General features: G+C 35.7%; 3 protein-coding genes across 3 annotated transcripts in view; 1 reads left to right on the plus strand and 2 right to left on the minus strand.

The window, feature by feature from the left end:
- The window catches only part of LOC107768119 (homeobox-leucine zipper protein ATHB-15), an 8,253-nt gene extending 4,956 nt beyond the window's left edge, over positions 1-3,297 (plus strand). The window contains 7 exon segments of the mRNA XM_075246170.1: positions 128-313; positions 439-519; positions 688-822; positions 903-1,228; positions 1,504-1,609; positions 1,795-1,944; positions 2,936-3,297. Of these exon segments, the coding sequence (XP_075102271.1) occupies positions 128-313; positions 439-519; positions 688-822; positions 903-1,228; positions 1,504-1,609; positions 1,795-1,944; positions 2,936-3,082 (1,131 nt within the window). The 3' untranslated portion in view covers positions 3,083-3,297.
- Positions 3,298-27,978: 24,681 nt separating this feature from the next.
- Positions 27,979-32,511, minus strand: LOC107804584 (uncharacterized). Its single transcript, XM_016628499.2, has 4 exons — positions 32,398-32,511; positions 32,184-32,258; positions 29,347-31,975; positions 27,979-28,497 (listed from the first exon to the last, which is right to left on the minus strand). Exons 3-4 carry the CDS (start codon positions 31,847-31,849, stop codon positions 28,145-28,147), a joined length of 2,856 nt encoding a protein of 951 aa, XP_016483985.1. The 5' UTR covers positions 31,850-31,975; positions 32,184-32,258; positions 32,398-32,511; the 3' UTR covers positions 27,979-28,144.
- Positions 32,512-60,627: 28,116 nt separating this feature from the next.
- Positions 60,628-70,891, minus strand: LOC107804582 (uncharacterized). Its single transcript, XM_016628498.2, has 3 exons — positions 70,434-70,891; positions 69,479-70,334; positions 60,628-61,077 (listed from the first exon to the last, which is right to left on the minus strand). The coding sequence occupies exons 1-3, from the start codon at positions 70,889-70,891 to the stop codon at positions 60,628-60,630; spliced, it is 1,764 nt and encodes a 587-aa protein (XP_016483984.2).
- Between the last annotated feature and the right edge of the window lie 1,198 nt (positions 70,892-72,089).

Raw genomic sequence — 72,089 nt, forward strand, 5'->3', positions numbered from 1 at the left:
ATTATCGGGCTCAAGAATGCGGTCAAACATAATCTGGTTGCCGTTCTCTAAAACATAATTGTGAAGATCCTAGTTTCCTCGAATGCTTCTGTGTTCTGTTTCATCATCTCGCTTCCTTTTGTTGCAGAACGTACCTCCTGTGATTCTGCTAAGGTTCTTGCGGGAACACCGATCTGAATGGGCTGACTCTGGGATTGATGCGTATTCAGCTGCTGCAGTTAAAGCTGGTCCATGCAGCATACCAGTCACTCGAACTGGAAGTTTTGGCGGACAAATCATTCTTCCACTGTCTCACACTATTGAACATGAAGAGGCAAGTGATTAGTTAGGAATTATCTCCACTATCTTTCCAGAAACCCTCATACTTTCCTTTTGCGGTTGCATAGATTATGTCTTATAGGTTAATATATTATTAATATTTCTTGCCTCTGAAAACAGTTTATGGAGGTGATAAGACTTGAAAGCATTGGCCACTATCAAGATGATATGATAATGCCTGGTGACATCTTTCTTTTGCAAGTATGTTTACTTTCTTGGCCACTATTATGGTTGATGCTTCATTTATATATGTTAGTTGAATAGTCCCAACTGTCCTCAATCTGCTGTTCAGCTTTTTATGCTTCCTACTGTATACTACACTTTCTGCTACCCCAATGCTTAAAAGATCCTTGTTTTTCAAATGCACAGCTTTGTAGTGGAGTGGATGAGAACGCTGTCGGAACATGTGCGGAGCTCGTCTTTGCTCCTATTGATGCCTCTTTTGCTGATGATGCTCCTCTTCTTCCCTCTGGTTTTCGTATCATTCCTCTGGACTCCAAGGCGGTGAGTACTTGTTATCCAATGCAATCGGGTTTTTTTTTTTTTTGCAGATTTTTGGTGATTTATTTCTCAAATCAATGCAGGACGCCTCTAGTCCAAACCGCACACTAGATCTTGCATCTACTCTTGAGGTTGGACCGGCTGGAAGTCGACCAAATGGCGATTATTCCAAGAACTCTTCTAGCACAAAATCAGTTATGACAATAGCATTTCAATTTGCATTTGAGATCCATCTTCAAGAAAACATAGCTGCTATGGCACGGCAATATGTTCGCAGTATCATATCATCTGTTCAGAGGGTTGCTTTGGCTCTCTCTCCATCTCGTCTTGGTTCTCTCCCTGGTCTAAGGTCTCCACCTGGCACACCTGAAGCACAGACGCTTGCCCGTTGGATTTGTCAAAGCTATAGGTATGTTGCTTGGTTTATATAGATTGCCACCTCATATACCTCAAATAGTAGATATTAATGTATTAGTAAGGGGATAGAGTAAGGATATATTAATGTGAATTATTTGATTTATGTGCATCTAGCAACTACTTGAACAATCTGACTGATTCTAATATCGTTAACGTAAATTGCTTTTTATGTTAATTCAACCTTTTAATCTGAGAGTTAATAGGGCTATTATTGCGTGAATATTTTCAATCCTTATATTAATGCTTATCTCCTATCTTCTCTTGCAGGTTCTTTTTAGGTGTAGAGCTGCTCAAATCTGTCGGTGGAGGAAGTGAATCCATTCTGAAAGAAATTTGGCATCACTCAGACGCTCTGATGTGTTGTTCTTTGAAGGTATTCAGCTAAAAATTTGATCTCCAATTTTAATAAAGTTCAAATAAGTCGCAGTTTAAGATTTACCATCTGTTCCTGCAAGAATGATACTTAAAAACATATTTAAAAAGTTTCATTTAAGCAGTCTTCTCACTTCTTGCTCCGCAAGTGTTGGTTGTTTTCTTAACATGAATCTTTGATAGCAGGCATTGCCAGTTTTCACATTTGCAAATGAGGCAGGACTTGACATGCTAGAAACCACCTTGGTCTCCCTCCAAGATATTACGCTCGAAAAGATTTTTGACGACAACGGTAGAAAGACACTCTTCTCTGAGCTTCCACAGATAATGCAGCAGGTATGTGCATTATTTGCTTTTCTGAAGGGTAGATGATATGCAATTTCCTTCATTTATTCCTCTACTTATCTCCAATCCGACGTGTTTTTTTTCTTGGTACGACTGTATGAACATTCAAGTAATCTGTTACACTTACAGTTCCAGTATGTAGCTGACATATTGCACCAACTTGCATGATGAGCTGTTATTTTTAGAATCTCTTATTGACATACACAATTATATTTTGTTGCCCATGAAGTTCTAAGATTTTTAAAATAATTGATAAAATGTACTCAGCCAAACCCGGCTCCCCTTACACTTTCCCTTTCGAGTAAAGAAAAAGGCGAGCAGTGACTAGATAACAAACAGTATTGATCTGTCATTCAGCATGCATTGTCTCCTAAAATTTGTGGCAATTTCAAGACTCAACTGGTTAAGTGAGTTGGAGGAAGAGACGTTAAATCTTACCTTTTCTAATCTCCAATATGATGGATAGATGAGAACTCCCTTTAAAAATTAAACTGTAAAATATGACATGCGATTATCGTATACAAATTCCTAAGATAGTATGACTTCTCCCTTTGCATGTTCTATCTATGTTCCTATACCATGGAAAAGTGATCCCTCTATCAAAACTTAAGAGATATCCCCGTAAGCAAGAGGGGATGTGCTGTGCCCTTGTTTGCCGAATATACAAACAGTCCTTAAATGAGTTTGTTTTGTTTTTTTCCATCTCTTTATCCAATTAATTGGTAGTATACACGAACATTATGAATTAATTCTACTTGAAGTTTTATGTTTTGTGCACTTACACCATCAGGTTTAAGTTACATGCAATAACAGTTAACTGTTTAATCTAGTAATCCAGATCAAAGGTTAAATTGCACTGATATTGTAAAAATTCTTCTTGTTAGTGTATATATAACTTAAATCCTTGTATAACTTACCTTTGAATGTTTAATTCCAAATACCGTTAAACTTCACTAAGCTGGGCATCATTTGTTATTTGCAGGGTTTTGCTTGTCTTCAAGGCGGTATCTGTTTGTCAAGTATGGGAAGGCCAATATCGTATGAGAGAGCAGTAGCTTGGAAAGTATTGAATGAAGAAGAAGATCCCCATTGTCTATGTTTCATGTTCATCAATTGGTCTTTTGTCTGATATATGTACGTAGGGAAGCATACAAACTTAGATCAGCAACACAACACCCCTTTTTTTTATCATATGCTTTATGGATCAACCCCTTTGCCTTTATACACTTTAGGCAAAGAATATCTGCAAGTGGACTCGTATTTCTTTTCCCGTTCTCATCATATATACACTTGTGTATTTTGGTTGGTTTGTAAAATTTGCTACTTTTACCTTATGTTTTTCAATTCCTCTTGGCCCTGACTATATTACATTTAGCTCTTGCTCGAGTTTTCCTGGAAGATTGATTGAAGGTTATAAGGACTCTTAAAAAAGGTAGTGTGCAAAGCATTTCGCCTTCCGGGGAAGGAGGTGTGATGTAGAGGTGTGATGTAGGTGTGATGTAGATAGTACGCAAGCATGCATTAATGGCTTTTTCACGATTCGACTGTGGCTTATAGGTCACATAGGGACAGCTTGACCGTTGCTCCAAAGCCAATTGTTGTTAAAAGGACTCCTAGTTCAGGTCCCAAGAGAAGGCATGCCTAATAACGACTGCTTACTCTAAGATTCCTTATTACTGTAGTATTCCTTGTTGCTCTGTACATATTTTGTATAAATGGTCTGCCATACAATCAAATAACATCACAATATTTTCCATCTTTTATTTTCTTCTCTTTTATGGTATCATAGCGACACTAAACTCCCACAAGTCGATCCTCTGTTTTTTTTATCGCTTACTAGCCCAACCTCTCAAATGGCCGCCAATATTTCTGTGACCAATGCTGATGGAGTCAACAATGCCATTACTATTGTCCAATTCAATCCCTTTACACGACTGTCCATAAAATTAACTGGCAATCACAATTTCTCCCTGTGGAAAGCTCAAGTTTCAATGCTTGTGCGTGGTCACAATCTCTATGGGCATCTTGATGGTTCCATCCATGCCCCTACACGCACCATCTCTCAAAACAATCAAGATGTGGATAACCCTGCATATGTTCCCTAGTATCGCCAAGATCAGTGAATTCAAAATGCTATCTTGGTCTCTGTTGATCCTACACTTGCCTTTACTGCTGCTGTTGCAATCTCCGCCAAAGCTGCCTGGGATGCTTTGCATATTGCGTATGCGAACAAATCTCAAACAAGAATTTTCAAATTGCGAGATCGATTGGCTCGCCTCACTAAAGACTCTCGTCCGGTCACTAATTATCTTCATCAAGTTCGATCGATCTGTGATGAACTTGCAACTGCTGGTACCCCTGTGTCAAACGCCGAACTCATCATTAAAATACTCAGTGGACTCGGATCTGAATTTGGCGAACTCTCTCCTGCCATTCGTGCTCGGGATTCTACAATTTCCTTTGAAGAGCTTTATGAAAAGCTTCTGGATCATGAGCTTTTCCTAAAGCACGAGGAAGACAAGAAGTCGTTGTCAACACCTATTACCGCTGCTGTAGCACAAAAGACTACACCAACTCCTCCTCACTAGGGTAATAATCCTAACTCCAGTAATCGTCGTCCAGGTCCGAATGCACCTGCCAACAATCAGCAATGGCAAGCACAACCATGGCGCCCACGAAGAAACAACCAGTAACAACCCTTTGACAAAAACCTTCGCTGCTAACTATATGATCGTGCAGGTCATTCTGCTAGAGTATGCATATAGCAGTCACTTGATCATCTACAAGCTCGGGCAAACTTTGCTACTCGTTTTTCTCCTCAACAAATCCCGTGGATCATGGATAGTGGAGCCACTCATCATATTGCATCTGATGCTCAAAGCCTAGCCACTGTACATGATTACCACGACATCAAAGAAATAACTATGGGCAATGGTAGCACCATACCAATATCCCATACCGATAACGCTAACATAAGTGCTTCAAATCATAATTTCAAACTTCTCAATACCTTATGCTCTCCTGCCATAAAAAGTAACCTTATTCTGTTTCTAAGTTTTGTCATGATAATCATTCATCTATTGAATTCTTTCCTTTTCATTATTTTGTGAAGGATCTGAGTACGGGGGCGTCTCTAGTTCGTGGGCAGAATAAAGATGGGTTGTACGAGTGGCCACCGGGTTGTGCACATCATCATCCTCAATGCAATGTGGCTGTTCCAATTTACCCGTGGCATCGACATTTAGGTCATCTTAGTCGTCGCGTTTTAAATACTATCTTGAATAATTTTTCCCTTTCTGTTTCAGATTCTAAACCATTTGTAATTCATGTTATTCAAATAAAATGCACATGTTGACTTTTTCAAAAATTCATTGCAAAGTAATAAGCCACTACAAATCCTTTATAGCGATTTATGGGCCCCGTCTCTAGTTTTGTCAATTAATAAAAGAAGATATTATGTGTTATTTGCTGACCAATTTTCAAAATACATGTGGTTGTTCACTTTGAAATCAAAAAATGAAACGCTTGAAGTTTTTCAAACTTTGCATCCATTGCTTGAATGCAAATTCAACATCAAAATTCAATCTCTTTACACTGATGATGGTGGTGAAATTTCAAAGTTTACAGTCCTATCTCAAAACACATGGCAGAGAACACTTAGTGTCACCCCTATATACTCCGCAAAGAATTGCTCTAGTCGAAATACGACACCGACATGTTATTGAAACTGCTAGAACCTTGCTGCACCAAGCATCTTTACCCTCACACTTTTGGAGCTTTGCCTGTCAATCTTTAGCATAAGAGCCACCTGTTGTTGAAAGGACTCCTAGTTAAAAAAAGAAGAAGACAATTTTAGGTCTCCAGAGAAGGCATGCCTAATAACGGCTGATTACTACTTACTCTAAGATTCCTTACTACTGTAGAATTCTATTTTGTAGTTACCGATCTTTAGGAATTTGTTGTAACTCTCTCCTCCTATTTAGTCTCTTTTCTGATAGGTATTATCTTTTTCAAGTTTATCTTATTGCTGCATCTGCTGTACATATCTGTATAAATAGTTTGCCATACAATCAAATAACATCGCAATATTTTTCATCTTCTACTTTCTTCTCTTTTAATGCCAAAACTCCTAAGAAAATCTTAGATCGTCAAATATTTTCTGCGGTCAATTTGAATTGGGTTTTAACTTTTAAATCTCAATTAAATCCCAAAACGTCAAACACTCTCATATTATATTATGTAATAAAAAATATAAGAGAAAATAAGAGTACTGTATGAACAAGCAAAGAAGCAAGTCTAATTACCAAAACCTAATAGTCGCAAACGCCTAAGAAACCCAAAAATTCAACAAAATGAATAACATTAGTCAGTAGGATAAGTACATGTCTTGAGGAGATAATGCTGGTTTAGGCAGCGAAACAAGAAAATGATTAAAAGCATATATTCGTATATCAATGCCTACAAATTTAATATATTATGGGCCGATTGGTAGCTAGTTATAGGGTGAGTCATTTATGTATTAGGAGTAACATAACTAATAATAGTGTGTTTAGTAGCCTTTAGTTATTTCGTACAAAAGTCAGCATAACTAATGTTATGTTTGGTTGCTCTTTCCATTGGGATATAAATAATACGTGGATAAGTTATACAACAAATTTATGTATTATTTATGCAAGGAATGTGGATAACTAATACATGTATTGGTAATATATGGATTAAACAATCAAATGATCAAAAAACACTCATATTTATTTTAAATTACACATTGTATAATTAATATAAAATAAATATTTTAAAAATATAATATATTCACTACATTACTAATACATACATTACTAGTCCTTACATAACTATTCATAATTAAACCCTGCATAATTAATCCCTATATAATTAAACCCTGCATAACAAATCCTTGTATAACTAATCTCGGGATTAGGACATTACTAAATTACTAATACTTACATAACTTTAACCAATAACTAAACAACCCTAGAAAAGCTATTAGCTGGACGTACCATAACTAGAATCAGATGTACCAAAAAAGTAACACAAATAGAAGTAGAAGGTAGATTTGTATTACCAAGTTAAACCTTTGAAAGTACAAGAAGAGGGGTGGGGGTGGGGGGTGGGGTGAATTGACGATTTTTATTTTCAGTATTATAAGTAGTTGACTAGTTTACCAATTAGTCAACTAGAGATAAGAACAGAATAATAATAATAATAATAATAATGCCGAAATGAAGTGCAAGAAATAAAGACACCAGGATTTTTATATTGGTTCAGATTCAATGTGAATCCTACGTCCAGTCCCCTTGAGTATCAAGGGTGATCTCTTTCAGTATTTGAAGTGTCCCGAGTACAAGTTGGTTGATGTAGCTTTACACCAATAGCTTAGTTTCTATGTCACTTTTCCCTTCTTGATACAACGCCTCACCAATGTTTATCTCTTTTTCTTCTCTCACTAATTACATTGCAGATTTAAAAAGAAGTACAATGTTTGTTTGGAGTAGAACAAAAAGAGTGATAATGGTTCATTTAAAGTATATCTGCTTTAAGCCTAGAACAAATGTATATATACTTCGTGAGGCCTTTTTGACTCTTGATTGACGCGAATCTTGAGAGATTACAAACCCAAGGGAATTGATCCTTGAACCGAATCGTAAATTGATTCTTTCCAAGAATAAAGTAAGGTTTCCATTGATCTTCTTTGACTTGTGTCCTTGACATGCTTTTCTTCCGTTGGGCAGATCTTTCAGTTACTTGAGTGATTGATGATGGATCCCTGATTTCGGGCTTTAACGATCTCCAGTATAGAACTTTTCACTCTTATTTTCCTTTGATTTTGGGACCTTCCTATATTAGCTTCAGTCAATTATCTATCAAATCATTGATTGACTCTTCTTTCGGATTTCCACTGCTTCTTCCTTTTTCATAGCTAGTCATTAATACTTTTCCTTTCCTTTGTTTCCGTTGATGGATTATTTTCCATAGTCCATGCTTGAATGATATGGAGTCTTGATTTTTTTGTTTTATCCCTTGTGATCCAGCACCAAATGTGATATATTATTTTTCATCATTGAAACTCATATTTAACAATTTCCCCCTTTTTGATGATGACAAAAATAATATATATAAATAACAGTTTACTTCCCTGATGGCTTACTCTGCTGTAGTCGACTCCCACTCAACAGGTGCTGCATATGCTTCAGTCGACTTCCCCTCAACAGGTGCTGCATATGCTTCAGTCGACTCCCCCTCAACAGGTGTTGCATATGCTTCAGTCGACTCCCCCTTAACAAGTGCTGCTATATGTCTTGCAATGTATGACTATCTTTTCTCCCCTTTTTTGACATCAGCAAATAGGGGATATGCATATATACTGTTGAAATTAAGTAGAAATAGGTACATCATAGGCACATATTTGTAAATTATAGGTATGAAGAGTTTAGCAAAAGTAAAGAAAGAATCCAGCAACTGGTTATCCAGTCCTAAATAGCAAAATGGCAAAAATAAATTGTCCGAAACATCCACAACTAACGATACAAGAAATAAGTGAGAGTGTTGTAAATTGCCTCCTTTAGACGCTCAAAGCTGGCATTAGCTAAAATTGTCACCCCATCAATCTTGTCATATACTACCTTGAAGGTTTTGACTGCATTTTCTGCAAGTTTGAGAATTTTGACCCTTATCTTTGAAACGTCGGACCCAATATCTTTGGTGATGGCATGGATGTCCCCAACCATTGATTGAGTTGTAGCAAGAAGGTCCTTGATGATGGTCAATTTGTTGTCAATATCAATCAATTTCTCTATAAGATTAGGATCACCTACACTATGATGGGAAATAGAGGCTTTGATCATAGAATCAGGCTGAACATTTTTGACTTCACCTTCTTGTTTCTTCACCCAGGAGCCCTTAGTACACACATACCCCATACCAGCAAAGGCTCTAGAGTTGTAGGACTTTGAAACAAAGACAAAAGGGGTATTCTGAGATAGAGATGTTGTGGGCTTCCAAGATGTGGGTGATAGACATACCATAGGGTAGACTGGTGGGATCATCAACACTTTCAATCATGAAGTTTATGACCTATGAGGACAGTTTAACCTTAAGTTTGATCACAAGACAGTAGACAAGAAAGGTGTCTCGTTGAGAGAAGGTTGAGAATGAGCTAGTGCGAGGAAGAAGAGTAGTTGCAACAATGTGGGTCAGAACTCGGATATCTAATCTAACATCACCGGGACCTAACTGGTTAGGAAGGAAATTATATGGATACTAAGGCCTAGTATTTTTGAAAAGCATGGGAAAGCCAGAGCACTTACACTAAAAATTGAGTAAAACATGGCACAATCAAGGATAATGTATTTTCCTAGAACTAGGGATTCTAACTTATCAGGCTTGTTAGAACGAAGATTGGCATAGAACATTCTCACTAAAGGTTCATAAACTTTGGGAGGGGGTACAGAGAGAAATTTAGACCATCTTTGAAAAACAAACAAATCCTTTACCTTACAATTGAGGGCCTCCATGTCATCAAGATCGATTACTCTGTCGTGAGCAATGGGCTTGTCTTTGAGAGTAACAAAGAAATCCCTATTTGGGGTATCCCAGAAATTGAGGCCGAACTCTAGAGAATTCGAGAGGTCTACTTTGGATTTCTTGGGGGTAAAAGATTCAAGGGGGTCTTCCATGGGCCTTTTGCCAATAGCTTTTTCTCCTATTCATTGAGAGTGGTCAGATGGTTCTGCCTGATAAGAGGCAAACCCTTCTGAGTGGTCATACCCTAGATCTACTTTTTCTGGAGGCTGAGAAGAGGGTTTTCCGTTAGAACGAGTATTCTTTCTAGTGGAGGCAGAAGGATACTTGGAGTGTTTAGCCATTGGAGAATTTTGAAGAAGGGTTTCTGAGCGATAAGAACAATGAAGACAAGGGAGGATGGTTCAGAGGATTAAAAAGAAAGGATTTTGATGGTTTGAGTATAGGAAAGGAAAGGGTGTCAGTGAAGGGTCATGATGATTGATTTTCCTTTCTTGAAAGCTACGATTGATGGGAAAAGAGAGGGAAATCAGAGGTGCTTAATTAATGTGTACTTACAGAGAAAATAAAACTGAAAATATTAGACACACAATAATTAAAATTAACACGTAGGTCCTAATTTTTATGATCAAGCGAAATAATGCCAAGTAGTTCTCTGAGGGAGCAAAATCTATCTTCAAGTAAAGGCTTAGTAAAAATGTCTGCTAATTGATCAGTGGTGCCAACAAATGATAATTCTATATCTCCCTTAAGGACATGATCTCTAATGAAATGATGTTTAATATCTATATGCTTAGCCGTAAAATGATGCACATGATTCTTTGAGAGACATATAATACTAGAGTTATAACAAAATATTTGAATATGTTTATAAAATAGTTCATAGTCACCCAGTTGATGCGAAATCCATAGTAATTGTGCACAACATTGCCCAATGGCAATATATTCTGCCTCAGTTGTGGATAATGCAAATGAGCCTTGTTTCTTACTGTTCTATGATATTAATGCCTTTTCCAGTAATTGACATGTTCCGCTGGTGCTCTTTATGTCTTCCTTATCACCTGCAAGTTCAGTATTTGAAAAACCTTCAAGCTTAAAATTGTTAGAACGTGGGTACCATAGTCCATATGATATAGTTCCGATGAGATAACGAATTATTCTCTTTACTGCACAGATGCGATTCCTTAGGAGCTGACTAAAACCTAGAACATTTACACACACTAAACATAATATTTGGTCGACTGGCATTCAAGTAAAGCAAAGAGCCAATTATTCCACGATATTTAGTTTCATCAACTGGATTTCCTTTTTCGTCCTAGTCGAGACTTGTTGATAGGCTCATTGGTGTACCAATTTCTTTAGTATTGCTCATGCCAAACTTTTGAATTAATTCTTTTTTACATTTCATCTGGCACACAAAAGTTCCTTCTTCAGATTGTCAAATTTGAAGTCCAAGGAAAAATGTAAGCTCCCCCATATGCTCATTTCAAACTCACTTTGCATAATACTAACGAATTCCTTGCACAAAAGAGGATTAGCACTTCTAAAGATAATATCAACATAGACTTGAATAATAAGATTACCTCTTGATGATCTTTTGATAAATAATTTAGTGTCTACTTTACCTCTTGTAAAGCCATGGTTAAGTAGAAATGAGCTAAGCCTTTCGTACTAGGCTCGTGGAGCTTGTTTGAGTCCATACAGAGCTTTATTCAACTTATACGCGTGGTAAGGAAATTTTGAGTCTTCAAAACCAGGAGGTTGTTTTACATATACTTCCTCATCAATAAATCCATTTAAAAGGCGCTTTTGACATCCATTTGGAAAAGTCTAAATCGTTTGAAGGATGCATATGCAAGAAGAATCCGTATCGACTCTAGTCGAGCTAGTGGTGCAAAGGTTTCATCGTAGTCGACTCATTTCTGCTGTGAGTAGCCTTGGGCTATTGTTCTGGCTTTGTTTCTCACAACCTTTTCATCTTCATTTAGCTTATTTCTGAAAACCCATTTGGTTCCAACTACAGAAGCATTTGCAGGCTTAGGTAGCAGTTCCCAGACTAGCTTTTTATCAAATTGATCGAGTTCCTCCTACATTGCTTGTATCCTGCCGATGTCTTTTAAGGCTTCCTCAACCTTCTTTGGTTCGATCTGAGAGATGAGTGCTATATTTGCCTTTTTCTTGAGAGCTCTCCTGGTTTTCATTCCTTCACTTGGATCTTCTATGATAAACTTCTGAGGATATTCTGGTTCACTTCTCCACTCATTTGGACGTGTTGCAATCATACGAGTAGTTATGTGATTCTGGTTGATTATTGACAGTTTCATTAGTCGACTCTGTGACACCGTCTGTATTATCATTCGACTTTTGTGATTTGCTTGTCTGATATCTTCATCACATGCAATAATTCCTTTCTTGGCCGTAGTATAATTTTCATCAAATATGACATGTATTGATTCTTCTATGGATAAAGTACGTTTATTATAAACTCTAAAAGATCTACTATTAATGGAATAACCCAGAAAAATACCTTCATCACTTCTTGGATCAAATTTTCCAAGATTGTCCTTACCGTTGTTGTGGATAAAACACTTGTTGCCAAAAGAATGAAAATAGCCTATGTTGGGCCGTTTACCTTTCCATAGTTCATATGGAGTTTTTTTCAAAATAGTTCTTATAAGACATCTGTTGAGAATGTGGCAGGTTGTGCTTACTGCTTCTGCCCAAAAATGATTTGGTAGGGAATGTTCCAATATCATTGTTCTGGCTATATCTTGTAAAGTTAGATTTTTCCGCTCAACTACTCCATTCTGTTGAGGTGATCTTGGAGCTGAAAAGTTTTGAGTATATCTTGATCATTGCAGAAAACTTCAAATGCTCTGCTTTCGAATTCTCCTCCACGATCACTTTGGATGGTTGTAATAAGGTACCCTTTTTCTCTTTCAACTCTTTTACAAAAAATCTCAAAGTATTTCAAAGCTTCATCTTTTTTTCTTTTTTCTTTTTTTTGTTGGTAAAATTAACATTCTATTTAATAAAAAACGTTCAATACAAAACAAAAACTGCTGACCAGTTCCTTTACTATGCTTGATAACTAATTACTATATTATAACCTATACAAGGTTTTGATGACAACTATAACCTATACACATCCTAATGCCTATACAATCTGCAACATAGACAAAATAGACATTACATTTGATAGAACATATAAGCTAAACGTGTCTATGGAATCCAATTCAATGCCTCCAAATGCTTCTGCCAGCTAAGATATGATTTGCCTCTGATGTGTATATGGATTTTAATTTCTCTACATATTCTATCCGAGGACGAGCTGCCACTCTGAAATCTGATCTTGTTTCTATCTCGCCATATAAGATATACCATCATCCCAAAGACAGATGAGACAATTTCCCAAAATCCTTTCATTTTCCTAGCACAGGTTGTCGCCCATTTCACCTCTTCCTGCCATGTATTTATCTGCCTAGGACAACCAAGCCAATTTAATAGCCTTTGCCAGATATTCTTAGTGTAGCCACAACCAAAGAATAAATTTTCAAAGTGTTAATAAGCCAGACCACATAATACACAAGCTTGAGGAACTTGAATACCAATTTTCTGTAGCCTCTCAACAGTAGGTAGCCTACCATGTACAGCTAGCCATAAGTTGAATTTGTGTCTAGGATGTATATGTGGTTGTAAGATTAGGGCTCTTCCAGTGTACCTTTTGGATTTGAGGGAGCTGCATCTGATATAACTTCTTGATGCTGGATATTCCATCAGTGCTTTGCAATTGCATCAGTCTTGAAGTCAGGCCACTTGCATGGTAGGCAGATCAAGGATAAGCTTCCTGAGCTCAAGAATTTTCCTCACTACCCAGGCTGCATTCTTGGGTATGGACATAATATCTACATTCTGGTTCTTGATGTAGTAAGCATGGATCCACCTGATCCAAAGGCAATCCTTCTTCTTTGTGATAGCCCATAAGTGTTTTGCCACTACTGCTTTATTCCAGTTGTACAGGTTTATAACATTCAATCCTCCAGCTGCTTGTGGCAAGCATATCTTCTCCCAAGACACCAATGCTTTCCTAGAGATATCTGCTTTTCTTGTCCATAGGAATGTCATGCATGTGGATTCAATCATTTTCAACACCTTCTTTGGCAATAGAAATATTTGTGCCCAGTATGATTGTACACCAAAGATTACTAATTTTATGAGTTGCAATCTTCATGAGTAGGATAGCAACTTTGATGTCCAGCAGTTGATTCTGGCAGTGATCTTTTCTACCAGTGGCCAGCATTGGTTAATTAATAGCTTTCTTGATGCTAGTGGCACACCAAGATATTTGAATGGCAATGTACCCTCATTATATCCCACCTCCTGCAAGATGTCCTCTTTCATATTTGCAGAAATGCCAGCAAGGTAAATGGAGCTCTTGTCTGCATTTGCCTGTAGTACTGAGGCCTTTGAGAACTTCATAAAAGCCTGCTGAAGCAGCCTAATAAAGGGAGGTCTTCCCTGCAAAACATCAACTAATCATCAGCAAAACAAACATGGATCACTCCCAACTTTTTGCATCTAGGATGGAAGTGAAACTCCTTGTTCAAAGCCAACTGATCAAATTCCCTCTGTAGATATTCCATAACAAGCACAAATAGGTAAGGTGACATAGGGTCACCTTGCCTTATTCCTCTTTGGCCTTTGAAAGGTTTAGTGAGGCCCTCATTCGGTATTAAGGAATAAGTAACAGCTGTTATACATTCCATTACCCACTCGATAAACTTGTGTCAAAGCTTCATCTTTATGAGATAAGAAAATCACCATGTAAAATGTGAGTAGTCATCAACAATAACAAAATCATATCATTTTCCTCTAATGCTAGTAGTTCTGGTTGGTCCAAATAAATCCATGTGAAGCAATTATAAGGGCTTGGTGGTAGACACAATATCTTTGCTTTTGAAGGAGTTTCTGGTTTGTTTACCAATCTGACATGTATCACATACATGATTTCCAGAAAAATTTAGTTTAGGAAGACCAATAACTAAATCATGCTTGGAGAGTTTCTCAATTAGATCCATACTTGCATGACCAAGTTTCTTATGCCACAACCATGGATCATTAGATATAGATGCTAAGCAGATGTGACTATCTAGGTTTTCAATGCCATTAAGAATGTAAACATTTACATACCTTTTTCCTGGAGTATTATTTTACCTGACTCATCTTCAATAGCGCATCATATTTTCTTGAATTTAACTTCGTACCCTAAATCACATAGCCGACTTATACTCAGGAGATTATAGTTGAGTCCATCTACAAGATATACTTTAGTAATATCACAGTTGTTATTGAATGGAACTGTGCCGGTGCCAACTATCTCTGTCATGTGACTGGAACACGCACTGTCTAAGTACCATTTTCCTTTGCGGCTCTTTCTGTGGTATTCCTGCAAAATAGAATTATCACTTTTATTTAGGTACCCAAGCTTGCTTGGATCTTTGTTGGTTAGTTCTACTAAGATCATGATTGGATTTGGGTTTCCAAATCCATCCTATAACATTAGATTTACGAAATCGACAAAAAGAATATTTATGTCCAATTTTGTTACAGTAATGACACATAGGGGCTGATCCAGTTTTTGATCTTCCACTTGTGTTAGTACCTGTGGACTCAGTTCTAACCAGTCCTTTTCCAGTTGACTTGTAAGTCGCCTGGTTAGACTTGACAGAATTGTGACTGGTGGACTTGCGCATACCATTAAGTTGCGTTTGCAATTCCTGAACTTCATCTTGAAGTACATCTCTTTCGATTCCACAGACTTCAAGCTTAAGTTTCCAGTCTTTCTTTTCCCTATTGAGTCTCCTTAATTCATTCATTATTTTTTGAGACTATTTTAGGGTAAGGTCAAGAATATCCTGCAATTCATTACATCTATCACAATTATAAGATCTTACCTCGCTTGTTTCACTTCATGCCATGAACAATTTTCAGTATCTTCTTTGCATTCATCATCTGATGCATTTTCATCGGTCCAACAGCCCAAGTATATGTTCATGTCGTTTTCCAAAATGGTCATGAAGCACAGGTTTTCTATTTCTTCGTGTTCTGAACTGTCTTTATCACTCCAGCTTCCAAAAAATTTATTTTTATTGAATCCTCTGGAGATCTCTCTTTTAAGATCTGGGCATTCACCTTGAATATGACCATACCTTCCATACTCATAATATTTTCCATCATTCTTGTCTTGTTCATTGTATTGCCTGGTTCGCCTGGGGTGTCATACTTCCCCTTCTTTTCTTTCTATATCTTCTCATTAAACCATCCATGTTTCTTGATACTATGGCAATCTCTTCTTCAAGAGCTTCTGGGTCGTCATCAATATCATTTTCAGGTCTTTCAGTTGTAGCTTTAAAAGCAACTGTTTTCTTCTTTTCTTCCTGATTTGTTTTCTTGAGATCTGTTTTCTTGAATGCTATAAGATTGCCTCGTAGTTCATCATATGAAAGTTTGTTTAGATCTTGAGATTTGAGTGCAACTACTTTTATCTGCCAAGTGGTAGGTAGACTCCTTAGAATTTTTCGAACTTGATCACCACTTGAATAGGGTTTACCAAAGAATTTTAGATCGCTAATGATTTTGCTGAACCTTGCAAATATTTCCTCAATGGATTCTCCTTCTTTCATCTGAAAGAGTTCATAGTCATGAACCAATATGTTTATGTAAGTTTCTTTCACTTTGCTACCTCCATAAGTAACTTCCAGTTTATCCCACATTTCTTTGGTTGTATCACAACTTGAGATTTTCTCATACTCCTCTCTACTTATAGCATTATAGAGTAAATTTTGTGCCTTAGCATTGACCTGAACAACTGCCATTTGCTTGTCTGTGTATTCATCTATATCTTCCGGATCAGTGGGTGGTTGAGCTGCTGCTGGTAGTGGATAGTTACCCTTTTTGATAGCGTGCCATACTTTGACATCATAGGATTTTTCATATATTTCCATTCGCACTTTCCAGTGAGAAAAGTGTTGTCCATTGAAATATGGTGTCCTGACTTGCGATGTTCCTTCTTGAAAGAGTGCTCCAATAGTTACTTGATTTGCCATGATCTTTTCTCACAAGCTGTTAAGCAAAAAGAGTGAGACTAGCTCTGATACTAATTGAAAGTACAAGAGGGGGGAGGGGGTGAATTGACGATTTTTATTTTCAGTAGTTTAAGTAGTTGACTAGTTTACCAATTAGTCGATTAGAGATAAGAACACAATAATAACAATGCAGAAATGAAGTGCAGGAAATAAAGACACCAGGATTTTTATACTGGTTCAGATTCAGTGTGAATCCTACGTCCAGTTCCCTTGGGTTGCAAGGGTGATCTCTTTTAGTATTTGAAGTGTCTCGAGTACAAGTTGGTTGATGTAGCTTTACACCAACAACTTAGTTTCTATGTCACTTTTCCCTTCTTAATACAATGCCTCACCAATGTTTGTCTCTTTTTCTTCTCTCACTAATTACACAACAGATCTAAAAAGAAGTACAATGCTTGTTTGGAGTAGAACAACAAGAATGATAATGGTTTGTTCAAAGTATATCTGCTTCAAGCCTGGAACATATGTATATATATTTTGTGACTCTTGATTGACGTGAATCTTGAGAGATTACAAACCCAAGGGAATTGATCCTTGAACCGAATTGCAAATTGATTCTTTCCAAGAATAAAGTAAGGTTTCCGTTGATCTTCCTTGACTTGTATACTTGACAGGCTTTTCTTTCGCTGGGCAGATCTTTCCGATACTTGAGTAATTGATGATGGATCCCTGATTTCAGGCTTTAACGATCTCCAGTATAGAACTTTTCACTCTTATTTTTCTTTGATTTTTGGGACCTTCCTATACTAGCTTCAGTCAATTATCTATCAAATCATTGATTGACTCTTCTTCCGGATTTCCACTGCTTCTTCCTTTTTCATAGCTAGTCATTGATATTTTTCACTTCCTTTGTTTCCGTTGATGGATTGTTTCCCATATTCCATGCTTGAATGATATGGAGTCTTGATTTCTTTGTTTTATTTCTTGTGATCCTGCACCAAATGTGATATATTATTTTTCATCATTGAAACTCATATTTAATAACATTGAATAATATTCTAAGTATATTATTATTCAAAACTAAAAAAACTAACACTTGTCACAAAAAAAAAGGATGTGAGCGTGATATCACAAACTTCATGCATGAAGCAAAATTTAAAGGGGGTCTTTGAAATTTTCCAAGAAAAAAAGGAAAAGTAACTAGAATAAAACTCAAGATGGTTAGCACTTATCAAAGCTTTTAATATCAAGTGGAGATGAAGCAGCTTCTTTAGCTAACCAAACAGTGATGTTTTTTCTCCACTTTCCTGGATGGTGTGGTGTCCAATTTCTACTGCTTTACTCTTATAATTATGGGACCTTTTTAGCTTTTATATTCATACATATAATATGTGATCCGTCTTTATCTTCTCATAAATGAGGACAAATCCATTGTGATGAAACAAGAAGGCCAGCATCATATGTACTACTTACTTTCATGACATTCCATTATGGATATTGAGTGACGTATAAGGCATCTCAATTTGTTTTAGGAGTAATAACTTTGCCAATCTTTATTTCATTATGATGCGTTTCCTATTTCAGGAGTAGAAAGATACATACTGTGAAGGAATGTGATACGCTCAGGTAAAAATTTTGAGTTCGAGCCCTGAAAAAATAAAAAATTAGATAGAGAGCACTTTTCTCTTTATGGGCCTTGTGCATCGCCGGTGAGTTTCAAATAGTGGTGGTTAAACAAAAAGAAGAACGTAAATATTCTCTACATGTATTAAGATAAGCTGCTTTATATACCATTGCTTCTATTACTCCGTATCAACTCCTCTCGATTCTTTAGATTACTTTTTTGGTTACTAAGAAAGAGAGTGAAATGCTATAATTTGAGTAGCTAGCTCCTTTTTCTCTTTCCAAATAAGCCACCCCTGCTGTAATGTGCGTTAGGCAGACCTATATTGCGTGGATTCTCCAAAATAGCTTCCGCATTCCTGTCGGATCCTCCAAAAATACACTATTTTTAGAGGATCCAACACACACCCATCGGTATTTTTTGGAGAGTCCCAGCAACATAGAGGGAGACCATCATTAAACAATAAAGATACAGTAGTGAATAATCCAATATCTGCTATTTATTTTTCTCCAACTCTTTTCCACATTTGAGTGAGACTCTTTCTTTTTTACTCTTTGTGATATGCATATTTTTGGTTCATTGACTCAGACGTTGAATTCTTATAGGAAAAAGGGTTAAATTTGTCCGTGAATTATTCGAAATTACTTAACTTTTTCTCTGCGGGATTTTTGGTCGATCTAATCTTATCCCGTCGTTTGAAATTAAAAAAGCCTGAATTTTGCCCTTGATTCCACGAGCTCTAATTTATGGGAGTTTATACAATAGTCAAAAATTGAGTGGTAAGTTTAGATTTGAACAATTTGAACTTGTTGAGGCTTACCATTTCATGGTAGAGCTACGTATAATGATAAAAAAAATAAATATGAGATAATTTGCTAAGGACTAGAATATAAATGAATCAAAAATGTAATAGAGAACAAAATTAAATTATTTCGAATTAGTACATGAACAAATATGAACATTTCCCATTATTACATTACATGTACATAAAAGTGGGTTGCTCTAATAGCGAGCACCCTCCACTTCCAACCAAGAGATTGTGAGTTCGAGTCACCCCAAGAGCAAGGTGAGAAGTTCTTGGTTCGAGTCACCCCAAAAGCAAGGTGAGGAGTTCTTGGAGGGAGGGAACCGAGGGTCTATCGGAAACAGTCTCTTTATCTTAGAATAGGGGTAAGGTCTACGTATAAACTACCCTCCCCAAACCCCACTAGTGGAATTATATTGGGCTGTTGTTTTATTTGTACATAAGAGTGGCACTTCATTTCGTCGCAAGTTCTTTTACGTCATTATTCTCCTTTCTTTTTTGTTTTGGGAGTTCTTATCAGACTTTCACAGAGATGAGAGAGATGTTTCCTCTTCCCCACAAGTGCACTACTCACACTACTATCATTGTTCCTATTCAACTTCTTCCTTCTCTGTTCATAATTATGAGATTCTATATGTGTTTGAACATTTCGAAATATTCTTCATTCTAGGTGTTTTCTTGATTGACAGTTCTGACCTACTGGGCCAAATCTTAATTTCTTGATACTTTAGAGACTTTTCTGTGTTGTCCTTTTTTCATTTGACGTTGATGTTGAGTTTCTCATATTTTTCCTTATTAACTCCACTATGTATAGAAATTCAACTGCTAACTTATAGAAGTTGAGTGACACTTTTGAATTCATCAATTCCTAGGTAATCAAAAGCATGATTTAGTTTGTACTTGGAATGGTCAAACGTACTCATAAATGGGACCATTTGTATCACCAAAGTGTACACATGGCTACGACTAAAGGATTCAACCTTTCGCTAATGGTAGCTCCCCGTAAATTTTTAGTTATCACTAAAAGTTACAAGATTTTAATTGAATCCCCTTTAAATCTGATTTGTGACATCATAAAGAGGTCGTGTGACAAATAATGACTCAACTATGTTAACATCCAATTACAAACAATCAAAGTTTGTACTTGGAATTGATCTATTTATGATCTCTATATATGTATTCTTAAATAATATCAGAAATTGAATTCTGATTAAACAAAAGGAGGAAATTTGCAAAGTCGTAGGTACGTAGTTAATGCTTGAAATAAAGAATTATCCTCCAAAGTAATGCGACATTATGAAGGTGTAAATGAAAAACTTCAAAATCCTTTTATCTTCATGTCAAGACTTCGAAAGAGCTATGAAAATGGGTTGGTATTATGCATTCCAAGGGTCACGTGTATACAAAATGATCATGATTACAAAAGAATCTTTAAAATAAAATAAAAACAGTTGTCTTAAATGATAGAAACAGCCATGAAAAATGTTTGTTGCATGATCTACAAAGGAACTAAAAAAGAAGAGAAAGAAAAAAAAGTAGTAGGAAATGAACCTTTGAATATCCTCTTCAAAATATTGGAAGCAAAAGGAGCTTTTTGGACGAAAAGAAGGAAGGCAAGGATCCTTTAATTCTGCATGGTCTCCAAGAACAATAATTGAAACATTGAAACTTTTTAGCCTAAGAAATGTAAAGAAAAGAGTTAAAAGAAAAAGAAAGTAACCCTTCAAATATCAAATCCAAGACAGCAAATCTTAGCTGTTTGCTTTCCTATAAAAATGTCAGCTTCTCTTAGTATTTATTTGCTTAGACTCATCTTTAGGATGGAATCTTCTAACTATGTAAAAAGCCTTCATTGAGCTAAGGGAAAGAAAAGGGTTCTTGTCAATGATCACACAGAAGAAAAAAGGGTTTTTGTCAAGGGAATATCCAGTTTCTTTATTTAAAAAGAGAAGGGAAAAGAATGAAGCATCATCATTAGAACTTGGAAGTAAAATAGGTCACAAGAAAGAATGTGGCCAAGTTTGGTTGGAAAGGGTACAGATTCAACCCGCTTCTTTTGACCTAACGTGGATTCCACCCATGAATTAGCGCTAATTTCATTTAGTAAAAGCAAGAAAGAATATAAACTTGTAAAAAAGCAGCCAAATATACAAAGCATCCTCATTCACACAAGACCACGAAAGGGCTACATTCAAGAAGTGTAATGTATACAACCTAATGTATTGCAAGAATTAGTACTGCTTTAACGGCTCTAATGCATGACCTATAAGTAGAGGCAGATCTATGATTTAAATTCTGTAGGTTCATCTTTAAAGGGTTTTAATATTAACCCCATTATAGTTTTAAAGTTATGGGTTCATATCTACTATTTTTGCAATTTCAATAAATTTTTACATATAAATTTTTATTAAGCATCAAAAGTTATGGATTCAATTGAACCCGTTGGTAACACACTATATCCGCCCTTCCTATAAGTAATACGGAGACGATTTTATGGTTGTTCCAAGGCTCCTCCAAAGAATATAAACTCATAAATAGGTCAGAATCGAGTCAGCTCAGTGTTCGATTGGCGATTTTAGCTTGCTTGACTATGCTCAAGTGTGATGACCCGATAGGTCATTTATAGTTTTACCCTTCATTTTCGTGTTTCTAAATCTCGAATAGCTTCGTTTAGCCTTTTTGATTTGCGTGCGCAGTCGGTGTCCTTCTTCCAGAAGGTTTTATTTTTGACAAAATTGATGAAAATGTGACATCTTGCCTTAAAACATATTTGAGTTGATTACAGTCAACGTTTTATGTAAACGGATCTGGATCAGTATTTTGACGGTCCCGGTGGATCTGTATCGTGATTTAGGACTCTGGAGTATGTCCGGAATTGAATTCGAAAGTCCCTAACTTGAATTAACGCAATTTGTTGAAAACTAGTAATTTAAAGGTTTATAAGATTCATAAGTTTGACCGTAGGTTGACTTTATTGTTATCGGATTTGAATTTTGGTTTCGGAACTTGGTAAAAGTTCATTACAGTATTTATGACTTGTCTGCAAAATTTGGTACAAAACGGAGTTGATTTGACGTGATTCGGACGTCCGGTTGAAAAATTGCATGTTCGTAAGTTTCATTAAAAATTTCATTCGTTTTTGTGTCTGATTCGTAGTTCTAGGTATTATTTTGATATTTTGATCACGCGAGCGAGTTCGTATAATATTTTTGGACTTGTGTGCATGTTTGGTTTGGAGACCGAGGGCTCGGGTGAGTTTCGGATAGGCTACAGATGATTTGAACTTAGAAAATTTCTAGATTTTTTTACTTTTGCTGGTGTCTTATGAATCCTTCCTCGCGATCGCGAAGAGTAGTTTGGTACTGGGGTGGATTTGCACATCGCGAAGGTGAGGAATTGGATGCGAACGCAGAGTAGTTGGGGATCTGCCTTTGCGAACGCGGCCACTCTATCACGAATACGTAGTGAGGGGGGGGTCTAACTCTACGCGAACGCGAAGGCAAGGTTGGCTAAGCTTACACGAACGCGTAGAGTTTGTCGCTATCCCTTAAGCCAACTGGGTAGTGCCCTTCGCGAACGCGTTAGGTGTTTCGCGAATGCGATGAACACATGATGCCCAATCATATAAACTTCCAAAAATCAGGATTTCACCCATTTTTCACTATCTTTTCATTAGAGCTCGGGCTAGAGGCAATTTGGAAGAGAAATTTCATTACCCTTTCATAGGTTAGTGTACTTTAACTTGTTTTTTCCCTTTCCATCATCACCCAATAATTTCTAGCCTTAATCTATGTTCTTTCATGGTAGAAAATTAGGGATTTGGGAAGAATGGGGGATGGGGGTTTGTAAATTTGGGATTTAGACCTCACATTGAGGTCAGATTTCGAAACTAATTACATAACCGGGCTTGGGAATGAATGAAAAATTGGGTTATGGTCCGAATTTCGGGTTTTGACCAAGCGAGCTCGGAATTGACTTTGTTGACGTTTTGAAAAAAGTGTAAAAATCTTAACTTTATGTATTATAATTGATTTCCCTAGCATTACTTAATGTTATTGAGTCGATTTTGGTTAGATTCGATTGGTTTGAAGACGGATTTTAGAGGAAAGGCCCTGGAAGAGCTTTGATTTGCTTGCGGAGCGAGGTAAGTGTTAGGTCTAACCTTGATTTAAGGGAATTAGGAACCCTTGAGCTATATGCTATAAGAATGTGTAGCGGCATATATGCGCGCTGACAATTGTATATACGCCATCAAAATACTTGTTTTCACGCTTTTTCCGCAATTCATTAATTATTTTATTCCATGACTCAACTGTTACAAGCTTTAATTGCTTCCTACGCCTTAACTTGCTACTTGTCATTTATTATTCTCATATTAAAATGTTAACTTATTCCATGCTTGCATGATTAATTGCTACTTGCCTTAATTGTCTTACTTGTACACTTTAAATATCATATGTTTGGCTTGTCTTGTTGCTCAGTATTAATTGTAGCATTTCTTGATTTGGTACGAGATTCTTTTATGGTTTTGCTTTCATATTCGTTAATCTTAGAGATTCTTGTGATTTGAGTTGTTAAATTGATTGTACTTATTGATTTTATTTATGGATGAGGTTGCACGCCGCAACGGGTGGAATAAGGGAGGATTAATATTGATATGGTGGGATCGGGTTGCACGCCACAACGGATTTTATATGTGATTTTGATATGGTAAAATAAGGGAGAAATATGATATTGATTCTGATTATATGGTGGGATCGGGTTGCGCACCACAACGAATTTTACATGTTATTATTGATATTGATATGGTGAAATAAGGGAGGATTGTGTTGGTATGGTAGGATCGGGTTGCACGCCGCAACGGGTGAAATAAGGGAGGATTGTGTTTGTACGGTGGGATCGGCTTGCGCGCTGCAACAGATTGTGTGTTTTGTATTCATTGTTGTATGATGTTAGCTTTCGATGCTTTCATATGAGATTCTGAGTACTAGTGTTACTGGTTTTACTGATTCTGAGGATTGAGTTTATTTTCATAAGTTAATTGCCTTACTTTCTTGTATTTCTTTCCTGTTATTATTATTATTATTATTATTATTATTATTATTATTATTATTATTATTATTATTATTATTATTATTATTATTATTATTATTATTATTATTATTATTATAATAATAATAATAATAATAATAATAATAATGACCCGCCTTAGCCTCGTCACTACTTCGTCGAGGTTAGGCTCGGCACTTACAGAGTACATGGGGTCGGTTGTACTCATACTACACTCTGCACTTCTTGTGTAGATTTTGGAGTCAGTCCTAGCGGCGGTCAGTAGATTGCTCGGATTGATTGCCGGATTGGAAACTTGAGGTACAACTGCTCGGCGTTCGCAGTTCTGAAATCCCCCTCTACCCTATCTTAATTGTTTATTTTATTTTAGACAATTTTACTTTCATTCAGACCATTATCTGTATTATTCTAGTCGATCGTGCACTTGTGATACAAGTTCTGGGATTGTATCTAGATATTGCAGTTATTATGGTTTTTCATACTCTATTTCAGATGTATTTTAGTTATTATAGTTTAATTGGTATCAATTAATGTGTTTTGTTAAAAACGGCTAAAAACTATTCTAACGTTGGCTTGCCTAACAAGTGAAATGTTAGGCGTTATCACGATCTCGAGGGTGGAATACCGGGTTGTGACATCAAGTCAGTCAAAGTTGGATTAAAGCTTGGCTCGATCAATTATGGTTCTATTATTAAGAGAATTAGTAATTAATTTTATTTAATATGCTAACCTAACAATTAATAATTACTAAAAACTGTAAATTTGTGCTACTTTATCTGATATATTTAATTGTTAATCGAATTGCAAACTTTTTTCGTTCAAAAAGATAACTTTTTATACATTAATATTTGCAAAGTTTTTTCGTTCAAAAAGATAACTTTTTATACATTAATATGCATGATTAACATTTTATACATTAACATTCATCAATACAAAAAGGGATGCCAATTTGACCAATTTTATTTTCATCTGGACTCATAAGTTTCTCCAGAATTTTTTCTACCAAAACATTTCATATAATTCACTTATACTACCTGGTTCAATACTTGATTTAGCCCAAATTCATAATATTCAACCATATTATCAATTGCAATTAACCAGTTAATTTACTATTGACAGAACTAAGTACAAGTACAATTATTCGTTAATCGTTAAAACACTTCATGAATCAACAGTTAGCATCTCGAACCAACTTAATAAGCGAAATTAATATGTAAATACTTGTAGGAGGAGACATGCATAATACTATACCTCCACATAATCTGCGTAATTCTATTTTTACAAATGTATTCTTTCACTTTGTCATGAGTTGAAAACAAAACATTAGTCAATTATTAAAGCTTTATTAAAATGTCAACTCATGTGGCATAGCCTTTGCCTAGTGACTAATGAGTCTGAATTTGGAAGCAAATAGACAGTCTGTCCTAATAATTAGAAGAGAATTTCAAGTAATTATAGCACAAAACGTGCAATCATCACCATTCAAATATTCAAATCTAAGAAACATGATACGACATTATGACTGTCGCAGCTCCATTAGTTCGATAGCCGTTTGTTCAAATCTAAGAACAAAATCTTGAGCTTTCATAAATTATGTCTACCATGTGTTATAGTGCCTTCAAGCTATAATTATCCATTAATCTAGCTTCTAGCCAAGGAAAAAATTATTTACATTCGATAGCCATAAAAATATATAAATTTTATATATTTTTTTAACACACACACACACAAATATATATATATATATATATATATATATATATATATATATATATATATATAAAAGTATATAAAAGTATATAATCGGCTATTATTTTTAGAGTGGCTATACATTTGATAGCTATAAAAGTATATAAATTTTGTATATTTTTTTGTATATAACACACACATACATATATATACACAAACACACACAAAAAAAAAAATATATTTTTTCGGCTATTATTTTTAACGTGGTTAAACAATATCATTTTCCCATTAATCTATTTGGTACTTGTTACGTCCCTGTTAATGTAGATATCATATTTCTCTGTCCATCAATATTAAAATAAATGAAAGGAATTCACTTAAATTATTTTTGCCTCTAATGAAATTTAAACCTTAAGCTTACATGGATTGTTCCAACCTTAATCTTATGTTATACATTTCGATAATAAAGCGTTAACTTGTCGATAAAAATACTCACCCTCAAAAGTGAACAATAATTTTGTTGATTAGCAGGTAGTAATGTAGTATAATATTTAACCATACGAATATTTAGGTTAAAGATATACGAATATCTAGTATGAACAAAAAATTAGTACTACTTAATAGAAGTTTGATGTTGAAATTTTTTATCAAGGTTGGACAATTACATATGGTTTTCGATCCTATCAATTAAATTACGCATGGGAGAGAAATCTATATCTTTAATGATTAGATTATTTGACCGATTGGCTTATTGAAAATCTAGAAAAATGTGAGATTAAAGCATAAAAGCTCTATCTTAAGAATTATCTGCTGCCTTAAAAGAAACTTTACAAGTTTGCATTCAGCTTTTTTTGGTATGTTAAAGTCTTTTTATTAGACTTGTTTTTAACAATGGAAGACTATCCGACAATAGGACAAACTATACGATCGGACCATCAGAATTTTCAGAAATTAGTACTATGGTCCCCTCCAACATTGAGAATTTTTCTTTTTGGCCCTTTACCTATTGACCCTAATTACTTCTGATGAAAATGTTCTTTTAGATCAGAGAGAGGACCATTTGCTTGCTCTCAGATAAGCAATAGCTATGAACAAAAGCTGTCACTCAGAAATAAAAGAATATTCTTTTGCCATTTGATTTTTTATATACATATATGTGGTCGACTTGACTGTTATCTTTGAGACATTTTTTCTTGAAATGCGTTTTTTGGCGATAAGCACAACAACGGAACTTTTCTTTAAGAAACATAATCTTTAGCATGAATTTTTTGGGTGTGTATGTCAGTGTATGTTGTGTATATGTGTGTGTAGATATACATATTTATTTCTTCGTTTTTGCCAAAAGGAATAATAATGATTAAGTGAAGGAATGTAAGGTCTTTTCTGTTTGGCAGTAACAAAATGTATGTGTGTAGATATTATTTCTCGCTTTTTCTTTTGCTAAAAGGAATAATAATGATTAAATGAAAGAAGCTAAGGTCTTTACTGTTTGCCAGTGATTAAAACCAAAAGTTTCGGAAATTCCCTTTGACTTAAAAGTCCATTGCCAAAATGAATGGGTGAAAATAATTATTTCGGCCTCCAACTTAGTGTTAAAATCAAATTTACCTCCAATTTTAGCGATCGACATATTCTCATACTATTTCTAATCCGATGAAGCAAAATGAGTTTTGAAATTCAAAACATTACTAAAGCCAGAGGTATGAAATGTTAATTCTATATATACGCTCTTTACAGTTTTTCGTTTTTTTGTTTTTTGTTTTTTTGGTTATAATACGTATACTAAATTTGGCCTTTTGAAAGATGAAAGGGATATGATTTCCCAAAAACAATAACATGTCGAATGAATTTACTAATAGTTAAAAACCAATGACATCTCAGATTTTATTTTTAATATGAAATGCTTCCTAAATTAATATAATAAATATCCATTTAAGCCCCCTTAGTCTTCAATGACATGCCAACTTTAATTTTAGATTCATATTAAGACGTATATTAGGTTGACCATAATATAACTTTAAATACCATAAGGCTAAAAGAGTAGCCCTCACTTAGTCGTAATAGTGATCAAAATACGAAAAGGGCATTAACTACACATATACTTCCTTATAGGAGATTGGTAAAACCATTTTCCCTCTAATAATTATCTATATATAAGAAGCACGGAGTTCCACTATGTTGCATATACTACAAATAAAATACAATGAGAATGAAAATTTTAAAAGTTGTCGCAATCTATATATTAGCATTTAGTTTTATATCTACATTTTTACACTCAAATAGTAGCATGCCACATAGCATCCCAAAATGAGCAACACTCAGAAGCTGAAAGAAAAAGTAATTTAGGCAGAACAAAAATCTTGGAGTTAAAAGTCCCAAAATCTAAACACTAGAACACCTTTTCAAACCTAAACCACAAGAATTTGATCTCACAAAAGAGTCCAAGGTCTTTGCAACATCACTAGCACAGGGTCTTGATGTTGCTTCACTAGCAGTGCACTGCAGTGCTACATTCATCATTTCCACCATTTTATTCTGATTATTCACTGCATCACTCTTCATTGCTGGATCAACCCATGTCTCTAAATGGCATTCTGAGTAGCAATATCGTGCCCAATCGACGACATTCTCATGCAAGCCAAATTCAGCATCAGCAGGGTTTTTGCCAGTCAATAGCTCAATTAGTAGAAGGCCAAATCCATATATGTCACTCTTCTCAGATATTCCTTTGTATTCTGCCATTACACCCAAAAAAAAAAACGAAAATTACAGTTAGAATGGGAAAGATTTTATTATCTTTTAGTCCTATTGCGTGCATGGCATAAAGGGCCACGAAATAGGATTATGATATGATTTTGTTACATGACTAGATCTATTGTTTTCTACGTAAAGAACGAAATGATAAAGCTTAGAATCATGTCTCTACATTAATACTCATGAAGCAAAGAAGAAAAACATTCATGATTGCCTCCATGAAATTTGTTTGCGTAATTCCTTGACCTCATAATGACTGTTATGGCCCAAAAAAGAATCATAATATTAGCGACTACAATAAAGCAAAGTAAAAGCAGAACCCAGAAAAAGACCAAGAACGTAGCATCTAACTGTTTCTGTTCTAATCAGGAACATACAAATTAAAAAAATTATAGTTAGCACATTAATTTTCAACATAACGTGACAGCCCTATCATATCGTGTCGCAACTAAGATGGAAAATTAATTCCTATCAAAATTTTAGCTACCCTCTTCAGAATTATGTATTGTCTAGTATGTTTAACAAAACAAAATCTTAAAACATATTTCTATCACTAAGGTAAAACTAAAAAATAAATATATATGTTCTTTAATTTTCTATTAAAGACAGAAATGGTTTATTCTCATTTAATCACAACCTCTTGCTAATACAATAACAACAACAGAACTGAGTGTAATCCCATGTAGTAGGGTATCGGAAGGATATTGTGTACAAACTCTTACTGGAGTAATAAATTCCAAAAAAGGAGAAATATATAAACAGCAAGCAATTAACCCTAGATATTATTCATATGTAATGGACTTATGACAAGGATAAAATGGTAAATTTACCTGGACCAACGTAGGCTGAAGAGCTGAAACCTTTGCTGCTAGTGAAAATAGTAGGAAGACTCAATCTCAGGTGAGCTTCATCTTTGCCGTCGATGAAAACTTTCCGAGGAGAAAGGTCACCGACAACAATACTTGGCGAACAAGAAAAATGCAAATATTTGAGAGCCCTAGCAATTCCTATAGCCACTTTTTGTCTACGTTCCCAATTCATGCTTCCAATTGCTTCACTCCAATCTTTTCCTTCTACGTACTCATAAACCAAAATTCCACATTTCTCTGATTTGCATGCAGCTATGAGCTTCACAACATTTGGATGTCGAACGTTCCCTAGTTCTTGAATATCTGTCCAAAAACTTTTTGGAATATTCAATTTCACATGATTGAATTTCTTCACAAAGATTTGTGTGTTGCTTATTTCAGAAGATAAAATGTCATTGAGGGTGATGGATTTTGAAGCTTTGGAATCAAAGAATTGAATATCCCAATTACCATCTTGAGTACTCTCAACTTTCTTGAGCTTCAACTCTCTTCTCCTTTGGATGAATACTACAACTAAGGCTGAGAATACTAACAAGACTAGTATACCAAGAAGACAAGTCAAGAAGAACCACCAAATTGAGCTTCTTTTGGCGGCTTTGCACGGCGGCAAACCACTTGTGATTTCGTCGCCGCGGCCACCACAAAGTTGATTTCCGACCACCGCGCTGGAATTTATGGCTAGGAAAGCTCCAGTGGATGGTAAAATTCCATGGAAATGGTTGTGAGAAATATTGACTAGGACAAGTGATTCAACTTTTCCTAAATTTGGTGGGATTTCGCCTGATAATTCATTCATTGACAAATCAAGAAGGCTAAGGACTGGCATTTCTGAAAGACTCATTGGAATTTGACCTGATAGCTGATTTTGGCTTAGGTCAAGAGTCACAAGCTTTTTGCATGAAGATAATTCATCTGGGATTTCACCTGAAAGTTTGTTGCTACGTAGCTTCAGCTCCATTAGTTCTGAAAATTGCCCGAAACTTCGAGGAATATTACCAGAAAAACCATTTTCTGACAAGACTAGATTTTCAAGATTCTTGGTACCAAAGGAATTTGGCAAGGTACCAAAAAACTTGTTCCTAGCCAAATTTAGCATTTGAAGTGCTGGCATATCCCATTTCCTTTCACTAATGGATCCAAAAAGATTGTTGCCCGAGATATCGAGGAAGTAAACAAGTGGGAGTTTAGTGAATTCCACGGCCAATTCACCACTGAGTTGGTTGTTTTGCAAGCGGACCCTTTGTAAGCTTTTGCAATGGCTCAAGCTCACAGGAATTTCGCCTTGGAGTGAATTTGAGAAGAGTATGAGTTTAAAAAGATGGCCGGAATAACATATGCTTTCGGGTATTTTTCCAGTGAGATTATTGGTGGAAAGGTCTAGAATTGTGAGATTGTTGTATTTTCCAAGGTCCTTAGGAATCTCACCTGATAATTTGTTAGACCATAGTTGAAGAACTTGAATATGGGGCAAAGAAGTCAAAGCATTTGGAATTCTACCAGTGAAATTATTGGCAAACAATTGTAGAACTTCCAGATTTTGCAATTGGGATATAAGCTCAGGAATTTCACCAGACAAGAAGTTATCACTTAAATCAAGTGATACCAATTTCTTGAGATTGAATAAGGATCTTGGAATTGGGCCAGTGAGCTTGTTTATGTAGAGAAAAAGGTACTTAAGATTGGTGAGATTACCTATAGATGAAGGGATTTCACCTGTTAGATTGTTGTACACGAGATCAAGATGATATAAAGAAGTCAATTCACCAATCTCCTTTGGAATTCCACCTGAGAAATTGTTATATCCCAAGTAAATAAGCTTCAATTTCTTCATAAGACCTAGTTCTCCAGGAATTTCTCCGATTAATTGGTTTGAAGCAAGAGTCAAGAATTCCAAATTAGAAATATTTGCAATAGACTTTGGAATGCTCCCAATCAAGACATTTCCACCAAAATCGAGAACTTTGAGACTCGAAAATAGTCCAATATTTTCGGGGATTTTCCCTGAAATCATGTTATTTGATAGATCCAATGTCTCAAGAAGTGGGATTCTTGAGCCTTGAGGAAGTGGACCTGTGAAGTTATTGTTGCTAAGATTGAGAAATCTAAGTGCCAAACAAGATGAGAAATTGCTTGGAATTTCACCGGAAAGCTGATTATTGGAGAGATCAATTGATTCAACATGTGGCAAGTTGAAAACACTCTCAGATATTTTTCCAGATAAATTCTTTCCTGAGAGCTCAATTTTGGCAACATGAGACAACTCATCACAAATAACACCATTCCAATGGCAAAAAGATTGAGATGGAATCCAATCATGAAGAGACCCTAACGGATCCTTCATCGATGCTTTCATCGATAAAAGTAGCTCGAGCTCAGAACATCTACACTGCTGCATGTAAAATAGCATGAACGCGAACACGAACATGATCAACTTATCGCGTGGTTTTGATCCTTTCTTGGCCATTTTTTTCTCTAGTTGAAACCTCTATATCATCAGTTGCATGGAAAAGGGGAAGAGCCTGTTTGAACTTTAAGATGGACTAATAAAGCTTGAACCAACTTTCTGCTAAGAGGAATGATCCTTCATTTTCTGTCACCAGCATGAAAAAATTCTCTGTTAATATGACAAAACATTGGGATCTGGTGGTTTACAAAGGAAAAAGTTGATGGACTAAAAGCTAAAATAATCTCAGCTTTCTATGTGGAATCTTTTGATATATACATCTGACATTACATATAACTATAAAAAAAACAAAACAAAAAAACCTCCTATTTATATCATCATTATGAAAACATACCAGGGAGCACTAAATATTTGTGTAATGAAGAACCCCAGGATTTATTATATCTTCCAGACAAATATGAAGTGGATCCTGAAACAAGACATGGTTGAAATTAGATCAAAAAGCATATATAATGGATATATGTTGCAAAGAGTAATTACAAAAATAAAAACAATGAAAGATGAGCAATAAAATATGAATTTAACATAAGGTGATGAAGAGTAATTACCAAAAGTGAACTGTAAATTAATATATGAAGGTTTGCTTGGCTTTTTTTAGAGCTTGAATGCAAAGAACTAGAGTTTTAGTAATGAGGGTTTGAAAAGAAGATGGTTGGATAGGGTTTGGGAGTGAGAATTTGAGAGTATAAATAGAAGGAGTGATAGGAAAATGAAAAAGGGCAGAGAATTGTTGGATAATTACGAGAACGCACCTTGACCTGTATTTGAAGTTTTGAACACGAATGGGTTGGAAGTGAAAAGTAAGAAAGGGAAGGGACATATGTTGGAAAAAGGCTTAAGCTTTTGTCGGATTTTACCAAAATGCTCTTTTGACTGCCTTTTGGGATTGTCAAAAAAAGGATTTCTCTAACCGTTGAAAAAGTTTATTGCCCATGTGAGATTATTTTTCTTTTTCATCCTTTAAATTACATTCGATAATTATAATAAACAAAACCTAGCAAATGGCAATCCCAACCAGTTTTTGAAATTTTCAACTGACATCTTTCAGATTTGAGACTTCAAACAGTGAGCTGGATTACTTTTTAATGTGCTAAATTCTAGTTCATCCAGAGTAGTGTACCCTAAATAACATTAGTAAGGTAGTTTACTCCAGCTTTCAATATTAGAACTATACCATATACTTATTACAGATAGAGTACTATTTAACCCTTAATTTTAATTTGTTAAAGAGAAGCTGCCTGGGAAATCCTTTTTTCATTAAATCGGATAATTAACTATGCAGCTAAAGAGGTGCAAGTTAGAAGTTACTCCTATGTTCCCATTTAGTTGTCACTTATATTAAAAATAATTGTTCCCAAATAATTTTATCTTAAAAAATTAAGAGAGAAGTATTAGTTGTTCTAAAATTAGACAAATATTAAAGAATTAATAAGGGATATATTAGTCAAATTACACTTTTAATAAATTTTATATTAAGGGATGTACAGAATTGATAACTAAGAGCCTATCTAAAAAGTCAAATAAGAATTGAATTTGAGTGTAATTACGTGTAATTATATAGTTAACTGGCATGTTTGTTTGGCCAAATAGTTACTTAGTCACCATAAAATTGGATGTAATTAAGCGAGTATAATTACACTCTCCAAATCTCAAGGGGAAGGTAAGAATTAGTGATAATTACGTGTAATTACAAGTAATATAACTTTTCTAATTTTTTTTATTTTACTTTTTTCAAATATATTAATTACTATTCTTTTTATGATATTTGTTTTTCATTGCTTATTCTTATTTTTTAACCTTCCAATACCAATTCATAATTATTCAATACTTTTATTTTAAAAAGATATAATTTGAATACCTGATTATAAATATATCTAGCATTTCTTATATATACATATATTTATCACATTAATGAGTTAGTAAAAAAATTAAATTATTATTGCAATTTTGATAATTAATTTAAGTAATAATATTATTTATTTGGAAGATACTTACTACTTTTAAGATATTTTTTATTAATTTATAATTATTTAATATATTTCGGCAGGTTAATGTATAAAAAGTTTATTTAACTATATAATTATACTTATCCAACCAGAGAATTACCTGTAACTACGTTCTGACAAACAAACATATCATTGTTATCACTATATTATGTAATTACTAGGATATGTAACTGTTATCCTAATAATTACATAGCCAGGTAGTTACACATGACTTTCTGAATCGTCCCTAATTGGAAACACAAAGAGTAGTTGATAAGGAATGAGTATATTCATTCTTCATATACAATATCAGGTGGTAGTATTTACCCGTAAAATAGTACAGTTGAATTTATAGCGTTGTTTATAGACAAGCGAATCGATTTGATCCCAAAATAATAAATAAAATAAATAAAATGTAAGACTTAGCATTGAAATCGAGATAAAATAGCAGACATCTTGGTCCCGGGAGCAAGGCTTCCGAAGGCAGCAATAGGAATAACGTTCGACAAAAAATAAAGTATTATTCAGCTTGGAATAGTGAGTAGCATAAGTTTGTCAGAATTTCTGTGTATTACAATGGTTGTTGATGTTACTATTTATAGCGATACCTAGGGAACGAGGTCCTAAGATCAAGCCCCTCTTAAATGACAATAATGGGAGCCATTGATGAATATATAACGACAGATCATGAATGCCAAAATTCTCTGTAACGGATGCGTATTTAAATACTAAGGAATATTATTCATTAAATGTCATCTCGTGATAAATATTTATTTGCTCTCATTGATAATGTTCTCTTCGGGGTCTACCCGATGCCAATCGAAGTTGTTGTCCTCGGTCTTGATTTTCATTCTCTTTATCTTCCGTCTGCCCCTTCCCTCCCCCTCTCCCCCCCGGTTCCACGTGTCACTCTGTCATTCAAGCATTTAATATGAACCGATTTTATCCTATACAGATAGTCCCCCTGCTTTTCGGTGGCACATCTTTGTGTCACCGAAAAGTTAGTGAAGATTCCTTTCTTGGGTGAAAATTTTTTGAACCTTTCTGAAAAGTTTCTGACGCTTGATAAGACGCATGTCTTCTCGCATTTAATACTCCGAACACGTGTTACTCCACGTAGCATTATTTTTGCCGGTTCTCGAGGTAATCATGGACACGATTTTAGCCCCTATTCCTTTACCATTCCGTCCAGCCTTTTGAAGATGCATTCAGAATTTGGTCTACCATTCCACCAAGTGAAGGGGCTATCAGGTTTGTTTGGCACAGGTGGGCCCTTTGATGTGGCGAACGGTGGCCTGTTTGCAGCTGTTGTGCCAGGAAATGAAGGAGAACCTCACCTTGGCTCATATTATGAACCTCTACTCCCCCAAGATGTTTCGGGGGAGGGGGGGAGGGGGGAGTAATAAATTTCAGCAAGCATGGCCACCATGCTTTGCTCACCAATATGGATGACGACAACGACCATGGATGGATAGAGCAGTTTGTCATTATTGCCACCAGGGACATCATCCCGACTATAACTCCGTCTTTCCCCGAATCCTGTACTCGTCCATGTAAGTTTATAATTTATTTTTTTCTCCGAAGATATAGGTTGTTTCATGTCATTGTTAACCTTTTTTCGCTTAGATTGGTGAGTTCAGAAGAATTTGTACATCACCACACCCGAAACCTATTGGTGGAAGGAATTTGCCCCCAAATATGGATGGAGGGCAAAGAACCATGGTAAACTAACTCGTAGAATTTGCTTTGCCCTTATTTCATCTTTGTACATAAGAAAATTGGTTAACACTACCTTTTTGTTTGATTCAGGTCTCCCTCAAGGTTCTGTCTCTGTCCCTGAAGAGGATGTTTTGGTCGATCCTGTAGAGACTGTGAGGTTATTACAGGAGGCTCTCACACGAACTGGTGCCCTTAGGTATTCTCTCGGTGCAGGTGCTTCTTCTTAGAGTCCCCGACCAAAGAATAAATAACCAAAAAGACGACGTTCTTCCTCGACCGAGGGTAAAAATAAGAAACTGAAGAAAGTCGCGCCCCAGCCAGCCACAACCACTGTGGTTATTGACGATGATGGGGAAGCAGTGATGAGGAGGCTTCCTTTTAAAGGAGATAATGATCTTAATCAGCTCAACATAATGCTCAATCTGAAGAGCTTAGAACCCTAACCGAGGAAGATGCCCGAGCGCTCTGGGAGAATTTGACTTAGTGGAGAATGCTAATTCTCTTTTTCCTGTCCCAGTAGATGCTCCCGGTACTATGAGGCTGAGTATCAGGCCTCTTTCACCTTTGGTTGGCGAGCAACCCACAAACTGCATTGCCTCTGCCACAGCTGCTTCTCAACCTGTAACACCATCAGCTTCATCTCCTTCCACGCCGGCCATACCTTCATCACCAACATCTGTTATATCTCCCCCACCAGCCGCAAATACCCGATATGAAGGTGTCCCTACTTTGTAGTCCCCTAACCACGAGAATTTGGGGCACAACTACTCGGCCCCTTATGCAGATCCCCAAAAGAGGAGGAGCGTCTCCTTCTCGGCATCCATAGAGTGCCATATGCTATCCCGGCCGGTGGAACTCGCCAATTTTCTGAAGCCGCTGGCTTCAGATAAAGATAAGAGGAAGATATACTTTCTTTCGAGGGTATGTATGATAAATTACGCCATGCATAATGTAGCAGCGGTATTGTATTTGTTCTCTTTGTCTGTTTCTTCTTGTCTTGCTACGACAGGCTTTCTAACTTGGGTTTTTGCTTTGTAGACCAACTTTCTTGCTTTCAAGGGCCTTCAAAAATTGATCCTCAATGAATAAGAGCTTAAGTCCGAGCGGTATCAACAGTTACCCAAGAGGGACTAACTCGTCGCGCGCCTCTCGGTATTAGAAGAGAAGGCCGCTGAGGCGAGTGATTTTGAGGACCAGCTGCAGCTTAACGAGCAGGTGGTAGTGGCCCTTTGTCAATAAGCTTCTCAATTAAATGTTCTGTTCCAAGAAGCTAAGGCTAAGTGGTCTAAAGTTCAAGATGACGTGTTTGCTACTGCCGAGTGCGAGACTGCCTCCATTGAGCGAGTTAATAACTTGGAGCAGCGTTGAATTCCAAGGCTGAAAGAGGTTGTTGTTATCGAAGAGAAGTGTGCCAAGATGGAGAATTGGTATAAGAAAATCATGAAAAATAATAGGGTTTATATAACCACTATCCGTGATCTTGATCTTAGCCTTAGCGCCACGAGATCCGAGCGGTATAGCATTCTGACCGAGGTTGATAGGCTTAAATCAGAACTTAAGCGCCGAGTGGATTACCTCATCATCAAAAAAACACATTCTATGTATAATATGATGAGGAAACCTTTGGAAGAGGCCAAAGTGGGCGTCATTGATATTGACGATGAGATCGCCAGGGCCCAAGCGCTGGAGTTAACTGCTTGAGGAAGCCTCCCGACTCAACCTGATACAATTGACTCTTCTAGTTCCAGTTCTGAGTTCTCAGGAACTGAGGAGGAACTTGAAGAGAATAACGATGAAGGACAAGATCCTGAGCCGACGGCAGATCTGCCTACTTCTCACAAGAGCGTTAATGCTTCTCTTCCCCCGAGTTCTGGACGTAGTTTAGCTTTTTGCTTTTTTTCCCCCTTTATTACTTTCCTTTTGTATTTTTATACTTGTGCTGCTTGGCACGTTTGATAAATAAAAGTGCTTTTTGTTTAAGTATTGCGCAAAGTTTATTCCTTTTGCGTCGAATTATGCAGGTCTTCGGGTGCATTTTTGTCACGTCCCGTAATTCCCACCTTCGGGACTGTGATGGCGCCTAACATTTCACTTGCTAGGCAAGCCAACGTTAGAGGAATCCTTGAGCTGGTTTTTAAACAATTCAAATAAGTAAAACAAATTAAACATAAATGGAGCCAAAATAAAGTACGAAATAGCATAATAATCCATTATCTAGTACAACCCGGATCTGGAGTCACAACTACACGAGCTTCTAGAGGTTCTACAAATAAAGTCATAAATATAACTGTCTCGAATGAGATGAACAATAAATAAGAAAGGTGGAAGGGGACATCAAGGTCTGCGGACGCCAGCAGATCTACCTCGAGTCTCCAAATGGTCTAATCCAAGCTGTTGCGCCTCACGGACAGCTAGGACCAATACCAAAATCAGCACAAGAAGTGTAGAGTGTAGTATGAGTATAACCGACTCAATATACTCCGTAAGTATCGAGCCTAACCTCAACAAGATAGTGACGAGGCTATGACAGGACACCCACGTAATTAAACTTGTACAGATGAAAATATACGTACGACATAACAACAAATAAAGATTTAACATGTACGATTGGGAGGGGACATAAAAAGGGGTACAAGATACGGTAACTACAATAGGAAATGACAAAATGAAATAGTCAATAAACCTTCAACCAATGAAAACAGAGAAAACATAATAAATAAAGACTACACGGCATCACCCATCGTGCTTTTACTCTCAACCTCACCATGAAACAATAACAATGGCACGACATCACCCTTCGTGCTTTTAATCTCAATCTCTCCATAAAATGATAAATACGGCACGACATCACCCTTCGTGCTTTTACTCTCAATTTCATCATGAAACGATAAATACGGCACGACATCACCCTTCGTACTTTAACTCTCTTCCTTACTATGTATAAATCAATAAATAAAACAATAACGAGCACAACATCACCATTCGTGTTTTGACACTCTCCCTTACCATGTAGCAAAATATATATAACGTTTGAGAGGAAGAATAAGCAAGAATAAACCTTACGTCAGTAACGGTTCCACAATACCAAACCTCAACTTCCAATAATGCTCAATTATCATAAATAGTTCATAAATGCGGAAAGACGATCAATTAAGTAATAAACTAGTCTAAGCATAGATATCATAATAAAAGAAGGAAGCAAATTACAATAAACTAGTCCCACCCGCATGCTTTAACCTAATAACAATGCATATGTAATCGTCACCTCACATATACGTTGTACCCGACATTTTAAATATGTAGCAAATAGGCAAACAAGTCCTAATCCCTCAAGTCAAGGTTAATCACGATACTTACCTCACTCTGCAATCAATTCAGAGCTCTACCAGGGCCTTTTCTCTAGATTCCACCTCCAAACCACTTGTATCTAACCATAATTGACTTGATAACGTCAAATAATTCTAAGGGAATCAATTACAATACATAAAGATTGGGTTTTTACACTTTTCCCACAAGGTAAAAAAAATAGGAAAAGGGACCAAATATATCCCTCTATTTTCATATATTGTATGCATTTAACCTCTGTTATACTATCGGGCCAAATTTACCTCTACAATCAGCAAACTTTTAAAAATACCCCTTGATCTGTTAAGTAATCCAAAATCACCCAAATTCCTTTTATTTAAATCATTTGTCTTGGTCCACTATTTTAATTTTAAAAATTACTATTGATGTGAATGCTAAAGTTATTAGACTATACAAATTATTCACAATTTGTTTTATTACCAATGCACCCATTTCTCTTTTTGTAATAAATAAAATTGGTTTAAAATTTTATTTATTTTTCAATCATATACACACCGTAAAATTTAGTGGGTCTATTTATTGTGTATTATATGCAGCTGATCATCGTGTATGTACATGTATATTCAAATATATTTTGTCATTGCCTAGTTAGTATAGAGTTCGATCGACTAACTTAAGAGTGCAAAATGTGTAGGCATTTAATTAAAGTAAAGCTGAATTAGACAATGTAAAGTCTCCGAGGAATTTTAACTTCAATCACTAATACTTGCAAAGTCTCCATACATTTTGGTGCAACGAATTCATTAAAATTGGGATGTTGTAAATACTTTTAGAATTTAGAAAAGCTGCCTAATTTAAAATTTTCAATTTATTATACTTTGTTTGTTGTATTATTTTAATTTTTTTTTTTCTAATTCAGAAAGCAGGTAAATGTCAATTATTTCAAAAATAGTGGACCAAGAAGAACAACAAGTGATTTAAATAAAAGAAATTTGAGAGATTTTAGATTACTTAACAGATCAAGGGGTATTTTTAAAAGTTTGCTGATAGTAGGGGTAAATTTGGCCTGATAATATAACAGTAGGGCTAATTTTGGCCCGATAGTATAAAGTAGGTTAAATGTAGACAATATATGAAAGTAGAGAGGTATACAAGACTAATCCCAGGCCCGCTTCGTCAAAATCCGAGGTTCGGACCAAAATTCATTTGCCCATTCACCCCCGAGCCCGATTATGTAATTAGTCTTGAAATCCGACCTCAAATTGAGGTCTAAATCCTGAATTTGTAAAAATTTCAATTCTTCCTAACTCCCTAGTTTTCTACCATGGAAAAACAAAGATTAGGGCTAGAAAATAAGTTAAAGTGTACAAAACTATGAATTGGTGTTGAGTTTTCCGTTCAAAATCGCCTCTAGGCCGAGCTCAAATGGAGAGTTTATGAAAAATGGAAGAAATCCCGTTTTGGACTGTTTTAAATGACTGGCGTCAGGTCTTCTTCGCGTTCACAAAGGGCCTGACGCAATCGCGAAAGGCAGCGGCTAGAATGGCCTTCGCGTTCGCGTGAGGTGCTCCGCGTTCGCGATGGTTCTCCCCCCTGACCACCGCGTTCGCGTCCCCTGGTCCGCGTTAACACAACACCAACCCAATACCCCCCTTCCCCGAGCCTAAAGCCTTACGCGTTCGTGTAGGTATGGGCGCGTTCGCGAAGGGCAGACCTCCACTGCTCTGTCTTCACGTCCATCCCTTGGCGTTCGCGTAGAACAAATCCTCCCCAGTCCCAGATTCCTATTTGTGATCACGAGAAAGGCTTCGTGATCGTGAAGCACAACACACCAGATGACAGCTGAAGCTCAAAACCAAATTTGTTTTCTAAGTCCGAAACATCCGTAGCCTATCTGAAACTCACCCGAGTCCCCGGGGCTCCAAACCAAACATGCACACAAGTCTAAAAACCTCATACAAAGTCGCTCGCGGGATCAAATTACTAAAATAACACCTAAAACTACGAATCAGACACCAAATCAAAATAAGTTTTTAATGAAACTTAAGAATTTCTATTTTAACAACCGGACGTCTGAATCACGTCAAATCACTTCCGTTTGCACCAAATTTGGCAGACAAGTCATAAATATTGTAATGGACCTATACCAAGTTCCAGAACTAAAATTTGGACCCGGTATCAACGAAGTCAAACATCGGTCAAATTTATGAGTTCTTTAAACCTTTAAACTTTAATTTTTTTTAACAAATTACGATAACTCGAGCTAGGGACCTCCGAATTTGATTCCGGGCATACGCTCGAGTCCCAAATCACTATGTGGACCCATCGGGACCGTCAAAATACGGATTTGGGTCTGTTTGCTCAAAACATTGACCGAAGTCAACTCAAATGGATTTGCAAGGTACGAATTCACATTTTAATCAATTTTTCACATAAAAGCTTTTCGGAAAAAGGCACGGACTGCGCACGTAAATCGAAAAAGGCTAAAAGAAGCTATTTGAGGTTTCAAAACACAGAATTAAGATTTAAAACTCTAGATGACCTATCGGTTCATCACATTCTCCACCTCTAAAACAACCGTTCATCCTCGAACGGACATAGAAAAGTATCTGGAATGGTAAAAAGGTGTGGATATATACTCTGCATGTTCAACTCAGACTCTCAAGTGGCTTCTTCGACCGGCTGGCCTCTCCACTACACTCGAACTGAAGGATAACTCTTAGACCTCAACTAACGGACCTGCTGGTCTAGAATAGCCACCGGCTCCTCCTCATAAGTCAAATCTTTGTCCAACTGGACTGAACTGAAATCTAACACATGGGACGGATCGCCATGATACTTCCGGAGCATGGACACATGGAACACCAGATGGACTGCTGATAAACTAGGTGGCAATGCGAGCTTGTAAGCCACCTCACCCACTCTCTGAAGAATCTCAAAAGGCCTAATGTACCTAGGGCTCAACTTACCATTCTTTCTGAACCTCATCACACCCTTCATGGGTGAACTCAGAGCAACACCATCTCTCCGACCATGAATGCAATATCACGAACTCTACGGTCGGCATAACTTTTCTGCCTGGACTGAGCTGTGCGAAGTCGATCCTGAATAATCTTGACCTTATCTAAGGCATCATGTACCAAATCTATATCCAACAACTGAGCCTCTCCAGTCTCGAACCATCCAACTAGCGAACGGTACCGCCTCCCGTATAATGCCTCATAAGAAGCCACCTGAATGCTCGACTGGTAGTTGTTATTGTAGGCAAACTCCGCAAGCAGCAAGAACTGATCCCAAGAACCCCCGAAATCCATAACACAAGAGTGAAGCATGTCCTCCAATATCTAAATAGTGCGCTCGGACTGTCCGTCAGTCTAGGGATGAAATGTTGTGCTCAACTCTACTTGCATGCCCAACTCACACTGGACGGCCCTTTAGAAGTGCGAGGTGAACTGCGTACCTCGATCAAGTATGATATACACGGGCACACCGTGTAGGTGGACGATCTCACGGATGTAAATCGCAGCTAACCGCTCTGAAGAATATGCAACTGCCACAAGAATGAAATGCGCTGACTTGGTCAATCTGTCCATAATGACCCATACCACGTCGAACTTCCTCTGAGTCCGTGGGAGTCCACCAACAAAATCTATAGTGATACGCTCCCACTTCCACCCGGGAATCTCTAACTTCTGAAGCAAACCACTAGGTCTCTGATGCTCGTACTTAACTTGCTGACAATTTGGACACCGAGCTTCATATGCAACTATATACTTCTTCATCCTCCTCCACCAATAATGCTACCATAAGTCCTGATACATCTTGGCGGCACCCGGATGAATAGAATACCGGGAACTGTGGGCCTCCTCAAGAATTAACTCACGAAGTCCATCTACATTGGGCACACAAATACGACCTTGCATCCTCAAAACCCCATCATCTCCCACAGTAACCTGCTTGGCACCACCGTGCCGTACCGTATTCCTAAGGACAAGCAAATGGGGGTCATCATACTGCCGCTCTCTGATGCGCTCATACAAAGAAGACTGAGCGACCGTACAAGCTAGAACACAACTGGACTTTGAAACATCTAACCCCACGAACTGATTAGCCAAAGCCTGAACATCTGCAGCAAGCGGCCTCTCACCAACTGGAATATAGACAAGGCTACCCATACTCACTGCCTTTCTATGCAAGGCATCGGCCACCACATTGGCCTTCCTGGATGATACAAAATAGTGATATCATAATCTTTTAACAGTTCCAACCACCTCCTCTACCTCAAATTGAGGTCCTTTTGCTTGAACAAATACTGCAGACTCCGATGATCCATGAATACCTCGCACGACATGCCGTAAAGATAATGGCTCTAAATCTTCAGCGCATGGACAATGGCTGCCAACTCTAAGTAATGAACATGGTAATTCTTCTCATAAACCTTCAACTACCGCGACGCATATGCGATGACCCTGCCATCCTGCATCAATATTGCACCGAGCCCAGACGAGATGTATCACAATACACCGTGTAAGATCCTGAACCTGCGGGCAACACCAACACTGGTGTCGTAGTCAAAGCAGTCTTGAGCTTCTGAAAGCTCAACTCACACTCGTCTGACCATCTGAACAGGGCACCTTTCTGGGTCAATCTGTTCAATGGGGATGCTATAGATGAAAATCCCTCCACGAACCAACGGTAATAACCCGCCAAACCCAGGAAACTCCGGATCTCCGTAGCTGAAGTGGGTCCAGTCCAGTTCTGAACTACCTCAATCTTCTTAGGATCCACCTGTATGCCCTCTACCGATACGACTTGCCCCAAAAAGGCGACTGAGTCTAACCAAAGCTCACACTTTGAAAACTTGGCATATAACTGACTATCCCTCAAAGTCTGAAGTATAATCCAAAGATACTGCTTGTGCTCCTCTCGACTGCGGTGTAGATCAGAATATCGTCAATAATTACAATCACGAAGGAATCTAAGTAGGGCTTGAACACCAGGTTCATCAAATCCATAAATGCTGCTAGGGCATTAGTCAGCCCAAATGACATCACTAGAAACTCATAATGCCCATACCAAGTCTGAAAAGCTGCCTTAGGGACATCAGATGCCCTAATCTTCAACTAATAGTAGCCAGACCTCATATCAATCTTCGAAAATACCTTGGCACCCTGAAGCTGATCAAATAAGTCATCAATCCTCGACAATGGATACTTGTTCTTGATGGTGACTTTGTTCAACCGTCGAAAGTCTATGCACATCCTCATCGATCCATCCCCCTTCTTCACGAACAACACATGCGAACCCCAAGGCGAGACACTAGGTTTAGTAAAGCCCTTGTCAAGCAAATCTTACATCTTCTCCTTCAATTCTTTCAACTCTGGCGGGACAACATGGTACCGCAAAATAGAAATAGGCTGAGTGCCCGAAGCCAAATCAATATAGAAATCAATATCCCTGTCGGACGATATCCCCGGCAAGTCTGCAGCAAATACCTCTGGAAACTCACGAACAACAGGCACTGAATCAATGGAAGGAACCTCCGCACTAGAATCACGGACATATGTCAAATAAGTTAGACACCCCTTCTCGACCATACGTCGAGCCTTCATATAAGAGATAACCCTGCTGGTAGAATGGCCACGAGTCCCCCTCCACTCTAATCGAGGCAACCCCAGCAAGGCTAAGGTCACTGTCTTGGCGTGACAATCTAATATAGCATGATAAGGTGATAGCCAATCCATACCCAAGATGACATCAAAATCTACCATATCAAGAAGTAGAAATCTATGTTAGTCTCAAAAACCCCAATAGTAACCACATACGAATGATAGATACGTTCTACTACGATAGAATCTCCCACAAGAGTGGACACATACATAGGAGCACTCAAAGAATCACGAGGCACGGCCAGATATTAAGCAAAGTAGGATGACACGTAGGAATAAGTAGAGCCCTGATCAAATAGAACGGAAGCATCTCTATGGAACACTAGGACAATACCTGTGATAACAGTATCAGATGACTCAGCCTCATGCCTCGCTGGAAAAGCATAAAATCGGGGCTGGGCCCCACCACTCTGAACCACGTCCCTGGGATGACCTCTAACTGGCTGGCCTCCACCTCTAACGGCCTGACCTCCACGTCTGACTGTCTCACCCCTGCCCCTAGCTAGTTGAGCAGGCGGTGAAGCAACCGGTGCCAGAACCATGGCACGAGAACCCTGCTATTGTGAGCTACCCGGTGCCCGAGGGCAAAATCTAGCAATGTGCCTTGAGTCACCATAAGTATAACAGGACCTCGGCTGCTGTGACTGCTGACCCTGAAACTGACCCTGTCGACCTGAGTAACCACCCTGAAAACTCTGGAGCGGAGTTGCACTAATAAGAGCTGGTGGTGCACTGTAGGCTAGCTAATCGGGATGAGACGTATGAGGGCCACAACCACCTAAAGCATTGTGAGATGCCTGGAGCGCTGAGTGAAACGGCCTGGGAGGATGACCTCTACCAAAAGTACCCCTGCCTCCAGATGAGGCACCACTGAACCCACCGAAATGACGAGGCCTCTTATCAAATCCCTACCCTCTCTCCTGTGCAAGAACCATCTCGATCCGCCTAGCAACATTAGCAGCCGTCTAAAAGGAAATCTCACCCCCGGTCTCCTTGGCCATCTGTAGCCTGATAGGGTAGGTGAGTCCATCATTAAACCTCCTCAACCTCTCCCTCTCAGTAGGAAGCAAGAGAATAACATGACGAGCTAGATCCACAAAATGGGTCTCGTACTAGGTAACAGTCATACTGCCTTGCAGAAGACGCTCAAACTGCGTGCGGTAATCCTCTCTCGGTGTGATATAGAGAAACTTCTCTAGAAATAGCTATGAGAATTACTCCCAAGTAAGTGTAGACGACCCAGTTGGTCTGGTCAACATGTAATCTCTCCACCACCTCTTGGCGGAGCCCGTCATCTGAAACACAGCAAAATCGACCCCATTGGTCTCAACTATACCCATATTCCGCAGCACCTCATGGCAGCGGTCAAGATAATCATGTGGGTCCTCAGAAGGTGCACCACTGAAGTGAACTGGAAAGAGCTTAGTGAACTTGTTCAATTTCAATAAGCTCTCAGAAGACATGGAAGGCCTATCACCGGCCTGGGCCACAACAACTGGCTGAACTACCCCAACTAGTTCTCAGGTGCGACCACGCTAGAACTCAGCCCAAACCAGCCTCACCCAAAAATGCTCCAATTGATCTGAAGCTCATCCGAAACTCACCCGAGTCCCTCGGGACCCGTCCGAATATACCAACAAGTCCTATAACATAACAAGGACCTACTTGAGGCCTCAAATCACATCAAACAATGTCGAAACTACGAGTCGCACCATGAATCGAACTTATGAATTTCCAAATCTTCCAATTTCAAAAGCTCGTGCCGAAACATATCAAATCAAAATGACGTCAAATTTTGTATGCAGGTCCCAAATGAAATAACAGAGCCAATCCAACTCTCAGAATCACAATCCGAACTCGATATTACCAAAGTCAACTCCCGGTCAAACCTCTCAACCTTCCAAAACTTTAACTTTCTAATTTTCGCCGAAATGCTTCAAATTACCCTACGTACCTCCAAATCCAAACGCACGACTAATTCTAAAATCACCATACGAAACTATTGGAATCATCAAAATGCCATTTCAGAGTCATCCACTTAAAAGTAGAAACTCCGCCTGAGCACACATTGGTTCATAGTATTGATACCATGATAGAAAGTTTGTTGAATTATGTTGTCGGTCATATCATTGTTTGGGCACTCTTTTACCATTGTCTGATATCTCTCCCAAATCTCATGCAAAGGTTCGTTGTGCTCTTGCTTGAACGCCAAAATTTCATCCTGAAGAGTAGCCATGTGTACGAGAGAGAAAACATTAGCAATAAACTTCGCCGCCAACTCATCCCAAGTATGTATTGAATGATTCGAAAAACGTTCCAACCAATCTAAAGCTTTACCTTGTAGAGAGAAGGGAAAAAATCTTAGCCTCAAAGAATTCTCGGGAATATTAGTTTGCTTGCTCCCCCAACACGGATCCACAAAGCCCTTCAAATGTTTATAGACATTTTGACTTGGCGCACCAGTAAAAAAGCCTCAAGCAAAGTTAGAATCACATTGGTGATTTGAAAGTTGCCCGCCCTAATACGAGGGGGACTATTACACTAGCATAACCTTCGTTGGACAATATCCGATGTTTTGCCACTTGCGGTTGAGGTGGATGTGGTACGTACACGTTGTCTTGTGGCACCCGACCTCGCCAATTAGGTTGTGGCACTTGAGGAACCTCATAGAGTTATTCCTCCTCACCGTCCAAGTCCCCCAATGGCATATTTTCGAGCTCATTGTTAGCCATGTTTGTACCTATGATTCTTCAACAAGTTAGTAATACGGAAGGGAGAGAAGATATTTCAGTAACACACTCAAATATATAGCTAACACCGTTAAAGCTCCCCGACAAAGGCGCCAAAATTTTGATCCAAGCCCAATCCACACTCAATAATGAGTGAAAACGATCGTTGGAAGAATAGTACCCAACAAGAGACGGGGTTAATTTTTGCGGGAGTTAAATATGGGTATTAGGGTGTACACTTGATGAGCGTAGATTAAATAGCTCAATTACTCTTCCAAACAAGGAATTTTATTTTCTACTTCTAAGAATTAACACTAGCAATGGGGAGACTAGAAGACTAGTAATTGTTTTTGTTGTTTTTATCAAATGGGTAAAAGGCCTAGGGATGTAACATTCACCTAGGTGTTAGCCTAATGTGTAAATTACGTTAATGCTTATTTTAGTGATCTGGGTATATTATAACTCTCGACTCTAAATTACACACTCAATACCTCTTGGTATTGGCTTTCTCAAACCCAATTGGGTATCGATTCAAATAGTTGATATGAGCTCAAGTCGGATTTTCCTTATCTCTAGTTTAAACCCTTTAATTAGGCTAGCCAAAATATTAACTAGCCCTATCTCTTGTTAACCAAGTTTTCCTAGACTAAGTCCCTCTTTCTCAAGTAAGAACCAAGTCAAATAGGCATGAATCAATGTTTGCAATCATTAATTCTAAAAATAATGTAGGAACAAAACTAAATAATAAACACTTAATCATAAACAAGCATTAGATCAACTATCCATAAGGTTTACACACTAGGGTGGGGTCACAACCCTAGAAAAAATCTAGCTACTCATAATAGAAATTGAAGAAAACAAAGAAGGAGAACTAATTAAAGCCATAATAAAAAATTAAATTGATAAAACTAATGTTTCTTCACCAAAATGATCACAAATTACCCAAAGTAGTAAAGTATAACGGCTACAACACTAAAAACTATAAAACTTGCCCTACAAAAGTGTTTCCCGTCTATTTATAGTGGCCCAAAATTCACCGACAAAAATACCATTTGGGAGGTTCTGCGGCCGCACAATTCCATGTGCGGTCTGCACTTTTTTTGGTTCTGCAGGTGGAGGATTTCTGCAATCGTACAACTTGGTCTGCGGCTGCACTTTCCTTTCTGCGGCCTTCTGCGGATCGCACTTTTGGCCTGCTGCACTCCTTGCTTTATGAGTCGGAGCACTCTTTTTGAGTTAGATTTCTTCGTCGAGGTCCAATTATCCAATATTCCTGCAATTTCATTAGTTTTGGGAGTAAAAAGCAATACTTTTGGACTAAGACTAAAGCAAAAAGATACTAATAAGTGGTTAAAATCCACACTTATCACACACCTTTAAAAAACGTTATATCGTTGCTGATTAATTGACAAATTTTGGAGAAAGGCAAAGATTTGTTTTATCTTCAATGAAGCTGTTTTTCTTCCCAGACAAATTAGAGTTTCTTTGAAGTTGGATCAGGATTACCTTATTTTGGATTAGGCCAAGAAAGAATCATTACAAGTTAGTGATGACAATCTTATGTTTAACCCCAATCTATTGTACACTAGAACGGTTCATATCATTTACATCATGTAATGGAGGTTGAGGTCTATATGTTGTACATTAAATGTCAGCATTTATACTTATTACGTGATGTTTGGTAGTGTAGAATATGATTCCGGGTGCAGAAGCATTTTTTGAGCTAAAATAGATAAATTAGAACTTTAAAATCTAAAGTAGAAGTCTCAACGAGAACGTATTTGGGATCCGAGAACCAAGTCTAGATGTTAAAAGTTGAGGAAAAAAATTCGATCCGCAAAAAAATTATAATTTTTCATATACACTGATTGTGGTCCTGACCTAACCCCATCTCACTGGTGGACCTTTTACCCCCCAAAAAAAGGACCCAAAGTTAAGACCAAACATTGTCAACAAATAAATTTATGCTTTATTTTATATGCAGCGATTGTGGATATGCTGAAAGTACTTAGAGATTGCACAAGATTATAATAAAACGATAAATTGTACGCGATATAAAGAATGCAATGTGACGGCAAACATTCATCGACACTAAGGATTTGCAGGGAAACAATATCTTTTTATAAAACAATAAGTTTATCTAATTACTTGTTTTGTAGGTATGAACTCTCAATCATTTTTCATTGTAAGCTCTGTTCCTCTGTCTGCTCCCTAGAGAAGCAAAACATGTTTGTGAAATGATTAATTCCTTTAACTTGAATTTGAACGCAGGCAGTTGCAAATCTATGAGTTGTCATTGGTTGTAAATATATCTAAGACCAATAAATTATGAAAACGTATTTTATTTAAAAAAAATTGACGCAAAAAAAGAAGTAAACATTTAGTTGCACAGTCGATTAAGATTGAACTTTGAGGCAGGAGGAAAAGAGAAATGGTAAAGTTGTTGAATATTCCAAGCTGGTCCATATTAATCATTAGAATAATAGAGAGGTCCATGATTCTTTTTTACCAGTAGTTTCTTATAATATATGATAAAAATTTCTAAGAAAAAGATTTAAAAAAACGATGGAATTTCATGCAAAATGTCAAAAAGTATACTAGCAAGGATTAATAACAGTCTTGCAAAACAATTCTGATTGGTCTTTGAACTCTCCACATTGTCGCCACCTTTAACACTCTTTTCAGCCTCATCAACCCAATCCTGCCTCAAACCAGAGGCAAATTTATCGTTTAGAATTAATAAGTTCAAAATGAATGTGATTTGCTAATATATATTTTTAAAACTTCTTATATATTTAGTGTGAATGATTCGAGGCGAAAGTACGTAGTAGTAAGCTCAATTAAACTCGTTGAATCTCATTATATTATCCTTGTCACAAATCACCTTACCCTCACCCAGGGAAAGTAGCGTACAAGTTATGGATTCCGTTAAATTCAATAACTTTTTGTTGGAATCTTGTAATGCGTTAAAAATCTACTATGCATGTACAAATATTAAAATTCGAACCAATAACTTAAATAGTAAAATTCGAATTCATAAACTTTAAATCTTTTCTCCGCCTACGCCTCCACTCAAGGGAGGGTGAGAATTAAGAGAACATGGAGAAAGAGAAATAGAGACAGAAGGAGTTACAGGGTGAGGCAAAGAAGAACAGTGGGTTCTCAAAAGTACATACAGATACATACATACAAATAGAAAAAGTTAGAAGAGAAAAAGAATGTGGGGATAAAGGGAAAAAAAAGAGGAATGTCTTTTACCCAAAAACACACTGATTGAGGCTCGTGCGTGCCTCTCTCTCTCACACACCAAATAGGAATTTAGGAGGACCCTCCACTCTTCTCATATCCCTTTCTCGAAGGACTTTACAGTGTGTGGACTGGTCTTTGTCAACTAAACACTACTCTGCATCTCCATTCTGCATTCACCATGCTTAATTTCTTAATTTCGTCCATTATCTTGGGCTTTTCGCCTCACCCATCTCTTTTATCCTCTATTAACACATCCACTAATCTATTGAGTATTTGTTATCTTCTGTCAACATGTGTATTTAGTAATTTAGTTCGCTAAGACTAAGACCAATGAAAAAAAGTACTTCAACATTTTTCGTCCTCACATTATTTACCGAAAAAATCGGATAACGTTAGATTGGTATATGGTTCTAAGGACACGTGATATAACTTGATACAAATTGTAGAGCGAAATGTAAAAATCTCTTTTCTTTGCAAAATGGAATGAAATATAAAACAGAAAAAAGGAAATGTTCATGAATCAGGCAACGTGCCCCGTAAATGTGTTAACATCCCTCCTTTTATATTAGAGGGATCATACTTTTTCTATAATAATAAAAATATGTAGTGGAGATCCCACGATGAATTGTCTTTTCCTTGATTTCTGCCAAGATTCTCTCCCATAGTGTTTTTGCAACAGCTCTTGTCTGCGAGCTCGATACTGGCTCGAGCTCGGTATTGGATCGATCCCTCGGTCTTGGTTCGAGCTCGATTCTGACTTGGGGTCTCGATATTCGGGGTGAATGTTGGTCGGTCTAGGCATCTTCGATAATCTCCGCCTTGCCTCGTAGTTCGATTTGGATATGAGCTCGATAATGATACCGAGCTTGTCATTGATCGGTCTTATAGCTCGAAGCTCGACGCCCTTACTTCGGATCTCGACCAAGCTTGTCATGCATATACCCTTTGATCGAAACATCATCGTCTCGTCCAGTCCGTACGACTGAGTCAATCGGTTTTGACCGTACACATATATTTTTGATAATTATGTCAATCAAAGCTTAAACAAATGATAAAAAAATTATTTAACATCTTATGTCTTGTTGAAATATTTTATTCTTATAATTTTTATCCACGATGCATAAAGAAGTAACTCTTCTAATCTTATTTGCTAGTACAGTTTCGATATCCCTTTATTTTTCCTTTTCATCATGCATAGAAGTATTTTCACTAAAATATGCTGAGTACGAATGGACCCAACATAGTACGTATTATTGGCGCACTGTTATGTTTATGCGTGTAAGTGGTGCACTCGTGCCCTTGTTTGATTATTCCACTACACGACTTCGAAATATTAATAATCTAAAGATTAGCTTAATCCTACCAAGAAGGAGCCAAAAGAAAGAAAACGGGTTAAGTAACTAGTTCGGAATCATTTGGAAAATCTATAGTAAGATGGATTTGTAACTCATGGGATCAATTGAGCAAAGACGTAACGACGAAATATTTGAATTGCTATCTTCCACTAGTAGAAGTATCAGATAACTTCACCTACAATATTTTTGACAGATGAAACATCGCATTTTTCATTCCTACTAAGATCTAAACCCTAGCTAATCTCCCATGGTTCTCGCTTACAATTTCTTCATGATGTCCTTTTCAAGATACATTCCCATCTTCTTCAGCTTATCAATAAGCTTATTTACTAGGAACCGGTTTGAATGAGTTTATTTTAAATAATTTTTAAGCCAAAATAAGTTTTAAGTCATAAGTTATGATTTTTATCTTTTATCTTTTGACTTGTTTTTGCTATTTTAGCTTAAAATAAGGACTTAAAAGCACTTTTATACTTTATCCAAACATTACAAAATAATTTAAATATTATTTTGACTTAAAAACATTTAAAATAAGCCAATAAAAACGGCCTCCAGTTTAGGTTGAGTTAAAATTTTCCCTGTGGTGGTGCACTTCTTATCCTCCTGTCATGCACTATTATTACTCTTATTTTCAAGCTAATCTATCTTAGAAACCCATGCTGCGATGGTGGAACACTTTCCACTTAGATTGTTAAAGTACCTTTTTAAAGTTAATCAATTCAATTAATTATCGGCATCTTCTTGTTGAAAAAAAAGAAAAGAATATCACCAAAAAAAAAAATTAATAAAATATGTGGCACTATCAATTGCTGATTCAGTTCAATCCAATTATTCGTTTTGGTCTTAATTAGTTCAATCCAATTAATTAAATATGTGACACTATCAATGACTGATTCAGTTCATCCCCTTTTGTCGATACATGAAAAAGTTTTTTTATGCCATTATTATGCTCCAAAAGAGAACACTAGCAACTAAGAACTAAGTGGTTTAGTCGTAATCAAGGACTAATTAATTAAGCACTTTTAGTTCCAAGCATCCAAAAACAATCTTTCTCTAAGTCTAATTGTCCTCTAAAACTTTCAATTAATTGTATTGATGTATGCATGACGTTTAGCCGACCCATTTCCCTGAATTAGGGTCTCCTTTTAAGGAAAAGAAAAAGGAAAATATATAGGGCCTCATGTTCTTAGAGTGGTCCATTTTGGTAAGATAATTAACAAGCTTTTAATAAGATTTTAGAGAAATATTCATTTAGTGGGGGTGGATATGAACAAATTTAACAGGATTGAGCTAGAATTTTTGGAGCTCATTTAGAAACGAGGCTTTTAAGTTCGGCCCGGTAAACCCGTAACCAGTGAGGCTTGACTAAGGTTGGGTTAGGCCGGCCCGTAGGCCTAATAAAAATATTTATATAAAATATAAAAAGTATATGTCACTATAGCATCGGATTCAATATTTAGCATTGATGGACGTGTTCTTACCAAGTACAGAAGTTGCATCCATCATTAAATATCCAAAGACTTGTTACTACTTGAAATTAGCTGCATGACTTTTTCCAAACTCAAACTGGTAATATTTTTTATGTGACTATTATTAGTTTTTAAAATTTAATTATTCTTAATATTTAACTAATTAATATTGCATATGAATTGTAGAGGTAGATAAAAGTGAAGATTTTAAGACAACCTTGTCACAAGCGGATTCAAATGTGTTTAATAAAGATGATGTGTTGGATATCCGATAAGCATCATAGGCGTTCTCTTAAATAGTTTGTTTTGAGTTTTGACTTTTAGTGAATGAATTATAGTCTTGTCTTTACTTTTTTAGTATTTATTGTGATATATTGGAACAGTATAAAAAGTCATTAAGTTTTGCGAAATTTTTCCAATAAGATATTTTTTAACTTTTAAATATTTATCTTTTTTCGGTTAGTACTTAAAGAAAAAATATAAAATTTTATTTTAAAAAATAATGGACCGGCCCGTGGGGGGCCACGTACCACATAGGGCTGGGTTGAGCTGACCATTATAAGGCCCATCAAAATGGTGGGCTAGCCCGGCCCAACCCGTCAATTGCTAAAGCCCACGTAAGTTGGGCTGGGCTAACCTGGCTCTGCCCATATTGACAGCTCTAATGTCGGGCGCTAATACGGGTCCACTTAAGAGTTAGGGGTATTATCAATTTTAGCCCGCGCCAGGAACTATTTGTATTTGGTAGCCGAAAAGTGTATAAAAATTTATATATTTTTTATATATAACATACATAATGTATATATATACAAAAAATATATAAATTTTATATATTTTTCGACTATTATTTTTACAACGGCTATGTAGTGTCATTTTCCCTAAGAGTTTCCAAGATTTGGTTATATGTCCATTAATAAGTCAAATTCAGTAGGAATATTACGTTTTTACGCAAATTCATTTACTTTTTCATTAAATAAGTTTGTACTAAATCTTACACATATACACATCTCTTCTACATCATCTGTAATTTTAGATATATAACACAATCCTGTCTATTTCACTTAGTTAAATACTGACATTACATACGTTGGCTTATGTTGAATTTTTCAAGTGTTGTCAATTTATTGTAACAATTTGACTTGTAGACATATTTGGATCTGGAACAATGGGATTCTAAAACATTTTCTTTCCCAAGTTGATGTTTACTTGTATTATTTTGCCAAATGGCTTATTATATAAATTAATACATACTATTATTTTTCCTGAAGTATTATTTTTATATGCTAATATTGAATGGCATCATTTAGTTCAATCCGATGGGGTATAAGCTATGTTGTTCGAACTCTCCGAAAATATCGTCGGGTGTGTGTCAGATATATCCTCCAAAAAAGTATATTTTTAGAGATTACGATACGAGTGCAACAACATTTTGAAGAGTTCGCGTAACATAGGATATAAGTATATACCTATATACAATGTATCTCCGCTGTCTAAAGATAGTTCGTTTCAGATTCGGCACCTTTAATATTGCTTCCGTATTCTCTGAACTGCTCTTAGTTTTTTGGCAATGACATAGCTTTAATATGTTTCCATGCTCTCCGTAACTCTTTCAGTTAGCTAAGAGTCCGTTTCGATATAAGAATTTTTTTCTTTTTTTCAATTTTTTTTTCTTTTTTTCAAAATCCGCATTTGTTCATAAAATTTCTAATTTTCACTTGAATATGCATTTTGAAAATTTTCAAAAATTTAAAAAATTCCAAAAAGTTATTTTTCAAAATTCACTCAAATCACTCACAAAACTTCAAAAATAACCCAAAATTATATTAATGTCCAAATACAACTCTAAATTTCAAATACCATTTTCACTTTGAAAAACTTTTTCCCCCTATTTTTGAATTTTACAATTCTTATGTCCAAACGCCCACTAAGTTTGCTACTTTCGAAGTCTATCTAATTCTCATTGTTCATTTCTAATTGCAAATAAACTTTAATTAGTCTACACAAGCAGAAATAAATATGCCTGATGTTGGATATATTTTTATATGTTTTAATATTACTTTTTTCATGTTTTAATCATTTTTTGGTACTATTTGGTGTTAAAAATGCCCGACATATGTTAAGTATTGGTTTTTTGATCAATTAAATTGTGTATGATGATTTAGGATATTTAGAGTGCAAAAATATAAAGAAAAGATGCTCCACCTATAGGAGGAGAGCGTCACATCCAACCTTTGAAAAAAGGCTATTTGGCACACCCTTGGCAGTAGGGTAGTGCATGGATCAGATCGGATCAGATTTAGCACATTTCGAATTCTACAAAATGCAATCTAAATCCGATCCGAATTAATATCGGATCGGATCGAATTTTAAAGTTTGGATCAGATAAATATTTCGGATTAGACTATACGTATTATTAAGGCTATTGCTAATCTAATCGGCTAATGCATCTGCCTTATCTGCTTCTTCTGTGTTCTGTGCTAATACAAACATCTCTTTGCTTTTCATCCCTTTTATCAGTATTGCATCTCTAAGAAAATATTTATCTGGAGGTTCGGGTTGTTATGTCTCTAAGTTGCAAAACTCGTACTTATATTTTCTTTGTAGAAGAGGCAATACAGCAAGAAAATTTTACGTTTCTGCAATTATGATGGTACTATGGTGCCGATGTAACTAAATCTAGTAATTGTAAAGGTAAGAACTTGGAGGAAGATGTAAAGGAAGTACTGGCTATCCGAAATTAAAGTTTAGTATTTATACATGCCCTAATAATTTCGGATTTCGGATGGGATGAGGTTAAAATTATACCAATCCGAATTCGATCAGGATATTTGAAATTTTAATAAACATAATCCGAAATCCGAAATTGAGCGAATCGGTTCGGATTTTGAATATCCGATCCAAATTCACAGCCTACTTGGCAGTAAAGTCGGAAGAAGGCATGCACATTAACATCCGCACCTGGGTGGAGCAAAGTTGAGGTAACATAGGGTGGATGCGAAGCATCCACCCCAACATCTGATGCTGAGAAGTTCAACCTGAGACGGACGCGAAGCATCCATCTAAGCATCGATCCCTAAAGGTGATTCGGAAAAGGAAAACTTTGGCCCACGACTTTTGTACGCAATATATAAGCCAAAAATGCTTCTTTTAAGTCATCTAACACACTTGGAAGCGGAGAAAAACCATCACAGATTTTGGAGACCGTGGAATTCGTCTTGAGTTCTTCTTTTTCCCTTCTTTTTTTGATTTTTATGTATTCTTGGAAATTATTTGAGATTGCTACAATGACTGTGCGTGGCTAAACTCGTTTATTCTGGGGTTATGATTTTATATGAATGTTGATATTCGAATATTGATTTGACGAGTTAATTTATTATATTGGGTTGTTTATTCATATCATGAGTTTAATTATTTTATTGCCTAGCTAACAGTTAAATACTATACATGAATCTTGAGTTGAATTTGAAAGAGGTAATTCTTGATTGCAATAAGTATTGAATAGAGCGCGATCTTGAACCTAGTCATTTGGGAATTGATTTGCGAATACGGATAGAAATATACCTATTTGTTGTGCTTAGCCAATTGTGCAAGAAATTGTTAATATGTTCTGTTTGTCTCTAATCTCATAAAAATATAGGGTTTAGAATAAATTGAATAGGCGAGCAGAAGTTGCCAAATGTTTACAAGTATTATTGTCCTTGCAGGTTAATAACCCAGAAAAATTAATAACTTGAGTCGATTGAAGAATTCAACAGGATTGTTAGCCAGCCATAACCCTGGAATATTATTTCTCGTTGAATTAAAATTCTTCGTGCTAAGTGTGCTTGTTCATTAGTTATTCTTTTACTTGCAGTTATCATTAGTAGAATTAATCAAACAAAAACCACCTTGAAATTGTTCTTGACTCGATAAATTAGAATTCGCTTGATTTAGTTGATAATTAATCATAAGTTCTCGTGAGAACGATACTCTACTACTCTTTATTACTTGATTGACCGCTCATACTTGCGTGTGCGATTTAGGACAACAATGTCTATATATGCAGTAAAATATCATAACATAAGAAATAACTTACAAATTCAATTGATAGCTGATTTCACATGATATTTAACAAGTATCTCACTGAATTTTACTTTATTTGCCGCATAACAAGAATTAGTTAAACGTCCTACTTTAACTTAGGCCCCTTTGAGTTTATAATCAACTCAAGTTTTCCACTCGATATATTACGTAGTCTTTTATTGAGTTGCTTCGACCATGTCACAAGTGCTTTACATCGTATAAGTTCACACTTACATATTATTAGGAAGCATATATAAATACTATAGTGAAAAAAATTTCCCAGCGGTAGTTTCTTAATTTGTGCAAATTGTGAAGACCTTTACCTTCACACTTTCGGGGTGTGGGTGGGGGTTGTGGGCAGCCGCGGAGCTAGAAATTATCTACGGGTTTGGCCAAACTCAATAAATTATTTAGTCCAAACTTGATATTTATTTTAAGAAAACTATTAAATATATATAAATATTAAATTTAAAATACAATTATAAATACTTGATGTTGCTATCTCAAAATTTAAAAATCATAAAATTTAAATTCTGAGTTCGATTACGGGGCGGGAATGTAGACATTGGAAAGACTACCAGCACGCATGCACTAAGCACGCCTACTGTATCTTTTTAGTGTTTTAGTCAATGTGAACTTCGAAAAGTCCCTTTTTATCTAAACAAATCTTTGTCCATATTTGCACTGGAATTGGCTGCTTATTCAATTCTTTGAGTTTTCTTTCTGCTTCTTCTTTGATAAAGAGGATTATTGACTCCTATGCTGCGAGCTCCATTTGAATGCTAGCTGGGAGACTACCTTAGACAAAAGATTCGATGATGGAATACAGGCTTAAAGCTTCCAAATAAAAGGATTTTTCCACTGATTGACAATTATTAGTTGGAGGCCTAACAATGATTAAATGGCAGAAAATATTGAAACTATGTATTCCATCGGTTTCACTTTATATATAGGACAGTCGTTAATTGGGCTGTGGGCAAGGAGCTTAAGAGAAAATATTTCAAATATATATCTAAACGATTGTTCGGCTAAGCTTATAAGCCGATAAAATTAGCTTATAAGTACATTTGAGCTTATTTACGCATTTGATAAACATCTAATTTCTTCATTATAAGATAAGTGCTTATAATTCAAAATCAGCCGAAAGTCATAAATTGGTCTAGCCAAAGTTATCATTTTTCAAGCACATTTAGTTTGATAAAAATATTTACTATATTATCCTCAATTTCTTTTTATTCTCAAAATACATTTCCCAAAATTAAAAACCACAACTTCCTCCCACTAAAAAATAGGCGAGTACAAAAAACTAGTTTTATCAAAATGTGATAATCTCACTGAGCTTTTGCATCATTTGAGATATTGAAAGATTTATATTAGGATGATTAGAATTCACGCGGTCCCTTTTTTTACTCGATTGTGATCCAATACTTTCACGTTACAAATATAAAAGTGGATGCATTGCACGTGTGAAACTTATGTGCTAACCAGTCAAGAACTCACCTCCAATGTACAGCCAACTTGGCTAGCTAAGCCTATGGCTTGGCTACCCTTAGCATGCATGCAAAAAGATTTGTGAGTTGATAAAATTTGGGACCATAATATATATGTAGAGCACTTATAATGTGAGATGATTAATAGTCTTTTGATTAACATGATCCCTATGGACAAAAAAGATTGTAGGAATAGGACCAACCTATATCAATTTCATATATCTAGCCGTGACATATATATGTAAACGTCAAGGTTTCTTTATATAATTGAAAAAACGCATTATCTTCGTCTACACCTACTATTATTACCCAAGTATGGAGCTAGATTGGTTTACTTTTGTAGTTTTATTTGTATCCTCAAGATCTCAACACTTTCCCTCTATTCTGAGCTAATTATTCTTTAGCAAGGATCATAAGTACTTTAATTAAAATTAGTTAAATTAGGATAAACACATTCTAGCATGTATCATGCGCAGGTAAGTATTTTCCACTTATAATTCATCTTTGCTCATTTGAATAGTTACACTTACCATTACATTGTCTCCCAACCATGTTTTTTCTAGCTAGATCTCTTTTAGTTTGATTCATTTCACCATAGAGCTAAAATAGCCTTTTTTGTGTGATGTATTTCGAAGTTAAAAATTCGATTATTTTCAATTGGAGAAGGATATATATCCTTCCTGAAAAGAATAATGCAAGCTCTTGTGGTTTTAGTTTGTGCATATTATAGTTTATGTAAGTTTCAAATTGGATATCTTTTTTAAAATCTTACCTAGTGTAGAGATATAAAATTTCATTCGAATAACTCCTTCAGCATTTGAGCTAATCCTGACATTCTCTATAAATTTGGATTAATGATTTAGCTACAACGTTCATAGTTAATTTTAAGTTAACTTCGTGGTCATTCATCTGGGCGGACTTGACAAAATGGACCTAGTCGGTTTCAAGCGTTAGGTCCATTTGGATATTTTACTTTTGTCCTGAAGTTAAGCTCATGTCCTGTGTAAAGTAACGTTGTGTGCCATTTAAAAGAAAAAACAGTTAATCAAAGCTTATGACTTATGAAGTGACGACAATATTCAGATGTGGTCTTGTCACAATAGACCAAAAGATCTTATTGAATTAGTATGACGACGAGCCAAGTGAGCAAATCCTCTAGGTAGAAAAGTCTGTATAATACGGCTACTATGCTTCTACAATTACAAAAAAACTTTTACGTGGGGGGGGGGGGGGGAGGGGGGAAGATGAGATTGAATTTTATGTCCCCCTTCCTTTACTATTCACTTGTTGGTTATATATATATATATATATATATATATATATATATATATATATATATATATATATATATATATATATATAGAGAGAGAGAGAGAGAGAGAGAGAGAGAGAGAGAGATAATTATAGGAAGAAAAATATAAAATCAAGAGTCACCCTGTTTGAATTCAAGTTAATTGTTGCGGGTGATCATTGTTCATGACGAATAATATAAACTAAAGGTAATGTATCAAACTTTTGAATTGAATTAAATTTCAATTAGAAGAATCAAATTATGGTAGGAGAACATGCCCAAGCGTTCTTGCAAGCGAACACCTATAAACCATTCATGTTTAGTACTCCATATCTTAACAAGTAGTAGTATATTCTAATTAACAAGTACTACATATAATGAGCAATGAAAAATAACCATGTCACTTTACTACCCTAAATATATCTAATTAAGGCATAAACTTTGCAATCCACTATTATTTCATTGTAATGTCAATTCTCGGAGCACAACTAGAACTTCTTGAAATCTTTGATGTAGGATATTGCTTCTTCTCCCTATTTTCATGGCTTCTTCTTGCAATATTTTTCATGGCCATTGTCAAAGAGAGCTTTGGGTTGAGTCTAGTTGAACTATTGAATTCTTGGCAGAAGTTTCTATGTGAACTCACAGCTTCTTCAATGTCTACTGGTCCCCCTTTTTGTCCTTCTTTTACAGCCTCAGAACAAAGGCCACACACCCATTTTCCTGAATAAGAATCCTTAATTCTTTCTATGTAATCTTGAGTGCATTCCTCTCGAAGGCCACAGCATTCACATTCTGCCTGCATAACTTCATCAATTGTACTGCAAATGTGCTCTAAATCTTTTTCAATTTTGTCTATTTCAAGTGATACATCTGGTACCACCTTCCTTAGAACTTCTCCACTCTAAATCAGAAGGTAAGATTGCAATTCATCAGTTAACGTTGCAAATCCAACATATTGGTTTTCTCTTAGAAAAGGAAAACAAGAACTATTTGCAAATCAAAAGAGTTTAACTTGTATACACTAATAATATAAAGAATTTTTACGTGTGTTATTTTAACATATTGTATAACATATCATGAAGAAAATTCAAGTGATCTAATAGTTGCAGGATGTAATCGGGACACGTACTCATATAAAATGACAGCATATTCTACGTACTGAGGTCAAAAATCGACCTCAACTAGTCATTTCTCTGTTGGTTGGCACAATACACCAGTGGCGAACCTACACTTAGGTCACTGGGTGCTTAAGCACCCATTGCATTTTAACCAAACATTATACAGTTTGATATTGGAAATTAGTAGTAATAATATAAAAAGATATTGACTAAGCATCCAGTCTCCGAAAGTAGTAACTCTAAATTAAAGATTGTTGGCAAAAGGGCTCAATGAACTGATGAGTACTTCGGATGGGTTTGAACTTTGAGGATATATGTTTTAGCAAGTATTCTCGAGAATAAGTGAATGATTTACGTGATAGATCAAATGTTTTTGATCTTTATAGTGAGTAAACAGAAAAAAAAAAAATATTTTGCACTAATTAGATGATGCAATGAAAGAAACTTAATTACATTGAAGATTGTTAAACAGCTCAAGTTTCTTTTTTTTTTTTCTGGCCAAAACATATACATATATCAAGCAGAAACATTGTATATCCATCATGCAGAGTTTATGCAAGGTAGGTCACACGCATTGAAATACTTTTTCTCTTTTTTCACTTAGAAATCCATTTGACAAAGACACTAAATTGATCTATAAACACACTGAAGAAGCACAAAATCACTTCAGAAGACTCTCCGTCCAGAGAGAGAGAGAGATCAGCATGTCGGCTCTTTGTGTGTACAGAGCTAGGATTTTCACCAAGAAGATTCAAAATATAAAGAAATAAATACACGAAAAAGCCAAGACAATTTAACATCTAACTATATAAACAGAAAAAATAATTTTGACCTTGTATATACAGTATAATTTTTCTGCAAATAGGGTTCGGATACACCCTTGCAACCCCTAGCTCCACCCATGTTTGTGTGTACATGTGTGTGTGTGTGAGTGAAACTCAAAATCACTTCATATTACCATGATAGGAAAGTGTTCTCTTCCAACTGCTGCAGCTAAAATTTCCTATATATAGAAAGAAAGTGTTTTTGCTTACCAATCATCTCTCAAATGCTATTTATAGGTTTCACTGACTTGAAGAATATAATGAGGGTTCCAAAAAGATGAATGAATCTTATGCGATGAACAAGTCATGAAACATGAGTGGATAGCTACTTCTTAATTAATTTTAGAAACTTTCTTGTTCCATGAGTGGATAGCTACTTCCTAATTAATTTTAGAAACTATCTTTCTCATGCTAAGGTGTGACCTTTACAGGTAAGAAAAAGGGGGAAAAAACCCATCTTTAATTTTTCCTTTTTTAACAAATGATCCTAAGTTCACTTGCCATGCATTAATGAGATATTTTACCACTAGGGTTTTATGGCGCAAGTTGCAAGAGATACTTCTTATTTAGTACCATAATATGGAAAAAGGTAGTGGAGGTAGCATGTGACTTAACAGAATTTTGCGACTAAAATCTGTGAGTTTTTCTAATTTATGGAGTTTTATAATTGGATAAACTCGTGAAAGAGTTAATTGTACATGTATTTTTATAATTATTCGTGAAAGTGTGCATGAACATCTGCATTTTGGGTGAATATCATGTGAATTTGTGTATCAAAGCACAGCCTAGCAAGTAGCTGGCTAGAAGCTAGCAGCCATTTCCACTTATCGTCCGTTTTTTCTAAAACTTTACTCCATCTCTTTAAGATATATGTTACTTAGATTGTGCTTAAAAGTTAAGAAAAGATACAATTCTAATTTATATACTTGATGTTTGTTCAGAAATTTGTTGTGCTATCTATAAATATCTGGAGAAAGCGTTTAAAGAATGGTACAGTTTGTTGAATCTTCAAAATATGTCGGTAAATGGTTTAAAAAAATTAAAGAATAAAAAGCAATTTAATTAGAGATAGGAACAATTGAACAAGACATGTAAGTTTTGCCAATACGAAAGAATACCTTTTCCGATAAATTTTATGAAAAATTTAGTTGGTAGAATGAATTTAGTGTACGAAATCTTGCCAGTAAGGAAAAACTTTTGAATAACATATGCAAGTTTTGTCAATCTTATAGAATTTGTGAATAATTTGTATTAAAGGTATACCAGCCAATAATTAAAGTTATATATGTTCGTCACAACTTGTGAACAAGGCGAATTTGTCAATCTTGCTAGACGTGTACCAAAGTTACAATTTTTGCACAAATACCTTAAATGGGGACAAAAGTTAAATAGCACCTTAGAGTTATCCTATTTGTGCAAATATTTCCCTTCCAATCGGTAAGGCCCAAGAACCTGTAGCCCATTTCCCTCTCCCTAACCACATGAATAAGGCCCAACAAAATGGACAGGTTAATGCCCAGAACTCATTGCATGAAAATTAATGAGGAAACTATACGAATAGCCATAAAAAAGATAATATCTACCAACAAATAGCCATTAAGTTATGCTGGCAAAAATAGCCATAAACAATTGTCAATAATATACAACATTCAAAAAATCTAGAAAAAAATAACTTTTTTTCAATGGGTATGTATGTTTGAAAATACATAAACAAGGCAATATACAACATTTGAGAGAGAAAGGAAGTGATTTGGACTAGTCTAGATTTAAAAATCGTTATTAATAATATACAACATTCAAAAATATAGGCAATTTTTTTTTTCAATTGGTATGGTTAGAATTTGCTGAAAGTGTTTTAAAAGGCGTGGGCGTAAGGCGAAATGTTTTACATATGCCTCGGCGCGTAAGCCCCATAGGTATTTAATTTTTAATATTTTATAAAATATTATAATGACAGTTAATATTTATAAACAGGTAAAATTACATAAAAATTGAAGAAAACTATATATATGTGTGCTCCATCCCCACAAAAAACTAATCAAAACAATCTATTATACGTTACTTACAAGCACAAGTAATTTGAGTCTAAAAGAATAAAATTTTCTATATGGAGGAACAAAAAGGATGATTAACCTGCAATTTGAACTTTGAATTTGCTGCTATGAAGAAAAATGTCGTTCTCTTTGTATTTGTAAAAAAAATTAAACATTCGTTGCTTTTGGAGAGATATTAGCAGACTAGCGGACAAGATAAAAATTTGGAAAAACCATGAATTAAGGATTAAATCAATAAAAAAGGTCTTTACTTTTAAATTTAATACTTTTGAGTTCATTTTTAAACTTTTTGAGTAATTACCAAACTGACTTTTGAGAATTTGAGTATTATATGAAGGACTAATTCAACAAATTTTGTTTTAATTTGAAAAAGTCTCTGGGGCTTACTCCTTACTAAAAAAATGCGCCCCGAACGCCCGGGTGTACGCCCAGAACGCCCGGGCGTACGCCCCAAATTGGGGCATACGCCTCTTGAGACTTTCGCCCCACACCATCGCCCCGGGGCATTTTTGATACGCCTCGCCCCGGGGCTCGCCTCAGAAACGCCTTTTAAAACAGAGGCTGAAAACACATAGATGAGACAATATACAAAATTTGAGAAAGATTAGAGGTGATTTGGACTAGTTTTAAGTCAAAATTCCTAGTTGAAATCGAGTTTAAAAATTTCTCTACAATATTTGTGCCTAACATATATCATACATACAGGTACACATGGATATACAACGGATACACAAGGGATACACACTTTATACATATGAGATACACAAGTGACACATGAGAGATAGACGGTGAGATACACATATCATCTTCTTCCACACTCATCTTGTGTACTTCAAATTTTGAGCCTCAAATTGCAATTCAAACCACCTCAAATCTCCACCAAATCATTCCAAAATTGAGATTTAAATTGCTTAAGATGTACCCAATCTATTTCAAATACCCACTCAAAATAAATTTCAATTTCGAAAGTCTATAACTTTTAAATTCACGTTGAACCTAGGTTTAGTGGCTTTTAATAAAAGAATTTGGTCTCATTTGTATAATAAAAATGGGTATGAATGGAAAAGCAATTGAATCCATATTTGGGAGATTAATGATATTTAGATATTTTGTGTTTGAGATATCTGAAAAATATGGTGAATCATACGTACAAACAAAAAAAAGTCGCTAACAGTTGACTTGCACCGTTACAGTTCATACTCTTAGTATTATGTCACCAATTGCAATTGTTTGGCATGTAGTCATTGCACTTAGTGTATCTTTTTTGGTTTCATGGTTTTATGTTCACCTATTGAAAATCTTATTCTCAAGCGAATTTGGTAGGAGAAGCACGAAGGTGAGAGAAGGAAGCTTAATCAGTCATTTTGTAATAAGAAAGAATTTAGAGCTAAATTTAGTATCATTTTATGAGTATTAACTAATTTTGGTAGTATTTTATGAATTTACTAATATTGATACTCCCCCGGTCCACTTTAATTGATTTTTTGATTGTTTTCACACATATTAATTTTTAGCATTAATTAATAATGAAATTGATCATATTAACTTTAATTTCTTCATTGAAAATATAACAAATGCTTCTAGATTCTTTACTTCAAGAGCAACTTTAGAAAAAAAAAGTTAATATCTTCTTGATATCTGAAAAAATTATATATTATGGACCACAAAAAAAAGTTAAAAATTTAATTAAAATGGACCAGAGGGAGTAGTATTTTTGCTTTGAGAGGTTAAACTGGATAGTATGTTAGAAGATATATCAGCCTGCTAGTTCGTTTCTTCCATGGCATAATTTGAGTAAAAGCAGTTCTCTGGATATGTTTGTTTGAATATCATCTTTCAAAAAGCTATTAGGTTCTATTAACCTGCAACTAATGATGTAAATTTGCTCTTATGTATAGACTTTTTATTACATACTAGTTTTTATGTACGCATTTCACACGTAACAACCTAACTAAGAAGAGAAAGATGAAAAAAATAAAACGGTAAAGTAAATACAGTACCGTAGATACGATTAATAATAAATACTGTTAATTTCATGCAACTTACATCTCATAAAACATCACTTTCTTAGCTAGTTCATGCCATATAGGAGCATATTTTATTATCACTATTACGTTTTAATTATTTATATAAACAAAGACGGTAAGAAAACTTCACTGTGCATTCATTTATAGATTGAACTATAAGAACTTGTATTTTGTCGTAGTTTTTTACTATAGGAATGACAAAAAGCTTTTAGCCTTTAAATAGATTATAAGTATATAAATAGCATGTCAACAAACATGTGTGGTGAAAAGTCCTTTTGTGTTAAAATATTTTAGTATGTATTACTATCATCTTTTACGGATCAGAACTAAGAAGGATTTTACTTTTATAGAATAATTTGACAATCGACATCTCATCTAGTTGACCGACATATTCATTTTTGCTAGTTATTATAATTGTTGTCATAATGTATTTTGGAGAAATTATATTTTTAATTAATGATGAAAATTATTAAAAAATTTAGCACTACCATAATTGTTGGGATTAACAACCAATTATTTTGAAAGGAGACCAAATCATCTCTTCTTATACGCTCATGCGTAATCATTATGAATGCTGGATCTATTCTAGCTCTTGTATATATTGTTGGCTGAATCTTTTTTTATTTGATGCTAGAAGTATGATTTTACCAAACCTCTATTTACAGTTCTCCGCCCTCATCGATTTTGGAACTACTTATAACATTTGATGAAAAGTACCTCCAAATCTCATTATTTTTCACCAAATCTCTATTTACAGTTCTCCGCCCTCATCTCCAAAGCTCTTGTTAACTATTTCGATTGACTAGCGCTTAGCTATAAGTGCTTCATGCTAAATTGTTAAATTTTATTTTCTATCCCTTTTAGCACCTTCACTATATTTTAGCACAATTATAATGGTTATTTTAATTGTTTGAAAAAGTATATTGTATCAACTGCGGATAAATTATTCAAAACAATTAAGTTTTAAGTGTACATATGTTCTAAGAACCTTTTTAACCAAGCACTACAAAAAATACATTGCTAACAATATTCTATGCCCTTTTTATTTTTATCTGAATATAAAGTTACTATAAATCCTGAATTAGGAGACAATTCATGGCATAAGAGCATTTAATTGTGAAAATAAGCCAATCAAAGGAATATTAAACTTCGATATATATTTCATCTCAAACCTAATCTAACATGCATTGGTCTGCTTTGAGAACTTTTAAAAATAAATTAATGCTTGAAAATAAATGTTTAACGACAAATTAAAGAGAAAATAAAAGGCTATCCTTTTTCCAAATATCTTAAATTCGCACGTTTTAGAATTGCCACAGCGAAGGGAAAGTTAAGCACATTTAGTTTAGGGTTTCTAGTTTCATAATTATAGCTAAATATCGGAATAATATTTTATTTGAATTTAAAATTCTTTGATAGATTTTAAAATATTACAATTTATTCAAAGTATTTTTTTTTCATTAAAGAAACATATCAAAGGATATAAAAATCAGTCAATTAAACTCATAATAAGATGTTTTCAAAAAAAAAAAAATCTAATAGCTTTAATTAATATTGGGATTAATATTAGATAGAGCACGATTGAATACTGGAACGATGAACTCCTAATAAAAATAAATAAAAATACAGCTCTTGTTTTGTATTTGCCGTGGGAGTTTAAGCTTAAAAATACTCTAATTTGACTTCTAATGTGAAGAGTATTTTAGTTCGGTATCTTTGCTTGTAATCCACTATCAATGTCTTATTTTGATACAAGTACTTGTGTTATTTTAAAGGTGAATTTGAGTGACATTGGAACTCTATCGTTTATTATAAATTCTAAGGAGTAATGTTTTAGTTGAATTTGAAGTACACGCAAATTCTTTCCAACTTCATTGTCCAAGTGAAATTAGTATGACATAGTAAGTAATATTACAATTTTATCCTTTAGACATATAAAAGGCAATTAATATTTTAAGATTATTTTGGTAAACCAACATTGTATTTATACTTTTATAATAATATAGATATAGATAGATATAGATAAGTGTTTAATTTTAAAATACAGAAGATGTATCTATCTGTTTTACAAGTGTTTAGAGTAATTTATTCTAATCAATATATACTTCTTTTACCTCAGTTTGCACTTAGCCATAATAAATTAACGTGATTTAATTTAGTGTAAAACACAAGATGCATATGATCTTTCCAGCGAATAGTGAAATAGCCAGCCCGAACTCCGACGGGACTCAGTCTACCGTCAGCCGGTGTGCATCACCAATGTTAGTTTTTCAGGCCAGATTTGCAGCACTGGTGGTCAGCCCTCGAACGATCCGGCGACTCCGGCAGTTCTCCGATGACCTCCACCGGCTCTACTGTCTCCGGCGGCTGTACCAGATTCTACGTCCTTGTTTGGATACTTTTTATTGTCAGTATAACCTGTTAACACCTTTTTCCTTGTCCTTGTTTGGTTACTTTCTGTTTTCCATATACCCTTGTTGTGCTCTAATTGTGGTTAATTTGTTTACATCAATTATATTTGCTTGTGGCTTTTTAGCATTGTCTAGGGTACTTAGTTTCGCATACAGTGCTGCTACTATCATTCTAGTACATTAGTTTTTCCTTACTTTTGTGCCCTTTAGTTTCGGACTGTATTCTCGGTATTTGTAGCCTCTGCTTAGTGTGTCTCAGATCATAGTGGCTGCACTGAATGATGGTAAGCAGAAGCGAACTCAAGATTTGAGTATGACAGGGGAACCATTGTTATTAGAGTGAATTACCTAAAGCCAATAAAATAATACATATAAACTCTATAATAGACCGGCAAATAAGCAGCACAATCCACTATATAATATAAACTTGATAAGCAAAAAACTAAAATAAAGTAAGAAGAGCTTACGCTTTGATTTCATCAGACTCCCCCATTGGCCCGCGAAAACTAACTTCGATTTCATCAGACTCCCCAATTGATCTGCGAAAACAAATTTTAAAATAAGCATTTCAAGAAAATAAACAACTTCCTGCACATCCTTGCGCACACATGGACTAAACTGGAATAAACTTTAAAATATGAAACAAGCTTAGTGTCCTTAATAGCAATTCCTGACATAGTAATAGTAATATATACTGTTGTCCAAAAAAGAAAGCTAAAGAAGGCACAATTTACATCAAAATACAAACTTAAATGTTATAGAATATCTTTAATTGATACTAATATAACAAAAGTACATCATCCACTTATACTTGAACTCGACGCGTTTTCATACTCTGAAAATGGTCAATAATAGTATCATTGCTTACATTTGTAAACACTTCTTTTTCAAAGTAACAAATTAAACAATCATTTAAAAATGTATCACCAATACTACTACGCAATTCATCTTTGATATACTTCATGGATGAGAATGTTCTTCCTACCATTGCAGTCGCGACAGGTAAAATTAGAGTCAACTTCACAAGAAAATAAACAAGTGAATATGTCTCCACAAGATTTTTCTCAACCAACGCTTTTGCCAAATCACCAATTCCTTTCAAATCCGAGAATCTAGGGTCACCATGTTGCATGTGCAATATGAAAGTGTCAAGCTGGTGACTAAGATCTCGAAGCTTCAATTTGCCAAACTCATCTGGATAATACTTGGCCAATGTCATTATTCTTTCTTTATCAAAATTAGCAAACGAATTAGCCAGATTCAAGCTAGCCATACCAAGAAGCAAGTTATCACTAACAACATCAAAACGACTGTTAAGCTCATGAAGTTGCAAATCCATCACTGTATAAAAAGGCTCAACACGTAAGTGATGTGAATAAGTAACACTAGAAGGCCTATACTTCGACTTTCCAGGAATATAGAATTCTTCCATATTGGGCACCAAAATATCATGTTTAGTACAAAACAAATAGACTTCATCCATTAATGATTCCCATCCTTCATCTCTCATTTGTTGCAACCTTTCCTTTGTAAGGTCAAGAAATATCATGGCATTGACAATATCTTGCTCTTTCTTCTGTAAAACTTTACTCAGCTCGTTCGACATCAACAATAAGTTCAACATCAAGTGAAGCATGAACAAAAATTCAAATGAATTGATTTTACTCAAAAAAGCTTCTGCTTGCAATCTATCATTAGCCTCTTGACCTTCATATTCAATCACCCTAAGCACATGAACATTAGATGCAAATAAAACAACAAAGTTATCTAATGTTTTACAATGTGATCCCCAACGAGTGTCACCTGACCTTTGAAGCCCTCACTCTTGATTTAATCCTTTCCCACTTTGAACTTTACCACTCTCTAACAATTGCTCCAATAATTCGGCATGATGATCCCGAAGTTGATATCTACTTTTAAAGGATGCTCCAATTACATTCAACACATTAAAAACTATAGCAAAGAAAGTTTCCACCTCCTTATGTTTTTTAGCAATCGCTACAAGCGTCAACTGTAATTGATGAGCAAAATAATGATTGCAATGTGCCGAAGGAGTTTCTTGCAAAATTAAAGCTTTAAGACCATTTATGTTTCCTTGCATATTACTAGCTCCATCATAGCCTTGTCCACGTATTTTAGATAGACTTAATGAGTGTTTCATAAGCAAAAAAAGTATTGCTTCCTTCAACGACTTTGCAGAGGTATCATGAACACGAACAAGACCAATAAATGGCTCGTTCACTTGGTCTTTTTTGTCAACATACCGCAAAACAAGGGCCATTTGTTCATGGTGTAAAATATCTTTGGACTCATCAACTAATATCCCGAAATAATCTCCATCCAAATCATTGATTATAGCTTTCACGGTTTCTTGTGCACAAGCACTCACAATGTCCTTTTAAATTTTTGGCGAAGTTATCATATCATTTTTTGGAGCATGTTTCAATATGACTCTATCTACTTCAGGGAGCCTCTTTGCAAGCCATTCCAAAATTCCGAGAAAAAGGCCTTTATTTTTTGAAGAATTACTTTCATCATGAGCTCAAAAAGATAATCCAAAATACAAGAGAAACCTTGCAATATCGATTGATGTATTTAAACGAATTCGTTGATCATTTCTTTGTTTCTCAGATTGCTTATCAAAAGCAACTTGAATTGATTGGAATTTATTTGATAAGTCTATCATCTTATTGAAACACTTGTGGTGGAGGCTATTTACTTGACCAACATGTAAAGCAAGTCTTTCCGAAACTTTATTCCAAGCCTTAAAGCCCGTTTTTGTGAAAGAGTCACCCGTGCTTCCATGAACATAATTATTTTTGAATAAATAACAACATAAATAAAATACTGCATCTTTCTTTACACTATACTCCAACCATCTAGAATACGAACCTTTAAACCAACCCGGACTAAATTGACGCATTTTATTCCCGAATAAAGTTTTAGAAAATTTATGATTAACCGGATGGCAATGTCCATTTTGAATGTAGTATCTTCTTACTTCATCCCGTATTCTAAGACTATATTTATCAATGGGTACTCTCTCTCCAAGGTCGGGATTGAGTAATTTCTCATCAAACTCATCTATAAGATGAGAGGAATTGTTTCTAACACTAGAACTTAGTTGAGAAGAATTAAACTTCGTCAAAAATACGTCCATCTCAATTCACAAGAACAAGAACTTCCTACAAAAAATGAGTTCAATAAATTTAAGAGTCTATCAAAAATACAAACAAACACAATATCAATAAAGAAATCGTACCCATTAATTTGCTTTTTTTGTATAGAAAAAATGGTAAACTTAAACTCTACAAGAATCTGACAAATAAAATATAGAAATTATGGGTAAAAAAAATTGGAAACTTACTGAATACTAATGCTACAACTCTACAAGAATCTGACAAATTTTCAACAGAAAGAGAAGCCAGTCTTAAAGTTTAACAACAAAAGTAAGAGACTACTAATTTCAGAGAAGCTCA

The sequence above is a fragment of the Nicotiana tabacum genome, chromosome 23, assembly GCF_000715075.1.
Source record: "Nicotiana tabacum cultivar K326 chromosome 23, ASM71507v2, whole genome shotgun sequence".
Classification (NCBI taxonomy): domain Eukaryota; kingdom Viridiplantae; phylum Streptophyta; class Magnoliopsida; order Solanales; family Solanaceae; genus Nicotiana; species Nicotiana tabacum.

Bases quoted from the DNA above. Each gene is read 5' to 3' on its own strand.
- LOC107804584 (XM_016628499.2), bottom strand. From the start codon at position 31,849: ATGGCCAAGAAAGGATCAAAACCACGCGATAAGTTGATCATGTTCGTG. The intron at 28,498-29,346 runs GTAAATTTACCA...GTGTAATGGCAG, and splicing joins TTCAGCCTACGTTGGTCCAG to AATACAAAGGAATATCTGAG.
- LOC107804582 (XM_016628498.2), bottom strand. From the start codon at position 70,891: ATGGCCCTTGTTTTGCGGTATGTTGACAAAAAAGACCAAGTGAACGAG. The intron at 70,335-70,433 runs GTGAGGGCTTCA...TCATGTGCTTAG, and splicing joins GGGAAAGGATTAAATCAAGA to GGTGATTGAATATGAAGGTC. The intron at 61,078-69,478 runs GTAAGCAATGAT...CTTCTGATTTAG, and splicing joins AAAAAGAAGTGTTTACAAAT to AGTGGAGAAGTTCTAAGGAA.